This window comes from Pelophylax lessonae (assembly GCF_965119305.1).
Source record: "Pelophylax lessonae genome assembly, chromosome: 10".
Lineage (NCBI taxonomy): Eukaryota > Metazoa > Chordata > Amphibia > Anura > Ranidae > Pelophylax > Pelophylax lessonae.
This window is the reverse complement of record NC_138777.1, coordinates 63066261-63138349: the sequence shown is the minus strand read 5'-3', so window position 1 is coordinate 63138349 and position 72089 is coordinate 63066261. Positions and strand designations below refer to the sequence as shown.

Here is a 72089-nt window from a genome sequence, read left to right as displayed (position 1 = left end):
CCACACCTTGCCGGTTTAATAGAAGGCATTTTTTTGGGTTCTTTGCAGTCAGGAAAAACATCTGAACTTGTGTATAGTGGTACTGTGCACAAGTTCTGATGTTTTGCCTGCCTCCAAAACCCCCCAAAAAATGCCAGCAAAAACACACCTGGGCATTTTTTTTTGACGCTAGCGTTTTTTTGGCATTTTTTGGGGTTCTTTTGAGGCAGGCAAAACATCTGAACTTGTGTATAGTGGTATATATACACACATAATTATATGATGTATATAGACACCTAGCCATATATAGGTGTGATAGTAGCAGAAATATATTACTGTAAATGATTTCATTAGCGCAAGCATATATTTCTGCTACTATCACACCTATATATGTCTAGGTGTGTATATAAATATATGTATGTGTGTATATACACCACTATACACAAGTTCAGATGTTTTGCCTGCCTCAAAAGAACCCCAAAAAATGCCAAAAAAAACGATAGCGTCAAAAAAAAAAAAAAAAAGATGCCCAGGTGTGTTTTTGCTGGCATTTTTTGGGGGTTTTTGGAGGCAGGCAAAACATCAGAACTTGTGCACAGTACCACTATACACAAGTTCAGATGTTTTTCCTGACTGCAAAGAACCCAAAAAAATGCCTTCTATTAAACCGGCAAGGTGTTACAGCAGCGAAGCCAACCCCCTGAGCTGAAAGTTTTCTAATACAAACAATCTTTTTTTTTATGGTTCTGGACATGCTACAGAGCTGAAACTTCACATGTACACCTTTTAGACCCCCAGATACAAAATCCAAAGTAAAAATCAAAAAATCTCTTTTTTTTTTCCAATAATTGGCTTTTTTATCAAAAATGACAATTTTTAAGAACTTTTTTTTTGTGTGATTAATAGTTAATGGGGCATGACCCAGAACCCTAGGCACTTTTTAGGAGCATTTATTGGGTTTTAGGGCTTAAAAATGGTGTTTTTTGATTACCGAAGTTCGGGTCCCATTGATTTCAATGGGGTTCTGAAATCCGGGCCGAACTTTCGGGAAGTTCGGATGTTCTGGCCGAACCGAACTTTTCAAAAGTTCGATCATCCCTACTAAGCACACCCCAGCTAAGCACACCCTTACCTGCTTGCATGCCTGAGCTAAGAGCAGACAGATTCCAGGAAGTAAATGCTACTTGAATCATCTGCCTTTACTCAAGGTGGCCAATGCCAGAAATACTAGAGGGGTGTTTTTCAAAGTGATTTCCCAGCTAAATAAAGCATAGAGACATGGATGGATGGATGGTGTTTTTGCTTTGAATATTGAACGCGAGTTTGATTTTTAATATTGAAAATGAATGAAAGTGTTTTTGGTTTGTGGTGCTCAGATGCCGTGAAAACCAGCTTTATATATGACACCTCATCATAATGGGCTTTGCGTGTCTGAATACGACGTCGTATATTATACCTGAACCTCTGGACAAGTTTAACCACTTGCCAACCGCATATATACTGCGGCAGGCTGGCTCAGCTGCGTGAATCGACGTATGGGTATGTCAGTTTGCAGGAGCGGTGCTGAGCGGCGAGCGCTCACCACTGTCATCGCGCTCCTGCCCCCACTAGGCAGTGGGGATGCCGATGCACGGGACCGGCGGCCGTGATTGCCATCGGACACCTGAGATCTCTCCCCACAGAGAGAAGGGCGATCAGCTATTGTAAACACAGCTGATCGTTCTTCTCTCTGAAATGATCATAGAGTTCCTATGATCCTTCTATATAGGAACACAGGTCTCTGTGGTCATTTCACAAGCCCACACAGTTAGAAAAAACACCCCTAGGCTCACAATTATCCCTTTGATCATCACAGTGTTAACCCCTTCCCTACCAGTGTCATTAGTACAGCAACAGTACATATTTTTAGCACTGATTACTGTAGTAATGTCACTGGTCCCCCCAAAAGTGTCAAAAATGTCAGTTAGGGGTCTGATTTGTCCGCCTCAATGTCGCAGTCCCGCAAAAAATTGCAGATCGCCACCATTACTAGTAAAAATAAAAAAATAAAAATGACGAATCTTTCCCCTAGTTTGTAGATGTGATAACTTTTGCGCAAACCAATCAAAATACCCTTTTTGCAATTTTTTTTACCAAAAATATGTAGCACAAATTGGTCTAAAAGGATGAAAAATATTGATTTTAAAATTTTTTTTTGGGAATGTTATATAGCAGAATGTGAAAAAACATATTTTTTTTCAGAAGTGTCGCACTTTCTTGTTTATAGCGCAAAAAATAAAAATTGCAGAGGTGATCAAATACCACCAAAAGAAAGCTCTATTTGTGGGGAAAAAAGGACATCGATTTTATTTAGGTACAGCGTCGCACGACTGCGCAGTTGTCCGGTAAAATAACACAGTGCCGAATCACAAAAAATGGGGTGGTCATTAAGGGGGTAAATCCTTGCGGTCCGGAAGTGGTTAAAAGAAAACCTGCACCAAAAAACAAGACAAGGACTGCCAATGCTGAAAATGCTACTTGCCTGGCTTTCTCAGTTCTGAATGCTTTCCTAGTCACTGTCGTGGACCAAGCTTGCAGATGAGAAAGTGATCTTATGTTAGTTCCAGATCAGGGACTCAAAATGCTAAAGTTAAAGGAGCATCATGACAGGCCGGCTTTCCTGTGCACAGGATGAAAGCCTCTGTACTGAAAGCTATGCAATACTGCCACCTGCAGGCAACAGAAAGGTAATGCACCGACCTAGAAAATGAGTGCATCATTTCTTTTCACTAAAATTGTATTTCAGATTTTAAATTGTTTATCATTTAAATGCAAGTCCAATTATTTTAATGAAAGCAGAACTAAAACAAACTAGTATTAGAGCTTTTTAGTATACCGCTTTTTTTGACTTTTAACTACAAGTAAGCCTATAATAAGACTTACCTGTAGGTACAATTAATATCTCCTAAACCGGCACGGTTTAGGAGATATTTGAAGTGCATGCAGCCGCTCACGGGAGCGGCGCATGCGCTCTGAAGGTCCGGCGGACCTTCAGCTTCCCTTGCCGGAAAATGACTCCCACGCGCATGCGTGGGAGTGACGTCATCGCGTCTCCGGCCAATCACAGTGCCGGAGACGCCAAACCCGGAAGAGACGCCGTGGGATCATGTCAGCGCCTGCATCGGTGTCTGGGGGTCCATGTCGGGGCTTCATTCTAAGGTAAGTAATTCATGAGCTAGTATGCGATGAATACTAGCTCATTATGCCTTTGTCTTGCAGGTTTTTATTTTTTTATTTTAGGTTTACAACCGCTTTAACAAAATTTCCATTCCACGCAATCACCCGAGTAGCTGCTACTGACTTCTTTGCTTGGTCTTCTTCCAGGTTCCAGGTCCTTGATCTTGACTGGCCAGGCTGGGATGACATAACTCCCATGCATTATATTTATTCCCACACTAAAGGCAGGCCAAAAATGTACACTAAACTGTGCAATACAGAAAATATCCCACTGACCTGCCAGGAAATCCAGCTTCACACCACAGAGGCTTTTCTGCACTGATATCCCAAGCAGCGTTACCAGTCCTACCCCATTCTCCTCTATTGGACTACTGATCAGTGGCGTCATTAGGGTTGGTGTCACCCCCCCCTATTTTTGGGTCTGCAGCCCACTGTTGGAGCACGTTGGTGGTCAATAAGGCCTGCAGGCAGTATTAGGGCTGGAGGAGAGCAGATTAAACAAATTGAAAAGGATTAAGAGAGGTGCATGGAAGCCAGCCACCCCCCAGTCTGATGTACTCACCCTCCAGTCTGCCACCAACCAGGTAGACCTGTCTCATGATACAAATAAAGAACAGGGGTTTAGTTGACACGCATTTGCAAACGCATGTGTAAGAGCAGAGCCACTACACGGCACCCTGTTTTACCTGCAGTCCTAACACTTTTAATTTGAGTATCTCCACAATGGGAGCACATGGCTGCTAATAATTTGGATGGGAGGCAGGTGAGAGGGAGCAGCCCAAACTTCCCCCAACCCACCTCCATCCATGACTGGTATGGTATCTCAATGCTCTAATAGCAATGTTCTTGTGATGGTACAAACTGAAAACGACCAGCTGAGAAGCATACACCTCCAATCCCTTGGCAGATGCAGTGTAAAACACAGATTGGGACTGTATATGAGGCAATTTGCCTGTATAGCACAGTGCCTCCATCCCTAATTTCATAAAATATTGGGACTTTACATGAGACAAGCAGGTCATGCTATGGTCCCCATCCCTGTATATGAAAAAACTGGGGTCAGATCAGACTGCATCCACCAATGTGGAGGAGAGCAGGTTAGGCAGTTCCTAACAGCTCACTCCCTAGGAGCAGTAATGGATAATGGCCCTCAGGCCCTCTCACCAGACTCAGGGACACTGCAGCAGTGATCCCTCCAGCTGGATGTTCAATCAGGTTATGTTCACTCTTCTGAGCTGTGCGATAAGTCTCAATGTGGTGTCAAACTTCTATCTTGACATAATGCTGCATGTGGATAATGTGCTCCTCACTGCCCTCAAAGGACTGGGGACGTCTGATATGACTGTAGGTGTAGGAAACAAAGAAAGGCGCATTATCCTCAAAACATGTTATGGTATAAAGCAGAGGATAGATATGCGGTGTACCTGAAACAGCACATGTCCCTTCCACAAAACATATATGGAAATAGCAAAAAAAAAAAAAAAACTGTGTCCCCGGGGAATTTGGGTGGATAGGGTTGAGTTTTTAACAGTGTAATAAGTATAGAAAATATGGAAAAGTAGGATAAAAGGTAAAATGTATTCACCAAATTTAAAATGTATACAAAAAAACACTAGACTAATAACTCTCAGCACTGGCCACCGCTGACAGGAGGAGGTGAACAATAGCTCCCAGGTTTTGCTGGGTTCACCCATCATTGGAGTTTTTCTCCCCTACAAAATTCCTGTGGTTTTACATTTTTAACATCATAAATTGGGCCTAGTCACGTTTACCGTGGACCAAATATCTACTCTCTGGCTGTGTTGCTTGTGTGGACATATCTTGTTTTGTGATATAATTGTGATGGTTCTATGTTCTACCTATATTCATTCTTAGATTCCAAAACATGTTGGGATGTTCCTACTGTATGAAGAGCTAGTGATTCCACCCATGACACTGGTCCACATGCGATGGATTTGAACATATTTTCCTGATTATGTTTTTAGATACTGACTGTTGTTAGTCTTGTATTTTTTGTATACATTTAAAATTTGGTGAATACATTTTACCTTTTATCCTACTTTTCCATATCGTCTATACTCATTACACTGTTAAAAACTCAGCCCTGTCTTTTTTGCTGTTTCTATTAAATGGTATAAAACTGAGGTGAAACTCAGACATGAGAGGAGAATCTGCAAAGTGACAGCACCAGGCTAAGATGCACGGAATGGGACCATAAGAGTCCTTCAGCTTCACCAATAGTCATCCAGACAAGGCTCTGATGAAGAGGGTAACCTCGAAACGCGTTACCCACTGTGTCTACGAGCATTGAGAGTTCATAAATAAATAAATAAAAGATTGATTGGAAGGTATTTCAGGCAACTTTAGTTAAAAACTGCACCAGAATGTCTGCGGAGAATATACAAGAGAAAAGTACAGATGTATACAGTCATTCTCTGTGGTCAGCTGAACACACCACCTGCAGTTCCCCAAGAATTTTACACTGAGCATATTTGCACTGCAAACCGTCTGTCTGATACAAGTTGACATGTACAGGTCCCTCTCAAAAAATTAGCATATTGTGATAAAGTTCATTATTTTCTGTAATGTACTAATAAACATTAGACTTTCATATATTTTAGATTCATTACACACAACTGTAGTGGTGCAAGCCTTTTATTGTTTTAATATTGATGATTTTGGCATACAGCTCATGAAAACCCAAAATTCCTATCTCAAAAAAATTAGCATATTTCATCCGACCAATAAAAGAAAAGTGTTTTTAATACAAAAAAAGTCAACCTTCAAATAATTATGTTGAGTTATGCACTCAATACAGGTACTTGGTCGGAAAACCTTTTGCAGAAATGACTGCTTCAATGCGGCGTGGCATGGAGGCAATCAGCCTGTGGCACTGCTGAGGTGTTATGGAGGCCCAGGATGCTTCGATAGAGGCCTTGAGCTCATCCAGAGTGTTGGGTCTTGCGTCTCTCAACTTTCTCTTCACAACATCCCACAGATTCTCTATGGGGTTCAGGTCAGGAGAGTTGGCAGGCCAATTGAGCACAGTAATACCATGGTCAGTAAACCATTTACCAGTGGTTTTGGCACTGTGAGCAGGTGCCAGGTCGTGCTGAAAAATGAAATCTTCATCTCCATAAAGCTTTTCAGCAGATGGAAGCATGAAGTGCTCCAAAATCTCCTGATAGCTAGCTGCATTGACTCTGCCCTTGATAAAACACAGTGGACCAACACCAGCAGCTGACATGGCACCCCAGACCTTCACTGACTGTGGGTACTTGACACTGGACTTCAGGCATTTTGGCATTTCCCTCTCCCCAGTCTTCCTCCAGACTCAGTCCACTGCTTCCGCAGGTCCCCCAAGGTCTGGAATCGGTCCTTCTCCACAATCTTCCTCAGGGTCCGGTCACCTCTTCTCGTTGTGCAGCGTTTTCTGCCACACTTTTTCCTTCCCACAGACTTCCCACTGAGGTGCCTTGATACAGCACTCTGGGAACAGCCTATTCGTTCAGAAATTTCTTTCTGTGTCTTACCCTCTTGCTTGAGGGTGTCAACGATTGCCGACCTGACTGCTGTCCAGAAGGCCGTTTTACCCATGATTGCGGTTTTGAGTAATGAACCAGGCTGGGAGTTTTTAAAAGCCTCAGGAATCTTTTGCAGGTGTTTAGAGTTAATTAGTTGATTCAGATGATTAGGTTAATAGCTCGTTTAGAGAACCTTTTCATGATATGCTAATTTTTTGAGATAGGAATTTTGGGTTTTCATGAGCTGTATGCCAAAATCATCAATATTAAAACAATAAAAGGCTTGCACTACTTCAGTTGTGTGTAATGAATCTAAAATATATGAAAGTCTAATGTTTATCAGTACATTACAGAAAATAATGAACTTTATCACAATATGCTAATTTTTTGAGAGGGGCCTGTATATTGACCTAAGCAGATGATGTTATGTCTAAGCGATGATGCAAGCATTGGTTTGTGAGCACATTCACCTGTTTTATACCATTAATAAAACATGTTTTGAGGATAACTCGCTAGGCCAACACGCTTTTTTTATTTCCTATACCTATGGATGCTCAATCACTCAGGTTTGCTTGGGGTGACTGTGGTCAGTAGTGTAGCATGTCTGTACCCTGGCAGTGGCTCAATCTCTCTCTCTGGTGGTGGTGGGCAGTGTGGCACTATTTCTCTCTCTGACTTCCCCCAGCACAGTCCTCTCTTTTTTCTGTCTCCTGTAGCACTTACCCTCTCAGCTTTTTCCCCGGGTTCCAGGCTTTCCCCAACCCCCCCAGCAGAGTGCATGCTGGGGGCTGTAGTCTGCTCCCTGTGGGCAATGGGTGCTGCCAGTTTTCCAGGATTACTTGTCCCATGATGCTCCCCTAGTCTCCTATGATTGGTCCTCCATTGTGGTCAAGTGGGAGGGAAACAGAGCAGGCAGCAAGCTGGGCGATGAACCTCATGAGAGCCGCTCTCTCTCCTCCCGTATTGCTGACAGGAAAAAGAGAGGGCAAGTGGGGGAAACACTCTGACAGCCCACAGCTCGCCTCTTCCCTGCCGCAGCGCCGCTGCTAAATTCAGACTGGCAGACTGAGCAGGGAGGAAGGGGGGGCTAGACAGCGCCTGCTAAAACTGCTTTCTTGATAGTGTTACCCCTCATAGCGACGCCATAGCAGCGCCACTGCTACAGATCACCCATCCTTCGCATGTTCATCATATGGGCGGATTCTGTAATCCAACAGGGCAGAACTAGGCAGGGCTGCTAGTACAGCTTGTGAATTCAATACAGAAAGGCACTACGTTGTCATCAAACATGGTAACTTAAAGGGATGTCAATATTATATATAACAGTATCTAAATTAAGAGATTTTTAATTAACTACTGAAACCCCAAGATTCCCCCCCCCCCATTTTCCATGCATAGCTAGGGTTACATGCTAATTTTTAACTATGATAACAATAAAAATCACTTACACTTACATTATTACTCGCTCTCGCAGGATTCTACTGCCCCATGCACCTGGTCTCCTGAAACCACTTCTCTTTACGGCTCCATTGGTCGTACGCTAGCCAAGTACAATGTAGGATCAGTAGTCCTGCATTATAATTTAGAACGCCAGGGACCCATCCACTACCCAGAAAACTGGAGTGAAGAGGAGAGCGCTGGATGCCGGGGGAGTGAGAGATAAGGTAAATAAAAGGGCTTTTTAATGGTGCCCTAAACAAAAATGAGCACCTAACCCTTTCATGTTTGGGTGGTGACCACTCAAAGGGTAGCTTTGAAATTTTTCCAGCATTAAATTCTAAAAAGGTAATTTCCAAACAGAAAAAATTGTGTTTGGAATGAGTTCTTTTTTGTTATAGCTATTGCTATGCTAATTTTAAAATTGTATTACTATACCATTTTAAAAGTTACATACACACAAAAAGGCTAAGTAATTAATTGCCTGCGTCCTCCTAAATACTTAAATTTCATACAAAAGGTACACTATAACTGTACATAGGACACATTGCTAGAATTGGAAGATGATCCATCATCAATAAAAACATATAAAGATCTCAGAACCTTGGAGAAAAAGAAAGGATACTACTCTAATACCATCTATACAACCTGATTGTATGTGCTGCAAGAGTGACACCTAATGGTCACAACTACGTATTGCAGAATACAAGGACTTTCGAAAAAACAATATTCATACGTGAAGAAAAAATGGATAGAATATTCACAAGCACAGACTGCATGTAAATTTCCATTTATCAATAAAAAAATAGAAGTCAAGCTCCTTAATGAAACGCTTATTCAAGGCGAGATATATTTTCCATAGCACTCCCTTGGACTCGAAAAGCCGAACTTCCTAAATCAAAGTCTACATGTTAAATGTATTATACATGGAAAGGCAAATGAGCATCGTTCCACTTAAATAAATCTTTCTTCCACGTCTTTCATTTGGCCAGCTTCCTATTCAACAGAGCAGGGTTTGTCTGGCTGAGCGAACCATAAGCACAGGTAATGGCATCAGACTGCCTCAATGGGTGAATAATCTCCTTATTTTATTAACGCGTCTGTTAGCATTGCACGCTCCTCATTTCAAAGCTAAACTCCAGGCAGAGAGTCAAATATAAACCAGCAGATATATATTTATTTTGAACAGCCTTACCTGCTTAAAAAAATATAATTCTGTTCAGCCAGACTTGTGATCTAGCCTTGCCAGACAGTCCTGAGCCTTTCTGCACCAATAGCAGGTTACAGAAAGATTATATGAAAAGATGCAGGTCCATACCGCGGTGTAAAAAAATATTTACTGATTTTACTTAAAGCATAACCCCACTTTTGTTGAGAAAAAACATTCCCCTCAGGGTGATCTCTGTACATTACAAGGATTTTAACAAAATTTGTTGTAGATTCCTACCTTTTATTATTCTTAAGAAATCATTGTTTGTTCCTCTGTGCTGAGTGGGTCTAATTGCAGAGGTTTCATAATTATCTATCAGCTGTGTCAGCTGCAGGGCACTAATGAAGAAATCTGCTGGGCCAGCATCCCTTTAGACGTGTTCCTATTGGGAGTATCTCACCAAAAATGCAAAAATTACATTTTTGTTGCAGATGATGCCAAAAATCTGACTTGTATCTTAGGAAGACTTCTGGGAAAGCCAATCACACAAGCAGGAAATTATGTTTCTGGGGGTGTGTTCAGTATACATTCTGTGTACAGAACAGCTCCAGGTAGCCATATTGGATTGCATTTTCAGAAAATTACAACAGCTGCAGATTGAAAAGGAAAGGTAATTTGTAATAACATTCAATTACAATATGACTTGTGTCACAATTCTATACACTATATTGTTTTTTATTTGCTATTTTGTTCCCCACGAAAGTGGAGTTACCCTTTCAATACATGTAAATTGGATTTAAAAAGTATTTTTTTTATCTTTCCCAGAGTCAGTCTTTTTTATTATAACAAACTACATATCTTGCAAATAATTATACTACACAGGCAATGTTCAGAGATATGTCAAACATCGCTATCAATTTAAAGATGAACTCCAGCCAACTAAATGAATATAAAGTTAAAATACATATATACGCACTGTTTGGAGGTGGAGGAACTTCCTCCCTCCATGATGGATGCCTATATGGTGCTGCTTCAGAAACCGGGTAAGGACCCCCTGGACTGCTCCTCGTATCGCCCTATCGCCCTTTTAAATATGGACCTTAAAATCCTGACGAAGGTCCTGGCCACTCGTTTGGCTGGGGTTATTCACTCATTGATAGACCCAGATCAAACGGGCTTTATGCCGGGTAAATCTGTGGACACTAACATTCGGCGATTGTTCACCCATCTTCAAATTCCTGGGGAGGCGTCGGGGCAGCGGGTGGTGGTCTCAATCGACTTTGAGAAGGCCTTTGATTCGGTCGACTGGGCCTTAATGCACAAGACGCTGGATCGTATGGGGTTCGGACCCAAATTCAAGACCTGGATCCGACTCCTTTACGCAAGCCCTAGAACAGCCATACGATTGGGCTATCTCACTTCTCCATATTTCCGGGTGGGGAGGGGGACGAGGCAGGGGTGCCCCCTTTCCCCATTCCTGTTTGCCCTTACCCTTGAACCCATCGCAGCCGCACTGCGCAGCTCCCCGGCCGTGGGGTCGATTAAAGTCGGCTCTATTAAGGAATGTCTGGCGTTATATGCCGATGACATGCTGTTGTTCCTGGAGGATCCGGGTCCCTCCTTGAGGGCGGCCCTGTCCATCCTGAACGATTTTGGCAGGTGCTCAGGGCTTCGCGTTAACTGGAGTAAGTCCTCCATTTTGCCTCTCGATGACGGTGCTCGACCTGCTGCGGCCGGGGACCTGCCCCTTCGTTGGGTGGATAGCTTCACCTACTTGGGGATCAAGATAACTAGGCGTCCCCAGGATTATTTCTCGTTGAATTTGGCTCCTCTATTGCCTAAACTCCAACAAAATATCCAAGCTTGGAAGCGTCTACAACTTTCCTTATTAGGTCGTATTAGTGTCCTTAAGATGAAATTTCTGCCTGTAGTCTTATATTTCCTCCGCAATTCCCCGCTATGGGTACCACTGACCTTTTTCCGGAAGTTGGACGGCCTCGTCTGTTCATTCCTCTGGTCGCCCGGGGTTCCCAGGATTGGCCTTCGGGCCCTCCAGGAACCGTGGGGTAATGGAGGCCTGGCACTGCCCGATTGGCGCAAGTATTATTTGGCAGGACAGATGGTGTTTGCGCGGCGCTGGCTGCGGGCGGACGGGGAGGATTCGGCAACAATCTTAGAGGCGGCCCACCTGGGCTCCTTCGAAACCCTTAGGTTGGCGCTGTTTAGGGGTCTGGGCTCAGATCTCCCTTTAACGCTCTCCATGAGGGCGACTGTTAGGGCTTGGGCCCAGTCATTGAAGTTGACATGCCCCAGTTATGTTGGATCCTCCCCGTCCGAGCCGTTGTGGATGAACCCTACCTTTCCTCATTTTCGTCACTTACCTGATTTGATGTTGTGGGCGACGCGGGGCGTAAAAACCTTGGGTGATATAACAGCGGCGGGGGCTCTCTTGCCGTTTGACCGTTTGCGGGAGAAATTCGACCTGCCTAGTGGCTTTATCTTCAGATACCTCCAATTGCGGCATGCCTTTCAGGCCCAATTTGCCTCATCCTCTGTAGAGCTGTCTCCTTCGGACTTAGAATGCGTGTTGACCTGTGATACCACACTCAAAACTCTCTCCACTGTGTACAAGGATATGTTCCGACTTACACCCCCTGGCATAGTTAGATGTAGGGAAAAATGGACGGCTGAGGTGCCGGACCTACAGGGGGAGGACTGGGATGATGTATGGACGGAGCCGTTCAAATATTTAGTGGCTGCTAGGGACAAACTAATTCAGTTTAAATTCCTCCACAGGATTTACTATACTCCGGCCCGTCTGGCCAGAATCTTCCCGACTTCGTCTGCGGAGTGTTGGCGTTGTTCCGCTTCCCCCGCAGATGCAACTCACATTTTTTGGGGCTGTGGCCCAATTCAGCAGTTTTGGACTGCGGTGACGTCCTGTCTCGCCGAGGTGCTGCTGACTCCGATTCCGCGAACCCAGCGAGTCTGTTTGCTGGGTTTGGTGGAGGAGGTGGTCCCCTCGGTGGCCCACAGGACTTTGCTGAGTGTTCTTCTATTCTATGCCAAAAAGGCTATTTTACTACATTGGAAGAAGGTTTCCCCGCCATCCTTACTGTTCTGGAAAGGCCTAGTGAATGCAATGCTGCCCCTATACAAAGCCACCTATGTCTCACGAGGTTGCCCGAAAAAATTTGACAAGGTTTGGAGGGCGTGGGTGGACTCCTCAGACACTGTGGGCTGAACTGCATATTGTGTAACTGTTATGACGCTGGTGTATTGAACGCTCTATAGAAGTGTACTTATGCTATCTTGTATTCTAGCTTTGTAGTCCTGCAAGAACAGCCAGATATTGGGTCTCTTTAATGTTGAATTGACATGTTTTGATCCCGGGTAGGGGGGAGATATGGTGTGTGGTTTATGAGAAGGGACCGAAGGTTGTTTACTCCGGAGGCCGGTGGTAGGTCGTGCTGTCCTTGGACGGTGGCCTGCGCTGACCCCCTGACCTCGACGCTCCTGGTCTTCTCAGGGTGCTGGTGGTCGTTTTTGGGTGGGTGGGGGGGGGGGGGGGGAGGTTGTTGTTGGGTTATTGTATGCCTTTTTTTGGCTGCTGTGTGTGTCTGTTTGTGTTACTCTGTTCTTTCTTTAAAAATCAATAAAAAGAATTTTTCAAAAAATACATATATACAGTGCCTTGAAAAAGTATTCAAACCCTTGAAATATTCCACATTTTGTCATGTTACAACCAAAAACGTAAATGTATTTTATTGGAATTTTATGTGATAGACCAACACAAAGTGGCACATAATTGTGAAGTGGAATGAAAATGATAAATGGTTTTCAAACTTTTTTACAGCCCCCTGAGTCAATACTTTGTAGAACCACCTCTCGCTGCAATTACAGCTGCAAGTCTTTTTGGGGATGTCTCTACCAACTTTGCACATCTAGTGAGTGACATTTTTGCCCATTCTTACTTGCAAAATAGCTCAAGCTCTGTCAGATTGGATGAGGAGCGTCTGTGAACAGCAGTTTTCAAGTCTTTCCACAGATTCTCATCGGATTTAGGTCTGGACTTTGACTGGGCCATTCTAACACATGAATATGCTTTGATCTAAACCATTCCATTGTATCTCTGGCTGGATGTTTAGGGTTGTTGTCCTGCTGGAAGGTGAACCTCTGCCCCAGTCTTAAGTCTTTTGCAGACTCTAACAGACTTTGTTCTAAGATTGCCCTGTATTTTTCTCCATCCATCTTCCCATCAACTCTGACCAGCTTCCCTGCTGAAGAAAACCATCCCCACAGCATGATGCTGCCACCACCATGTTTTACAGTGGGGATGGTGAGTTCAGGGAGATGTGCAGTGTTAGTTTTCTGCCACACATAGCATTTTGCTTTTTGGTCAAAATGTTCAATTTTGGTCTCATCTGACCAGAGCTCCTTCTTCCACATATTTAATGTGCCTCCACATGGCTTCTCGCAAACTGCAAACAGGACTTCTTATGGTTTTCTTTTAACAATGGCTTCTTCTTGCCACTCTTCCATAAAGACCAGATTTGTGGAGTGCACAACTTAGGCTCCGTTCACATACTGGCCTCAGATCGCGGGCAGAACCGCTACAATTCTGCCTGCGATCCCGAATCATTGCAAATCGAGGGGGGCCCGTGCGATTCCCTTGACTTGCAATGGCATCTCAAACGCGCCGCGATTTTGCCATGAATGTCGCCCGACGAATCGCGGTAAAATTGTGCAAACAGAATTTCAGGGAGCCTGTTGCCCAAAATAAGTTATTGTACTTTTTTTGGGCGACGGGCATCCCGTCATTCTGGTTGCGAGATTTTACCGCGATTCCTTGGGCCGACAATTGCGGCAAAATCACCCTATGTTTGGGGTGCCATTGCATGTCACAGGAAGTGCACAGGCGCCCCGCAATTTGCAAGGATTCGGGATCACGGGCAGAATTGCAGAAATTCTGCCCCCGATCCAATACGCCAATATGTGAACAGAGCCTAATAGTTGTCCTGTGGACAGATTCTCCCACCTGAGCTGTGGATCTCTGCAGCTCCTCCAGAGTTACCATGGGCCTCTTGGCTGCTTCTCTGATTAATGCTCTCCTTGCTCGGCCTGTCAGTTTAGGTGGACAGCCATGTCTTGGTAGGTTTGCAGTTGTACCATATTCTTTCCATTTTCGGGTGATGGATTGAACAGTGCTCTGTGAGATGTTAAAAACTTGGGATTTTTTTTATAACCTAACCCTGCTTTTGGCCCTGTTAACACCTGAGCGTTTTTCAGCTCGTAAAATGCTCATCTCTGAAGTTCCAAAACGCAAAAGCCCATTAATTTTAATGGCCCCTGTTCACATTTGAGTGTTTTGTCACCTGAAGCAAAATGCCTGAAGTTCAAAAAGTACATGAGCTTCTTTTTTGGCAGATTACATGCGTTTTTGGTCAGATGTCAATGCCTGCCTCCAAACGCTTGCAAAAAATGCCTGAAAGGGATAAGCTCAGGTGTGAATGGAGCCTTAAACTTCTCCACAACTTTATCCCTGACCTGTCTGGTGTGTTCCTTGGCCTTCATGACATTGTTTTTTCACTAAGGTTCTCTAACAAACCTCTGAGGGCTTCACAGATTGGCTGTATTTATATGGGGATTCAATTATACACAGGTGGACTCTATTTAATAATTAGGTGATTTCTGAAGGTAATTTGCTCCACTAGATTTTAGTTAGGGGTATCAAAGTAAAGGGGGCTGAATACAAATGCACGCCACACTTTTCAGAAAACCATTTATTTATTTTTTCCACTTCGTGTTGGTCTATCACATAAAATCCCAATTAAATAAGTTTATGTTTTTGGATGTAACATACAACATGTGGAAAAATTCAGGGGGTATGAATACTTTTTCAAGGCACTGTAAGCTGTAAGAAGCAGTTCATCTGCCAAAGGATTTGTATAGCTGTGCAGCCAGTCTTCTGATCCATGCACCAAAACAAGGTCTTAGGAGTTCAAAGTCTTGTATTGATTCCACAATAAAGCCCAGACACAAGAAAGGCTTTGGACCACTAAGACGTTGTTTTGGCACTTTTATTGGCTGTTACTTGTGGATTTCTCAATATGGATGACTTGTACCGCGGAGTGGTCCACTATTTTGTGGGGGCTCAGATAATGACTATTTTCCACTGACCTAAGATTTGTGTCCAGTGCCTTATTTTTTATCCTTTCCTTGTCTTGTGATCCAGGCACCCCTTTCTCTATACTAATTTACTGAGTGGTTTATTTTTTGTATATCGACCTAGAGTCTGAAATATCAAGATTGCGTTTAGGGACTGGCCACTAACATGGGTAAAACACAATACTTAACAACCTACCTACAGATAAGGTTTGAAGGCTGGTTGACACTTGGTGGCTGTTATAGGTTATAGCACCTCATTACACGATTTACACCCCATTTACACTTGTGCAACTTTGAACATCAAAGTCGCATTACAAGTCGTACCCAATCTTTTCCAATGATAACCGTGCATATATATATATGTGTGTGACTTAAAATTGCAGCAACTTAAAGTAGTTTGTGCACTACTTTGGTCCAACTTTCATGCAACTTGAGGTCCATAGACTTCACTGTTAACCCTCAAAAATGCATGAAAGTCATTCCTGAATGTTTTACATGCAACAGTGGGTACAACTTTGCAGAGAGACAAGGTACATCCAAAACACACTCATTCCAAGTTGCGTGAAAGTGATGGCCCCTGGAAAGGATTAGTAGATTCTTTCTGGCAGTTGTGAATGCCATCCCATATAGTGTGTGCGCACAGCTGCAGGGGTCAGCAGTGGCTCTCAGATTTGTTCACTGTACAAATCAATGGCAGTCGGAGCTAATGTTCGCATCCACGCGGTTACATGCAAATACTGATCCTGGACACAGCCAGTGTGCCTACAGGGTCGGCATTGTTGCAGAGTTCTACCCGAAGGTAATCAGCAAGTGTGTAAGCAGCCATAGCAAGTGCTGCTGCGTCCAGAAGTGGTCTTTAGCCCCCTCTGAATACAGCAGAATATCTCCACATGAACTCCTGTGTGAATGTAGTGAAGGGAAGAGAGGCCAGCCCTTGGAATTGCAAGGGAAACTTTTCCTGGTTTTTAGTTCATTTTCTTTCTTTACTTTTTTAAAGCCCAACTCCAGGCATTTTTTCCCCAATGCAGTGGGGCTTTGCTGAAGAGACCAGTCTTGCAGAGAGGATCGGAGGATTAGGCGAGTATATCTCGGCTCTCTGAACCCCTACACCAAAATGAGCAATTAACCCATGCAGTTATATGTTTTTTTTTTTTACATATGATTTTCCATATATAACTTTTGTTGTATATTCACGTATAGCTTATTAGCACAAGAGACTTCACTATATTAACCCATGCAGTTGTTTTATACCAGTTTTCCTTATCGAAATACAATCTTTGCTTCACATTATGAGCCATTCACCTATGAGTATAAATTGCAGTTTGAGCTCTATAAACAACAAGCTTTTTTACATCAAAGAAGCTAAAAGCAAAGCCTAGAAAAGATGAAAAAAACTTAAAGCCTGCTGGCTTGAAAGAATACAAAATATTAATATTCAAAATGTTATATTTAATGGACTAAAACAAATATATATATATATATATTTTTACTAGCACCAGACTTAATATTGGTCCAAATTGTAAGCTTTTAATGCATTTTAATTTCCTACTTTAAGCTTTGCCATCTTTGGAAGGTTGATATAAGCCAGGGACTTTGCTAATTGTTTTCCAATACAAAGGAGGACTTCAGCGTTGCAGATAAAAAAGTGTACAGTTAAATACCAATCACCATTCAACACACTTAATAATAGCACATAGCTTATATAACAGCAATATAGAGACCCATGATATGCACTAACCCATAGCAATCAGATTTAAAGAGCTACTGTCCCATTCAAGGCAAAGTGACTGTGTCTCATTATAGCTCACCACAGCATGGTAAACTCTCTGATCTATGCTCTCTTCATGCTTCGGGAGTCAACCTTGGGTAAGCTCTGGCATCAGAGCTAGGGTAAGAATAAGACATCACGGTGACCACGAGTGTGCAGGGCTAGCGATTGGTCGCTCAGGCATGTAACCTGTCACATGGTCCCCCACACATCAGGAAGCCCTGTTACGTTAGAGCCGGAGTGGGGGGGTCGGAGAAGGGGGGAATGGAGGCACTGTCACTTTTCCCTGAATGGCAGTTTCCCTAAATGGCAGTTTAGTGAAGTTATACTTATTAAATGATAACTGATCATTGTTGGGTATAAGTTATGGAACAATGCTCTTACATTCTATCGATGCAAGAAGTACAATATTTGAATGTTTGTCATTACTGTTACGCAATAATTCATTTACTTACAGCAGCAAAAAACACCACTCAATCAATTTTGGTTAAATTAATAACAGAATACTTGGAAAATACACCTCCACTATTTTCTGACAAATATAAATATTTCAAGGCTGGGCAGTAAATCTGTCAATATATAACATAGTGTAAGCACCTTTTTCTGAACACATCTTGTCCCTTACCATGGGGAGACTATATGGTGTGAGCTGCAATGACAGTATTCTGTAAACAAAGCTAGCTCTTCCATTCCCCAGTACTAGCAAACTACATTTCAAAGCACATGGGTTAATGGAAGACCCTGCATACATTAAGGCAGAAGTAAAACCTCCTTTACACCCAAGCAAGTTGCTCCTCTCTTTAACCTGTACTTGACACTGGCCATTTATTGGTACTTGATCAGCTATGACACTGGCCATTTATTGGTACTTGATCAGCTATGACACTGGCCATTTATTGGTACTTGATCAGCTAGGACACTGGCCATTTATTGGTACTTGATCAGCTATGACACTGGCCATTTATTGGTACTTGATCAGCTATGACACTGGCCAATTATTGGTACTTGATCAGCTAGGACACTGGCCATTTATTGGTACTTGATCAGCTATGACACTGGCCATTTATTGGTACTTGATCAGCTATGACACTGGCCATTTATTGGTACTTGATCAGCTATGACACTGGCCATTTATTGGCTTGACAGTTCAGTTGAGCACACGCAACTGTTTTGGGAAACCCTTAAGCTGATTGGTTTATTACCTCTTTAAAAATCTTTAACAAAGCCAAAGGATTGGCAAGTTTAAATAGAAAACTTTCACCTGCTTTGTATTTGGTGTAGAAATCCATCCCCTCCCATAAACTGCAAGGTAATTCTTCTCTAATAAATGCATTGTTATTAACCATCACTTAGCAGTGACCTAATGCCAACTTCACCAGCAGGTGGTGCTGCAGGTAAAATGCAGCTCTCACATCTAGTAAACAAACGGTAAGTGATCATCAGACACATATTTCGGAGTAGGTGAGCTGTGCCGGGAAAGTAATATATGTCCAGTGGGTGCAAAGCTTTATATGGGCTCAAAACACCATTATGAAGGGATAGCATCTGGAAAAAAAAAAAAAAAAAAGCTGCTCCAAAACCAAATGGCAATCCACACAACGGATTTACTTTCTGCTGCAGTGCAAATAAAGGTACCTAAGCACATATGCTAACAGTTTAAGGCATCTTGGACCTCATCAGCTTCACAGGTTGGTGACACATGAAACGGTTAGTATACAATGCAATTTGCTTGTGCAAATCTGCTAGTACACTCCCCTCCCCCCAATGACAATACTGCTGTCCAAAGGTGCCCCTCTGCTCCTTCATCCAGAGTTTATACACATTATTACAGGAGGTGTGTTACTGGCCAGATCACCAGGTGAAAATAAAGGGGAAAAGCCTAAAAACAGATAATTAATGCAACCACCACATCTAATTATTGGTAAGCTGCAATATAATACAGTGTTGGGTTTAACATCACTTTAAACAGTTGCTTCAGTCTCCCCCCCCCACAAAAAAAAAAATAAAAGTCAGCAGCTACAAATACTGCACCTGCTGACTTTTATCAAAGGATCCAACGGTGTCCTCACCCAATCAGATTCTTCAATGGGCTTGGGGTCCAGCCACTCGCCTCTCAACTATGGGAGCACGGCAGTGAAGCTTTGCGGCCTCACACTGCGTATGTGCAAGCTGACCTGCCCTTTGTGAATGGTCCCACAGTCTTCTGGGACCGATGTATCCCAGAAAGCCGCAGGCAAGGGAGGGGGGGGGGGGGAGTTGTGAACTTCTGCTTAGATCACTGCAGTGATCAAGGAGCGGGCACCTGTCAAAATCAGGTACCCCCCCCCCCCCAAAAAAAAAGGTAGAGTCGGATGAGAGCTCCCTCTAGTGGCGGAGCTACAAATCTTTATGCTTATTAAATATACATTCTAAAACAGTGAGTATACAAACGTATGACAGCCATAACAAGATAATTCTATACTTGGTTTTACTACCCAGCCTTTACCTTATTCCTTTCATACAGTCTTGAATTTTAGAGTACCTGGCTTGGTCACACAAGTGACACTACAATTTAACAACAATCAAAGCCACAAGTCACTAAACAGGATGGAGCACAGTGACATGTTCTACAACTGACTAAATGACAGGATCACAATGACAATTTCTATATGGAAAAAAATACATTTCACAGTACTGTACAAAACTAACATGTTCATCTAGCTAGAATATTTTATACAACCAATATCACTATTTGATCTAAGTCTCCCAGTACAATAGATTGTGCACAGTTTTAAAAGATAATGTGTCATTTCAGCACTTTACTTATGGCTGCAGTCATTTCAAGGACTCACTGATTTGCTGTTAGCCTAAAGTTTTAGGGCAGTGTTTCTCAACTCCGGGCCTCTGGACCCACTAACAGGCCAGGTTTGCAAGATAACTGAAATACATCACAGGTGATATATTTTGCTGCTCAGTGATTGCAGTATTCTAGTCTGCATCTCCCCAAGGTAATACTTAAAATCTGGTCTGTAAGTGGGTCCTGAGGACTGGAGTTCAGAACCGCTGTTAGAGGATGCTCCAGCCTGGAAGTATTGTGTTGACTTCTTCCAGCCACCACTAGAGGGAGCTGAACTGAGGAAAGGATGGAATACTCATTATCACAATACAAAGTCCATCCCTTGTCTTCTCTTCAGCTCCCTCAAGTGGCACCTGGGAGCAGCTGCAGAAAAAGATGTAGAGTACATACTTTAGTTCGCCCTTTCTCACCCTTTTTTTTTTTTTACCCTGGAGGGACCCTTGAAATATTTTTGAGGTCTCCGGAAACACCTACATAAAATGTTTGTCTATCATGGTAAAATAACACAATCAGTAAGCTGCTGAAAGATTTAAATAAGAAAAGAATATGGCATACTTAGAATATATGAAACCCAGAACCAATTTTTTTTACAACATTGCCTTTCTGTATACATCAAGAGTAATCATGAAAATATGTAAATAATGGCCAGCCAAACAAAGAATGTGAACAATCACAGTTACACTTACCGGTAACAATGTTTCTGGGAATCTTCCAGGGCAGCAAACCTAAAAAGCCTGCTGCCCTGGAAGATGATTGGGGAAATTTAGTGTTCCCTTACACTATTCAGTGGAAAAGTGTCCCCTTACATTGGTGGTCGGTCGGTAAAAACAAGCCCGCTTGTACTGGTGATCAGTGTAGACGTGACCCCTTACAATAATTAGTGGGAAATTGTTCCCTTACATTGACAGTCATTGTAGGAAGGAAATCAATCTGTTATTGCTCACTGCTCAGGGAACCCCTAGCAAATTCTAGAGCAGTGGTCTCCAAACTGCGGCCCGGCTGCCGGATGTGGCCCTTTGCTTGCCTTTATCAGACCCTTTGGACACTATTCACCCCACTGATACAAGGAACTATTCCTTCTAAATGAACACCGGGGCATAATTACTATCACTGACACCAACAATAGGGCACAATTTTTTACCACTGACCCCAATAATGGGGCACTATTCTTTCCACTGACACCAACTGCAGGGCCCTATAATTACCATTGACACCAATGATGGGGCACTATTCCTTGCCCTGATACCAACAATGCAGCATTATTCCTTCTAGTCACTTTAATGATGCGGCGCTATTCTTCCACTGACACCAATGATGAGGCACTACTCCCTCTCCTGACACCAATGATGGGGCACTATTCTTCCACTGACACCAATGATGGGGCACTATTCTTCCCACTGACACCAAAGATGGGGCACTATTCTTCCACTGACACCAATGATGGGGCACTATTCCACCCACTGACACCAACTGTAGGGCACTATTATTACCACTGACACCAATAATGGGACATTTTTCCTTCCTCTGATACCAACAATGCAGCACTATTCCTTCTAGTGACACCAATGATGGGGTACTATTCTTCCCACTGACACCAATGATGTGGCTCTACTCCCTCCCTGATACCAACAAAGGGGCCCTATTCCTCCAGAAGACACCAATGATGGGGCACTATTTCTTCCCCTTATACCAATGATGGGCATTCTTTACTGCCATTGACATCAGGGCATATTCTACTCACACTGGCCACAGTCCAGCCCCCTCAATGTCTGAAGGTCAGTAAACTGGTCCATGGTTCAAAAAATGTGGAGACCCCTGCTCTAGAGGCACTCTAATTGGGAAAGTCTGCTATAATTCAAGACTGGAGCACCCATTGTTTGAAACTTTTATTAATAAGTCACCTCTTGCAATTGAGGAAACTGCTGGAACAAGGATAAGTGCTGAAAGTTGACTTTTATTTCTATAAAGGCCAGCACTCCCAAAACTGAAATTTAATTAGATGCCAGGGGGCTTAATCATCCACATTTTATATATATATATATATATATATATATATATATATATATATATATATATATATTACACACACACACATTAGAGCCTTTGTGATCAAGCTCTCTGTTCCCAGTACTGTCCATCAGGGGTTTTCATGTATTCTTAAGTACTTCATTAGCTTAGTGTCCTCTTGCTGCAGCAAAAGAAGTGAGAATCCTTTGTATGTGGAGGTCAGAATAAGAAAACCCAGTGGGGAGAGCTTACTGCTGAAACTACAAAGAGATATAAAAATCTAGCGGTTGATTGAAGCCATCTCTACCTGCCCATAACTGGTTTGTCAGTTCTGAACAGACTGGCTCTTTAAAGGCCCTGTCACCACTCCAAGCCTATTAAGATGAAGAGGATATGTTAAGGCACTTACAATAAATGCCTTTTATTTCTGATAAACGTGCCCTACAAACACCTTCAGTATGTCTGATGTGTCTACAACACTTTTGCAGAAGTGCTCTGGGCGGAAGCCTTGCGTGAGCTGCATAAACTGTCTTAGCACATCACATAATGCTTCTCCAGTCGCTGCCTGGAGCAGAGGTGACGTCAGGGTCGGGGAGGAGGAGCCCTTGCCTCAGGCTGAAACCGTGATCTTCAAACATTCAGGCAAGGTGTCCTAGGCACAGCGGAACATCAGATGTGTTTTTAGAGCACTTTTATCAGAAAAACTTAAAAGAAAGGCAGCCACAGCTTTTGCATTACAAGTGCTTTCACAAAACCTTTTTATCTTAGTCCTAGAGTCGTGACAGGTTCTCTTGAAACAACGAGCACTAACACATTTTTCACTTCACCACTGAATACCAAAGGGATACGGTTATAGTACTGAAAAAAAACAAAAAAAACAAAACACCCTTTACAAATGTATTATACACCACTATAATAAAAATTGTTTCTTTTTTTTGTACTTCTGTTAAGATTTAAAAAAGGAGGGTAAGTAAAAACTGCCCTGTAAACGTTTGTGTGATAAAGACATATACGGTAGTGTAATCCCAGCTGTGTGCGCAACAGGCGGAACCTAGATAGAGTTTTGTATTGGATGTCGAGTTCACGGGGGAACTTGGTTTATTCGAGAGTGGAAGAGAAAGTTTGTGTCTTGGCGCCTTTCTTAGTTTTGCTGCCTGCGTTTCGCAGATCTCATTTTTTCAAAGCGTGACTCCATTTCTTCCAAGACTCGCGGGGTGTACCGGACCACCAGTTTTACCTTGCCTTGGGCGGCTTTCAGGAGCTCCACTGCTTTTTCGTGGTGTTCACCTTCCACGCTCTGCGAAAGAGAAAAAAATGCTGAGCATTCGCATTTCAAAATCAGAGAGGGAGAGTTAGTGAGCATTTCTTTACTGCTGTTACAATCATTTCTTCCATTTTTAAAGGATAAGTTCACATTTGTGAAAATAAATAAATAAATGCAGATCTTTTTGCAGGTAAAAGCTGTGCATTAATTATTTTTACATTGCGGCCTGTGACGGTGTTCACCGTCACTGGAATTTAAGGACAGATGGGTGATGGTTTGGATTGCTTCATATTTGTCAGCAATGTCTCCATGTAGAAATATTGAGATTTGTTCCCATTTGCCATGAGGTCTCTGACCAGGAAGTACAACTCCTAATATGGTCATTCCAGGAAGATCAATGGGGAGACTGACTGTCTAACAATGTTGCTTTTGTCTGAGGTGGCTTTCCATTCACCTATTGTCAGGTGTGCTAATGAACTCACCTGTTGTCTGCTAAGGGATGTATTGACACTCAGAGTAATGTGTATTGGGGGCTCGTTATGGAACCATTGTTCTGTGTCTGGCTATTGTGTACATTGATTGTCCCCTGGGGGTTTCTGTCTCATTACACATAACAGTCCTTCTGGTCAAGCTATCTGGCCAATCCCTGCTGACTCATTTTCAAGTCCTCATTTGCATGGCTAAGGAGGACCTGAAGGAGAATGGCATGTACTGTGCAATTGACCAATGGGAAAGCAGTTGTTGGGGGCAGGATGTTCCAAATTCTGTATAAAAGTGTGCTGTTTACTTCCAATAAATTGTCTTCCTGTTTGAACTTACATACAGCCTGCTTGGTGTTTGTTCTAATGGATTCCGAACGGCACATAGCTGTAGTTCGGATCCCGGAGCCTTGGTTGACCGAACCATCAGAAGTTGTGATCTGCAAGCTGACTCACTAGAAACAGAGGAGTGTCAGGAGAGCGGAAGCGAGCGAGCAAGGGTCTCGTCACATGGCCTTTAACCACTTCCGGACCAACGACATACCCGTACATCGATTGACATTCGGTGGTTTTACCAGAATGATGTCTGCAGCCGCAGGCATCACCCCGGTACCATTTGCCATACCATATAGCTGCTAAATAGCTCCTGAACTGCTTTAACAAGCAGCGGGAAGGCACACTTCCCACCTCCCATGGCTTGCTTGGGCTCTCCTGTCCCACCGGCGCATATGGTAACCCAGAAACGAATGACATGACACCACTTCCAGTTCACCAAGATGTCAACAGCGCCATTTAAAAAAAAAAAAAAAAATGAAAAGCATTCAAAAACACAGATCTTGGTGTTTTGAATGCTTTTAAAGGCAGAGGAGGGATTTGGGGTCTTATAGACCCCAGATCACTCCATAAAGAGTATCTGTCACTGCCTATTGCGGTCACAAGGATGTTTACATTCATTGGGACACCAATAATAGTGAGAAAAAAAAATTTAAGCAACAGTATAAAAATAAAAATGATTGTATAAAATAAATGAATTAAAAAAAAAAATGTAACCCCCCCCCCACAAAGGCGCACGAGCGCGTTGATCTCACATGCACACAAACAGCGATCGTCCCACACATGCGAGGTATCGCCGCGAACAGACAAACACGTAGTGATTTCCTCAGAATAACAAAATAGGGGAATGAGATCATAAGAAATTTTAGCACCAGACCTCCTCTGTACATTTAAAGTTGTAACCTGTAAGTTATTTTAAGGCGTCGCCTAAGGGTAGTAAAATTTACATTGTTTGTCACCATTGCAAGGAAATGCACAATTTTAAAGCACGACATGTTTGCTATTTATTTTCTTACCATGTGGCATAAAAAATTGCAATGACGGACACTTTATTCTCTAGAGCAGGGGTGTCAAACTCAATTTCATTGCGGGCCGAATCAGCATTATGGTTGCCCTCAAAGGGCCGGTTATATCTGTAGGCTTAGATGTCCAGAGCACCCCATGCCCCCTTACACCCTTACATGAGATTTCAGGAGCCCCCCCACAATCAGAAGTCAAGAGTCACCCACTCTTCCTTACATCACAATGCACCCCCTTACCTTGTGCTGCTGCCAGGAAGAAGATGCGGGTGGATCTGGGAAGAAGAAAGTGCAGGGTCTGGAGGAGAACCAGAGGAGGGCTGGAGTCAGCTTCCAGAGTCTGCTGAATGCTGAGGCCAGGGGAGGCAGAGGCAAGGTGGTGTTGTGGCTGAACAGAGAGGTGCAGGATCTGTAGAAGGAGTTCTGCCCTCCTCTCTGCTGTGGACTGCTGAGAAGGGGGGGTGGGCAAAGATGAGCCTTTCTGCAGCTGCACAGAGGAGTGCAGGATCAGGAGTTCTGTCCTTTCTTCTGCCAACCACAGAGACAAGGTGGGGGCAAAGACAAGGGGGGTGCCGCAGCTGCAGGAGATGTGCGAGGGCCACATGAAATGGCCTGGGGGGCCGCATTCGGCCCGCGGGCCTTGTGTTTGACACCTGTGCTCTAGAGTCTCTGCTTTAAACAAAAATATATAATGTTTGGGGATTCTAAGTAATTTTCTAGCAAAAAACACTGATTGTTCCATGTAAATAAAAAGTGCTAGAAAAGGCCTGGTCTGGAAGTGGTTAAAGCACAACACCCGCAATCAGCAGATCATGGGTGCAATACGTGGATCCTGCAGACACTCCGTAATCTGACTGCCCCTACCTCTGTTATGGGCAAGTAGTTATTGAATGGCAGGAAGAGTCAATGGACTAAGAGAGCGCTCACTAGCACCCTCACAGTTCATTGAGAACTACAAGCGGTCAGCCACAAAGGCTGACGGTACTTGAAGTCTAACTCATCCACAGGAAACAAATTAATGATGCAGCCGCATGGGAGCTCTGCATGGCCGCGCTGTTTTCCAACTTTGGCAATGGGTGTGGGGAAAAGATCCCCCGCCCGCTGTCACAAAGCGGGGAACGCTGGCGGCGGGGGGTGGGTCACTAGGAGCATGTTACCCCCTAAATATGGGTGTAACATGTAAGGCAGTGGTGTATTTTGCGCTGCCCTAGGCCTGACTAAACGTGTGCACCCCCTAACTTAAATATGACCCGCCCTGTCAGCTTTAAACCACAGTCTATCAGTGCCCATGAGTGTAGCCTCATCAGTTCCTAGAAGTTCAGCCTCATCAGTGGCCATCAGTGCAGCCTCATCAGTGGCCATCAGTGGAGCCTATCAGTGCTGCCTCGTGCCCATCATTTCAGCCTCATCGGTGCCCAGCAATGCAGCATATCAGTGCAGCCTCATTAGTGCCCGTCAGTGCAGTTTATCAGTACCCACCATTGCCGCCTCATAAGTGGCCATAAGTGCAGCCTATTAGCGCCCATCAGTGCAGCCTATTAGCGCCCATCAGTGCAGCTTATCAGTGGCCATTACTACAGCCTTATGTCACTGGATTAGTAAGATTACTCCTTTCTTTTAAGATATATGGACTTGTGTTTGCTGCCACTGATTGTAATCATAGGATGATTTCACTTATTTGTATAATGAGTAGGAAGTCCATAGTCATTATACAAATAAGTGAAATAATCAGTGGCAGCAAACACAAGTCCAAATATCTTATAAGATTGGAGTAATCTTACTAACCCAGTGACATATTGCCATAGCACATATGAGGTAAGCAGGTCCAAAATATTATTGTAATTATATACAATAAAAGTCCTAATTGTATACGATGCAAATCAATATGCTCACTCAAGGACAAGGATGTTTAAAGAAATGAAATTATATTATTGACATGATGCCTGCCATACCTGGGGGCGGAGGAGGGTAGGCGGAGCATTAGTCTGCAGTGCCACACTTATTAGCATTGGCGGCCGTCGGGCCAGTTGTATTAAGTGTGGTCGGCAGCCTGCGGTCTGTCCGAATGTCCTCACCGGCCGGTATTATCATACCAGCAGGTAGCAGTGTGACCGCTTTATGGGGGTGCCAGTCTGATTTGCCTCCGGCCCAACTTGCCCCCCTAAGACTGGCACTATACTAAAAGTGTAGTGCAAGCCGGCAAGGACCCTTTTCGTGCGGGAGCTGGGAGGAGGGTTTTTTTTTTGTGCGGGGTACAGCTTTTTTGCTGCCCCCCCTAGGCCTGAGCCTTGTCAGCCTAGGCCAAGATACAGCACTGATGTAAGGTGGAACCGGACAAATTTGGGTCCATCTATGGTTAGGCTGGTTGTACTGAAGTCAATCCATGGATCAACTTCAGTACAACCAGCTTGTCGGGTTTCTGTCACCTAATACCTGCCACTAACAAAAGCCGCTAGCAGCGAATATTGTATTCTGCTGCTGGCAAAGGCTCCCTGAGCTCTCCGCCGGCATACCACAATAGAGCTGCGGGAGGGATTCCCCCATCAACACAGTCAGGAGGGTTTAAGGTAAGAAAATTGCATAACGTACAGCCTGCCTTAGATAGACCTCTCTAGGTCTTAAAGAAATGTCTCTGCCATAAGATGCCTTGGTTCCTGTTCATGTAGGACAGGGATCCTCAAACTATGAACCTCCAGCTGTTGCAGAACTACACATCCCATGAGCCATTGTAAAACTCTGAGGGCCGTAGTTTGAAGACCCCTGATCTAGGGGCTTTTGCCTTTGTGTGTTCCAGCACCTCTTTCTGCATTCTGATAATAACATAAGACTAATTAGCAAGAGAAGGAACTCCTCACTATGGCCACACCAGGCGTGCATACCCTAGAACGCAATCGCATATAACTCTCCAATAGAAGCCCCCAGAAATATAAAATACGCTCAGCTGATCAATGGATTTAAAACCTGTTCTGATAACTATTATTCCTGATAATGCAATAACGCTTAGCCATCCTTCCCCTCTGCATAGGCATAAACATGAATGTTCAGCCAAGCAGTGATGTTTATAGAGAAGACAGCAATGCCTGACGGTGGGAACAATCATGTCTATTTGGCTCCTTAAGACATTCAGCAAGCTCATTTATCAGCCTGCAAAAGAACTGTTTGTGCTGGCAACAGCAAGCAGTCAATTTAGGACATAAAAAATAGATTAAAGCTAAACTGACAAACAGATAAATTCATATGAGGCATTTGCTTTACCTGCCAAATGATTTATTTTTCTATCCATCCATTCCTGAGATTTAAAATGCTCTGCCAGATAGCAGAAGCAGCCTGGAGACTTGACCTTTCTCTGCTGCTGCTAGCTAATACAACTATGTCTTGTCCCAATTAAATGTGACCTGTCAAAGTAATCAGTAACCAGCTTATCCTCAAACTATGGAGTCCTCTCTGCTGCATCAAGCAATGGGTGCTCCGTGAGAGACAGCAAGTTCCCCTCTTAGGTCTTCATATAAATGGGACTTAACCACTTAAGCCCCGGAAGATTTTACCCCCTTATTGACCAGGGCCTATTTTGCGATTCGGCACTGCGTGACTTTAACGGACAATTGCGCAGTCGTGCAACGCTGTACCTAAACGAATTTGACGTCCTTTTTTTCCCCACAAACAGAGCTTTCTTTTGGTGGTATTTGATCACCTGTGAGATTTTTTGATCATGCGCTATAAACGAAAAAAGAGCGCCAATTTTGCAAAAATAACAATATTTTGATTGGTTTGCGCAAAAGTTATCGCGTTTACTAACAAAGGGAAAGATTTTTGTCATTTTTGTTGTTTTTTTTTTTAACGCGTAATGGCGGCGATCTGCGATTTTTTTTGCGGGACTGCGACATTGCAGCGGACAGATTGGACCCTTGACTGACATTTTTGACACTTTTGGGGTTACCAGTGACATTTCTACAGTAATCAGTGCTATACATATGCACTGTTACTGTAAAATTACACTGGCAGTGAAGGGGTTAACTTTTTTTGAGAGGGAGGGGTTGTGTGTGTCCCTAGGGGTGTGATTCTAACTGTGATTGGCTGTGGCTTGAGCTGTAGGAACAATGATCAACGGTCCTACATAGTAGAACCGTATGATCACTGTTTCTACACAGGGGAGAATGACAGGAGGCTTGTTTACATCAGCCGCCTGCCTTTCTCCCTCTGCAGTGACGATCGCCGAGTGACCGGCGGACAACGGGTCCGCCGGTCACACGCGCGGAGGGGTCCGTGACCGCGCGCTCGCTCCCTAGATCCTCACAGCTAGTGACATAGATCTACGTCACTTTGCCTGTGAGGGGCTGACTGCTGACATAAATAGTCGTGCGGCAGTCGGCAAGCGGTTAAAGTTCAGGCCACAGTAGGGACTAGCACTACAGTGCATAAAGAAGAGCGGATGGCGATATTTGCTCTTTGCTGTGATTCATTCCCTTAATGTCTTTTGTAATGAACACCTACCTCTATGAGCTGGTTTATATGCCTGAAGTTGAGCTTTAAAAAAGCTACCCATCCCCACAAGATGACTGACTGTTGATCTTGCTGATTATGATCAATTGTACATCTGCCTAAAACTGCAACAGACACATCCTGGCCAACCAACTGCAGCAAAGATCTGGTTAGACAGAATGAATTTCCCCAGAGTCCCTGGTGTACTCCCCAGGACTGGCTGCCATCAATGTATGTGAAGAGGAGTAACACTGCTCAGGCCAGTCAATATCCACAACCTAATGTGGGCACTGAACCTCGGCTCACCACCGGGAGAAGCATAAATGAAGAAATTGGTCGCACACCACCAAAGGATCCGATGAAGAAGACATTTCTTTTATTCACATAAGTGGTACAAGGTAGAGCTGGGTAGGAAGATGTAGATGCCTTTCACACGAATGCTACGTGCTTGTTCAATACCAAGTAGTGAACAAGCACTTAGCATTCGTGTGAAACGGGTCTACATTTTCCTACCCTGCTCTACCTTGTACCACTTATGTGAATAAAAGAAATTTCTTCTTCATCGTTTGTTTGCTTGGTCCCCCTTGGGTGGGATTTTCTTAGGGCATGAAGAAAAAGGGATCATTTAAAATTGATACAATTTATTATTACAAAATAATAAAATTGTAATAATAAGATCTATCAATTTTAAATGATCCCTTTTTCTTCATGCCCTAAAAAAATCCCACCCAAGGGGGACCAAGCAAACATATTTTGAGTTTTGGGATGTGGGCAGTCTACCTTCAGCAAGCAATCCTCTTATGTTTGAAAAAATGGGTGGGACCTGTGACGCGGGACATCACTACTGAGTGAAGCAGCGGTCATCTCGTTTGCGGTCAAACATTTCCGGCAGATAAGCTCTTTTTACTCTTATTACCTGTAAGCAGTTATTTGGCATAAGAAAATAAATGGTGGTTCATTAGGTGTTGCACTATGGTTTTCTTTTTTGCTTTTTTTCTGGTATATATGAGTGATCGTCTGCCTTGTACCATCTGTATGGAGTTGCACCTAATTGGCTTGATCCTTGAATTGCTGAGGATTTCTGGAGGAGCAGTTTGGTGGATCCTTTGAGCCTTCTTTTATTAGTGGGACGGTAAGCGGCAGTGTGATTTAGGGTCACTCTCTCTCTTTGGTGGTGATGGCACTTCAAGGAGACCAATCAGCTGGACCCTACCTATACCTAGACTTTTTATATAGCGCTGCTTTTCAATATTAATCCTCTACGTTTCTTCTTCATTGGATCCTTTGGTGGCGTGCTCCCAATTTCTTCATTTCTGCCATGAATGTATGCTCGGTTGGTGAACATGTGTGCATTACTGCTATGAACATTAAATGTTTATGCCACTATTGTTTTGAAGAATTATTTTTTGGAAGTCAGATCCTCTGACCTCCCCCCCCCCCCCCATTTCATACATGCATGCATGCTATTAGTAGTTGCTAAATACAAATAAAACGGTTCTTTCTGCAGACACTGAAAAGAGGCCCACTGCTCATAAAAAGGAGTTTGGAGGAAAAAGTCTCTTCTTACCACCCCATTCACAGAGAGAAGCTGGTCCCCGCGCTTTAGTGAGCCTTGTCTGTCTGCGATTCCACCAGGAATAATGCGAGAAATATAAATGGGAGAGTTTTGCTCTTTTCCTCCCATTATGTTGAATCCAAGGCCTTCTTCTGTTTTGGGGAGTTCAACAACCCTGGGGTGCGAATGGCCCTCGCTAGCAGCAAATGCAGCTACAGTAGCCTAGAAAATAAAAAGATTATTTTATTTAAAGCTTAAGAAAAAATAAATAAAAATCACTTCATTCCTGAGCATAATTCAGTAAAGGATGACATGGAGGTGTAAACTTCAAGGTAAACTTATCTTGCACATTCTTTAAATGACTGTATGCTACTACTGCCATCTAGTGGACAGATGACAATATTATTTATTCTATTAAAAATGGGAATTATTATTATTTCAGGTACTTATATAGCGCTGTCAATTTACGCAGCGCTTTACATATACATTACACATTCACATCAGTCCCTGCCCTCAAGGAGCTTACAATCTAAGGTCCCTAGCTCATATTCATACATACATAGTAGGGCCAATTTTTTATACAGAATCCAATTAACCTACCAGCATGTCTTTGGAGTGTGGGAGGAAACCAGAGAACCCGGAGAAAACCCGCGCAGGCACAGGGAGAACATGCAAACTCCAGGCAGGTAGTGTCATGATTAGGATTCGAACCAGCGACCCTCTTGCTGCTAGGTGAAAGTGCTAACAACTACACCACTGTGCCGCCCATCAGTTTTTTTTCTTTTAAATAATACTTACCTTGCTGGATGCAGCATTGGTCCCCCGTCGGCTCTAACACTATGAACCAAACGATCAAACACCAGTTATTGCTCGGTTCTCAGGGCCCCATGAGCAGAGAGCTGGTAACTGTCAGTCACCGGCTCTTTGCTCTGCCCCCCACCCCCTGGAGCACCAGGCAGTGGAGGGGGTGAGAGTGTCCGGCTCAGGATCTCAGCAGGTCACCGAGAGGCTGAGCCCAGTGCCGGTCCAGGCATGTAAGTGGATCAGGACTCCATTGTTGAGATCTTACCCAAGCATGGACCAGCCCTGTGATGTCAGCACACAGCGGACTTCAGCCCTCTGTCTGCTTAAAACGGGTTACAGAAGTGCAGAACAAATTGCACTCCTGTAATCCACAGGACAGGTATCGTCTTTGCAGAAAATGGTTTGACAGTACTCCAGTGTTAATTGGATGAAAGTCTTTATTTCTCCATAAATGTGACAGCACAATAGACAGAAGCCTCAAACAGAATCAAGTTCGCTTATTCATTGCTTTGGCAGTACTTCTCCTTTAACCACATAACGACCGCTCACATTGTTACTACTGCGGCAATGTGGCTCGTTATCGTCCAGCGACGTAGACCTACGTCGCTGGACTCCTCCCCTTGTGGGCGGCGCGCGCCGCCGGAGGCTCGCTCCCGCTGTTCTCAGTCACAGCGGGAGTCAGGCCAGGGGAGGAGGGGCGGAGATCGCTGCTGCTCTTCCCCGATCGTCGGGGAATCGAGTCTGGAGATACGCCCGCTTGTGTAAACAAAGCGGGCGGATCTCCTAAGTGACAGGCAGGGTCAGATTGCAGGGTTCAGCAAAGCTGAACATGCGATCTGTCCTTGTGTCACTCAGTCACCTCCCCCCACACACGTCAGTAAGCACCAGGCATACATTAACCCCTCCCTCTCCAATAAAATTAACCCCTTCCCTGCCAGTGTAATTTTTACAGTAACAGTGCATATTTATAGCACTGATTACTGCAGTAATGTCACTGGTACCCCCAAAAGTGTCAAAAATGTCAGTCAAGGGTCCGATCTGTCTCCCGCAATGTCGCAGTCCCGCAAAAAAAAAAAAAAAAAAAAAATCGCAGATCGCCGCCATAACTCATTAAAAAAAAAAAAAAAATGACAGAAATCTTTCCCGTACTTAGTAAACGCAATAACTTTTGTGCAAACCAATCAAAATACGCTTATTGCGATTTTTTTTAACAAAAATATGTAGCAGAAAACAAATTGGCCAAAAATGATAAAAAATTTAGATTTTTTAATTTTTTTGGGGGGAATTTCATATAAAAAAAAAATTTGAAAAATATTGTTATTTTTGCAAAATTGACGCTCTTTTTTTGTTTATAGCACATGATCAAAAAAATCGCACAGGTGATCAAATACCACCAAAAGAAAGCTCTGTTTGTGGGAAAAAAAGGACGTCAAATTCGTTTGGGTACAGCGTCGCACGACCGCGCAATTGTCCGTTAAAGTCACGCAGTGCCGAATGCCAAAATAGGCCCTGGTCAGGAAGGGGGTAAAATCTTCCAGGGCTTAAGTGGTTAAGAGCTTCTAAAGGTTGCCAATTAAAAAAACAAAAAAAAAAAAATAACAAACACGTTATACTTACCTGCTCTGTGCAATGGTTTTGCACAGGGAAGCCCCAATCCTGTTCTTTTTCAGTACCCTGCTGGTGTTACTGACTCCTCCCCCTGCCGAGTGCCCCCAATAGAACGCCTCTTGTATGGGGCACTCATTCATTTTTTGTTTTTTTTATACAAATGCTGTCATTCAACAAAACCCCATTACATGCTGCATTTCCATCCAAAGAAAATGTAACATTCAGTTCTGCCAGACTAATCGGCCATAAGAAATCCCAGGATGCCCTTGCATCTACATAAAAGTAACAGAGAAAAGGATCTACAATAACATACATTATATTATAAGTCATCTAAAAAGAAACAGATTTGGGTAGAGAATTGTCATGTGAGAAAACTCACGATGGACCTTACCTTTGCTGTTGCGTTGGCTCTCACCTCTGGGCTACTGTTGATATCCACAGTCTCATATACATGTTCATAAACCTTAAACAATTAAAACATTATTATCAACTGTGCTTTCTTCTGAAAACTCTTTATACAAAAAGAAACTAAATATATATTTTTTCTAACAATTTTCAAAGTTAAAAGGCAGATTTCTAAGTAAATAATTCTACGACTGGTCCATACTCACTGCGCTCTCCAGTCATCCAGGAGTAAGGACAGAGCCAGAGGAATCAATAGGGCCAGTGGTGAGCATGCGCAGTAGGAGTTTGATATGAACGGCAGTTTTTGCTGTAAAGGCTGTAGTGCTGGGCAGGCCCATATAGTGGAAATGTCAGGAGCACAGATGAAAGGAAGTTTTTCACTACATGGCCTTCACTAAGGTGAGGGGGCAAACATTAACATTTAACCACTTCCCGACCCACCACAATACATATTCTGCGGCAGGTTGGCACATGCAGGCATAATCACGTATATGTACGTCGTGCGCATCCACCAGGTTTAGAAGTGCGATGGGTGGCCGCCCCCTGGCATTCACAGCAGATTGCAGATCCCGCTATGCAATCACATGATCACAATGTCAACAAAGCTGTTATAAATTAATTCATTCATAACAGCTATGTTGCCTATGCTGTAATTGACCCACAGCTATCACATGGTACCCTGGGCCAATCACAGCACTCAGTACCATGTGATTAGCTGTAGGCAATCTCCGATCACTAGTGTTTACAGCTGTCATGAAAGGTTATAGTGATTCTAAAGGCAGAAGGTTTTTTTTACCTTAAAGCGGTTGTAAACCCAAAGTTCAAAAAAAAAAAAAAAAAAAACCTGCAAGACAAAGGCATAATGAGCTAGTATGCATCGCATACTAGCTCATTATGTATTACTTACCTTAGAACAAAGCCCCGACACGGACCCCCGGACATCGCTGCGGGCGCTGCCATGATCCCTTGCCGTCTCTTCCGGGTTCGGCGGCTCCGGCGCGGTGATTGGCTGGAAGAGACGGCTCCGGCGCGATGATTGGCCGGAGCCGCGATGACGTCACTCCCGGCAAGCTCCCGGCAAATAGATTGAAGGTCCCCCCGGACTGCATGCACTGTAAATATCTCCTAAACCATGCCGGTTTAGGAGATATTATTTGTACCTACAGGTAAGCCTTATTATAGGCTTACCTGTAGGTAAAAGTGTAAAAAAGCGGGATACAACCGCTTTAAAATCTTCTCTGTGCAGCAGTCCCCCTCAGCCCCCGTAATACTCACCTGAGTCCTTTCTCAATCCAGCAATGTGCAAAAGAACTTGGGCTCTCTGGGGACTCTCCCTCCTCATTGGCAATAGTTGGCAACATTGGCTCCCACTGCTGTCAATCAGGAGAGAGAGAGGGGGCGGGACAGAGCCCCTGCTCCAACGATGAGAGAGAGAGGGGGCAGGGCCGAGCCATGGCTCCGTGTCTGAATGGCAAGCAAGCGGCTTGCTCTGGGGGCATTTGGAAGGAGGGAGGGGCCAGAAGCGCCAATGGAGGACCCTTTGAAGAGGAGTATCGGGGCAGCTCTGTACAAAACCACTGCCCAGAGCAGGTAAGTATACAATGATTATTATTTTTAATGACATGGTGACACTGAGCTACCCTGATGAAAGTATGTAAAAAAAAAATATATATATCATAAAGAATGTCACCAGTGTCCCTGATCACTGCCACGTCAGTCATATGAGGATGCTGTACTGGTGACAGTATGTAAAAATAAAATAAAATAATAGGTGTTATTCAAATTATTCATTTTCGAAAAAATTCTGACAAAAAAATTACAACTTCAAAAAGCTCACCATGCCTCCTACTAAATGCCTAAGACTGTCTACTTTCCAAAAAGGGGTAATTTGGGGGGTATTTGTACTGTCCTAGTATTTTAGGGCCTCAAGAAATGAGATGAGACGTCAGTACATTAGGATTGATCAATTTCCAAATACAAATACCAAAGTTTGTAGACGCTTTACCTTTCACAAAAGCCAATTCATTTACACTGATTGGGATTCTTTTTTTTTTATCAGAAAGACATGTAGCAGAATACATTTTGGCGTAAATGTATGACAAAATGTAATTTTATTAGATATGTTTTATGACAGAAAGTAGAAAATGTTTCCAAATGTTTGGACTTTTTTCATTTAAATCGCAAAAAATAAAAAACCCAGTGGTGATCAAATACCACCAAAACAAAGCACTATTTGTGTGAAAAAAGTGATATAAATCTTTGCAGTTGCCAGTTAACCACTTAACCTCCGGAAGATTTACTCCCCTTCATGACAGGCCATTTTTTGAGATACGGTACTGTATTACTTTAAGTGACAATTGCGCGGTCGTGCCACACTGTACCCTAATAAAATGTATGTCCTTTTTTCCCCACAAATAGAGCTTTTTTGTGGTTGTATTTGATCACCTCTGCGTTTTTTATTTTTTGTGCTATAACCAAAAATGACTGTCAATTTTGAAAAAATAAACAACAACATTTTTTTTAATTTTTGCTACAAAACATACCCAATAAAAAAAGTATTTATAAATGTAGCCCAATATGTATTCTGCTACATATTTTTGTTTAAAAAAAAATATCATAATAAGCATATACTGTATTGATTGGTTTGTGCAAAAGTTATAGCGTCTACATCTATGGGATATTTTTATGTAATTTTTGTTTATTTGTTTTACTAGTAATGCTGGCGATCAGTGACTTATAGCGATATTGCGGCGGACAAATCGGACACTAACTGACACTTTTTGGAGACCAGTGCCATAAAATATGCCTGGTTACTGTACTAATGACACTGGCCGGAAAGGGGCAACAAAGGGTTAACTGTGTTCATAGCCAGTGGTTGTGTACCGTGTGGGAGATGCTTTTACTAGGGGAAAGCATTGATCCATGTTCCTGCCTTGCAGAAACACATGAGCAATGCCTTCCATACCGACAGAATGGCGATCTGCCTTGTTTACCTAGACAGATCAGCATTCTAGCTCTCTGTCTAATGATAGACAGGTGCCAGCAGACATCGAGTACGCAATACCCCCAGATCAGCTCCGGCTGTGAACTAGGTACGTGATTCTGTGCAGCAGAGCCGCCGTATATGTAAGTTGTATGGTCAGCAAGTTGTGCAGTGCTGTATAGCAAAAAATGGCCTGGTCATGAGGAGGTAAATACCTTCTGGATCCTAAGGGGTCGCCAGAACTACTATCCTCATTGGATATCCCTTCTTTTCCCGTTCTGATGTCAACCCAAATTTTAGGATTTTCTTTAACTTTACCTTTACTTTCGATGATAAGGGTAAATCTTCCTTTTGGGGACACAGACAGCAATGACAGCTGACAGGTGTTCTAATCCCTCTCCACTCTATCCAAAACTTAAAAAAAGGGAGTTTTACCATTAGTGACACTTTCAGTTCACCTTTTCTGAAAAAAGAAAAAGGAGAAAAAATATCATAGACCCTCCCCATCCCCACTGTACTTACCTTCGTGGGTGATGAGCTGTCAGTGCTCATGCAAGCGGTGTAGCTGTCCGGAGAGTTAAAGTCCCGGCTCTTCTGTTCCTTCTTTCTGCAGGGCTCCTAGGACGGATCAGAGTGATTCAGATTGGTCAGTGCCGATACAAAGAATCACTCTAATCTGTCCTGGGAGCCCTGCAGAAAGAAGGGACAGAAGAGCCAGGATTTTAAATCTTTGGACAGCTACACCGGCTGTGTGGGCACTGACATGTCATCACTCACAGAGGTAAGTACAGTGAGGCCCGGGGTGTGCGTGTGTGTGTGTGTGTGTACACCAGCTGTGTGGGCACTGACAGCTCATCATTAACAGAGGTAAGTACAGTGAGGACTGGGGGGTGTGTGTGTTTGTGTGTGTACACTGGATGTCTGGGCCATGAAAACTCATCACTCACAGAGGTAAGTACAGTGAAAACCAGTGTGTGTGTGTTATGTAGGCTGGCTGTGTGGGCACTGACAGCTCATCAGTCACTGATGTAAGTACAGTGAGGACCGGTGTGTGTGTGTACACTGGCTGTCTGGGCCATGACAACTTATCACTCACAGAGGTAAGTACAGTGAGGATCGGGGTGTGTGTGTGTGTGTGTGTGTGTGTGTACACTGGCTGTGAGGGCACTGATAGCTCATCACTCACAGAGGTAAGTACAGTGAGGACCAGGGGGTGTGTGTACACCAGGTGTGTGGGCACTGACAGCACATCACTCACAGTGGTAAGTACAGTGAGGACCAGTGTGTGTGTGTGTGTGTGTGTGTGTGTGTGTGTGTGTACACTGGCTGTCTGGGCCATGACAGCTCCTCACTCACAGTGGTAAGTACAGTGAGGACCGGGGAGTGTGTGTGTGTGTGTGTGTATACACTGGCTGTCTGGGCCATGACAACTCATCACTCACAGAGGTAAGTACAGTGAGGATCGGGGTGTGTGTCTGTGTGTACACTGGCTGTGAGGGCACTGATAGCTCATCACTCACAGAGGTAAGTACAGTGAGGACCGGGGGGTGTGTGTGTGTGTACGCCGGCTGTGTGGGCACTGACAGCTCATCACTCAGAGGGCTAAGTACAGTGATGACCAGGGTGTGTGAATACACCGGCTGTCTGGGCCATGACAGCTCCTCACTCACAGGGCTAAGCGCAGTGAGGACCAGGGTGTGTGTGTGTACACTGGCTGTCTGGGCCATGACAGCCCCTTACTCACAGTGGTAAGTACAGGGAGGACCGGTGTGTGTGTGTGTTATAGGTGTAGGGTGCTAGTTCACCTTTTAAGCGAAGGACAATGTTACTAAAAGTTATGCAGAGAAGAGAACACTATGAAGGACAATGCAAGTTCCACACCACAGTCTTCATTTTGTTAATGATTTGTAAAATGCAGGCGGAGTACAAAGTAAAAACTGTGGTGTCCAATGGAAGGTAGAATGACCCATTTTAGGTCTGACTGGCTGCTGGGGGTATCATATTAAGTAGCTCACCAATGTTCTTTGCACTGCTGGATAAGTATTCATATGGACATCTTTTACAGTGAAGACTTCGTATATACTCACCTCTCTGACAGCATTACAGAAATCACTCTGCAGGACTCTCTGCAATGCATGAAGCTTGTGTGGAGGAACCTCACCACTTCTCTGGAGCTTCTCCAGCAGCTCAATAGCTCTTGAGATATCTAAAAAAAAGAAAACAGCTTATGTTAGATTTTAAATACAAAACGGTGATCTTTGCAGAATGAATGCTTCATGATGACTTTATCTGTAGCTGTCTTAAAGCTGAACTCTAGGCAAACAGCTGGATACAAAGATTAAATACTTATGCAGACTAGGCCGCAATTAACTTTTTTTTCCCCCTAAATGGGTTTTTATTGCAATGTGCAATACAACAGTATGCAATGGGTGTATCTCACTGTAACATATGCAGACAGGGCCGCAATTAATTTTTTATCCCCTAAATGGGATTTTATTGCAAAGCGGAATACAACAGTATGCAATGGGTGTATCTCACTGTAACATATGCAGACTAGGCCGCAATTAAATACTTATAGGGAAGCTCTCCCCTACTTTACTCAGGAGTCCCAAGACTTACACAGCTCTACCACACTGTACAACCAGAAGGATGACACCACTTTCTCTGTAAGAAAATTGGAAAATTAATTTGCTATTAGGCAGAGTTTTTAGCTAGTATACACTTCGTAATTCTCTTCTGCCAAAAAACAAATTTTCCCGTCAGCAAGCATCTGTAAGGATGTGCAAAAAAACTAAGTATCAAGGAAAAATACCCACACCTGACGGAATTTCAAGGTACGCAAGAAAACAGATTTAAAAAACTGACTTATTGAGATAAGTTAAAATATCACATTAAAAAGACACAGACGAGCAATCGCCGGGCCTCCATTGCTGAGGAGAAACACAGCCTGGAATCTGGATTTTGCTGCCTGCGGATTATGTGAGTTGGGGGGTCCTAAAGCCTGTAGACTGACCCTTTACATTGCCACTCTTGCCTGCCTGCCATCCCACAGCCCTGCTGAGTGTCACAACCCCTGCGGACTATCCACCAGCCTTCCAAGTGCCTGTCTGCTGCTGTGAGGTCTTCCAGCTACATAATCATAGCTGCAGAGTATTGCACCAAGCCCTCACTGACTATATTGCAACTCCCTATACAAGTTCACCTGTCTTTTTTGATCCCTTTTTGCTGTGGATTGCTCACACCACTTTTTTCCTGCATTACCGAACTTGCACTCTATGCCCGTGACCTTCTGCCCGTATGAACCTTATTGCAACTGATTTGAAGATGCTTGCCCTGCGGTGCTGAGCCACGGGACGGTCCGGCTCCGGCAGTTACCTTTCAGCCAAGCTACACCTACTGTACGCATGTCTGCGGGCAATTCCCACCTCGCTGACCCTGCAGACCTTCAACAGAGCTCCATACAACGTTACCTGCTGCGCACTGCGCCACCGGAACCCCGCTCCCCCAGACCTGATAAGATGGCACCCAGTCGCACAGTAGGTAAAAACAAACCTGCCCCGCAGCCATCTCTGCCTACTCCTCCTGATGGGGCCACGGGATGCGCGGAGAGGCCTCCTTCTCCGGCGGCGCCCTCTTCCTCACCTCCCTTGCCCAGCTCTTCTACGACGACTGGGGGCCCTGACTCCCGGGACTGCGGGGGAACCCTCAGGTCGGAGGCTGCCTCCCTTCTCTCGGCCTTCCGGTCGGACTTCGAGTCCTGGGCCTCTAAAATGGAACTCTCACTGCATGCTGACTTGAATGCAATCCGTCAACAAGTTTCCGCTACGGACTCCACTGTTGCCGCCATCACCGCTACTCAGGAAGCCCATGAGTCCCGCTTAACGGCGTTGGAGATTGCTTCCCGGGACCACCTCCAACGCCTGCGCCAGCAACAACTCCGCATAGATGACGGCGAAAACAGGAGTCGCAGGAACAACATACGGATTCAGGGCCTCCCTGAAGCCACCTCTGGTACGGATCTTAAACCCACTGTGACTGCCATTCTCAATCAGGTTCTCGGTAGAACTCCGACCACGGCCATCGAACTGGACAGGGTGCACAGGGTGGGGGGCCCGGGAGGTGGGAGAGACGGCCGTCCCCGTGATGTGTTGTGTAGGGTTCACTACTATACCCTAAAGGAAGAAATCACGAGGAAGGCTTGGCAACTGGGCCCTCTAGACTTCGATGGCTCCTCCATTCACCTCTACCCCGACTTATCCCGCAATACACTACATATGCGGAGAGTGGTTCGTCCCTTATTGGACTTGTTGCGTCAGATTGGGGCCACTTACACAGCCGAATTGGCTGGATCCTCCAGTTGAATGGACACGACCACAGGCATCTGGTCCTCTTCCTCAGAGGAGTCGGCGCTCCCGCTCAAGGCCTGCCTTACCCAGGCACGGGCCTAGCCGCCCTCAGTCTCCGGAAGCTTGATGACTGCAAATAACGCATTCCACGTTGACTGTGCTGGTGTGACAGGACCCTGTTGGTTGACCCCCTATTTACCCTCCCCTGTCATAACGTGCTTTTCTCCACAGATACCGGCCTCATTCGTCTTGTTCTGACCTTGCTTCTGCCCTTTGTTATGGCTACGATTAGCTGGGGTTCGAGGGGGTCACAGAGTGACCGTTACTGCCGCAGACTTATGATCCACCAGCTCGAGTTGTCTTCTAGGTTTCATGTTGTTGGTATTACTATGCAATGTTGATGCTTCTTCTATGTGGTGACAATTTCTCCTGTTTTCCCTTTTTGATGCTCGCTGCCCCCCACAGTTACATGTACTCACTGGCTCAGTGCGACCTTACCCCTGCCCCTTGCTGTTATTTAGTCCGGCTGGGGTCTGGGGGGGGGTCGCCTGCCGCTACATGATTCTGGTAGCTCCTGGTCCACCACTTAATGTTTCAATTACTTTTGTTTTGTTGTTTTCCATACTTTCTGATGTTGCTTTCTCCCCTGTCGGCCGCAATTCTGCGTCCCTACCATTATCCCTGTATTGAGCTCTAATGCTAATGTTCTTCTTTGGTGTACTCATAACTGATTTTTATTTAGATCTGCTGGGTTGCCGGACCCACTCATGTGTCTTTATCTCCCTCTTCACACTTCCACCCCCCCCATAGGTTGGGCACGGTTCTGTGCCCGCATCGTGTGTTACGTGCGGTGTCCTGTAATCAGGCACCATAGCCTCCTTGGCTCCTTTACGGGAGTCCCCCCTGTCTGCTACTCAGTAGACCACTTAGTCTTACCCCTTCATTTTTTTTCTTCCTTTTTTCTTCTTTCCTCTCCCGCCCCTTTTCTGTATTCTCTGCCCCCTTATCTTACCCCCCCTTTTTTCTTTCTCTTTTTTTCTCTTCTTCTTCTACGGTCTTTCTTTTCTGGTCGCGGTTTCCATTCCCCTGGCGGCCTGCTTTCCTCTGCCAGCCCGCTCACGTCCTGCTATGGCCCACACAGTAAGTACTCGCCCCCGATTGACCCTGGGCTCCTATAATGTACAGGGCCTCAATGTTGCTTCTAAGAGGGGCCAAATCCTATACCATATGCATAAGCACCATGTCAATATATTGCTGCTCCAAGAGACTCATTTCTGCTCCGATTCTGTCCCTGCTTGTTCCAACAGGTACTACAACCGATGGATACACAGTTCTAACCCGCTTCAGAAGTCCAAAGGGGTGTCTGTAGCTTTTCACAAGTCCCTGCCTGTCATCATGATTGACCATGTTGCAGACCCGCAGGGAAGGTACGTGCTGGTTAAGTTTGTTCTCTGGGGGATGACGTACACAGTTGCCAACTTTTACTTACCTAACACAAATCAGGTTGCCTGGGCCTTGCGGTACCTTGAGCTACTCACGGGGTTCGCGGAGGGTAGGGTCCTCCTGGGTGGCGACTTCAACCTTCCCTTAGACCCGACACTAGATACCTCTTCCTCTCGCTCAACTCTTTCCTATGCGAAGTTGCGTGCCCTGAAACGTGTCCTTCATGACTTGCACCTAGCTGATGTGTGGCGAATCCTCCACCCGACCTCTAGGACCTACACTCACTTTTCGTCTGCCCATCAGTTGTACAGCCGGATAGACTATTTTTTTGTGGACCATGCCTGCCTTGACTGGTCCCCCGAGGTTGACATTGGGACGTCGGTCTGGTCCGACCACTCCCCGATTTTCCTCACGCTTTCTCCCCCGGATACTCCGCTGAGAGAATGGACCTGGAGGCTTAACGACTCTATACTGGCGACTCCGGGCTGCGTGGACACGATTTCCACTGTCATTAACAATTTCTTCTTAGACCACACTGACGACACTACGTCACTCCCCCTGCAATGGGAAGCGCTCAAAGCAGTGCTACGGGGTTCCTTTATTCAGCTGGGTTCCCGTCTTAAAAAGGACAGGTCGGCCTCTATTGCGACCGCGACTCTAAAGCTGCGCAATCTAGAAACACAGCATAGCCGAACCCCCTCTGATGCAACTCTAGCCGACCTCTCTGCGGCTCGATCTCAACTTAGGGACCTATATGTGGCCTCTGCCCACACGTATGACCAGAAGTTGGCTCTACACAGATATAAGTTTCAAGACAAATGTGGTCGACCCTTAGCTGGCGCTCTCCACCCACGCACTGCCTCTACATTTATTGACCGGATCCGTGACACCACAGGATCCTTAGTGTCGACTCCGAAGCTAATTGGTCAATCCTTTGCGACTTACTATCAGTCGCTTTACCACTTGTCTGCGTCCTTGCCCCAGGATGACCCTGGGGCCTCCCTCGATGACAAGGCTGCGTATGTGTCGGCCACTGCCCTCCCATGCCTGCCTGATGAGACCGTCTCGGACCTGGAAGTGCCGATCTCAGTTGACGAGGTTATGGCGGCTATTGCATCTACCCCTTCCGGCAAAAGTCCTGGCCCTGACGGCTTTACTGCCAAATTTTACAAGGTGTTCGGCACTCTGCTGGCCCCTTTTCTGGCTCGGGTCTTTAACTCCATTCCTGACGGCTCGGATTTTCCCCCTCAGACGTTGGAGGCCCATATATCCCTAATTCCAAAACCAGGGAAAGACCCCACAACGTGTGCCAATTACAGACCTATCTCTTTGATTGGAATCGACCTTAAACTTTATGCTAAGATCCTAGCGACCCGACTGAAACCATTATTGCCGGACCTTATTCATATGGACCAAGTGGGCTTTGTCCAAGGCCGAGAAGCTAGGGACAATACCCTAAAAACCCTCCTGCTTACTGATTATGCCCGCTCCCGAGATATACCTTTGTGCCTGCTGACGGTGGACGCAGAGAAGGCCTTTGACCGTGTTGATTGGCATTTTCTGCGTCTTACCCTGGAACAAATCGGTCTCGGCCCGATGATGCTAGCTAGAATTATGGCCCTCTACAAGTCACCTTCCGCTAGGCTTCGGATTAACGGCTCCTTGTCTCCTACCTTCAGTATACACAACGGTACACGTCAGGGTTGCCCCCTATCTCCGCTTCTCTATGTACTAGTAATGGAACATCTGGCTGTTGCTCTCCGTAATAACCCCAATGTTTGTGGACTGACCATTGGCCCCATACATTCTAAACTAGCGCTATTCGCAAATGACTTACTGCTATACGTTACCTCTCCTCAAAGGTCCCTCCCTGCGATCTTAGCCGAGTTCCGCGACTTTGGTCTTATGAGCAACTTTAAAGTTAATCATTCTAAATCGGAGATACTAAATATCTCCATGCCTACATCGACCCTTAAGCGTATCTCGGACAAGTATCCCTTTAAGACGGGATCCTCCTCCGTTCGCTACTTGGGCGTCAATCTGCCTTCTGACCCGACACGCCTCTTTACTGACAATCTTGTTCCACTCTTCACTAAAACCCTATCTGACCTGTCTACGTACTCCACGAAACGCTTGTCTTGGTTTGGGAGGATCAATGTTCTGAAGATGGACATCCTGCCTCGTTTCTTATACCTCTTCCAAGCGCTTCCTGTTCACATACCTGCATCCTTCTTTGACAAGCTGCGTAGAACGCTTTCGAGATTTGTATGGCTCCATAGCCGACCCCGTCTAAAGTATGCGACTCTCACCCTTCCGAAGTCTAGAGGGGGCACCGGTATCCCGGACTTCGCTCTCTACCACCGGGCGGCGACCTTGACGCGCTTGGTGGATTGGTTTCACAATGCTCCCACTAAATTGTGGGTGCAACTTGAACGTTTTCTTGCCCCTTTTGATCTCAGGGCACTTCCCTGGACTCCGGTACATCTTCGTGGCCACGTGTCCTCTTTCAACACTTTAACACGCCAGACCTTGCGGATTTGGGATTGCCTGAATAAGTCGGGCCGTCTCTCAGGTCTCAGGGGCCCATGATGCCCTTCTTTGGCACCCCAGCGTTCCCCCCGGCGGCCTCGTGTTCTAGATTTGGACCCTGGACTGCGACGGACCACCGACGGGTTTCCCAAATTCTACGGACTGACCCGACCTTGTTGACGACTCCTACTCCCACCACATCCGACGGTGCTCCTGTGAGCTGGCTGCAGCGCGGCCAGGCTCTCTCCTATTTACGCTCCCTGCCCTCACTGACTGCCGTTAGTGGTGACCCTTCGGAATTTGACTCTATCTTACTCCAAGATGATCCCCCCACGCACACGGTGTCTCTCTTATACTCCCTACTCCTCCGCGCCCTCCGCCCTGACCTGCCGAACTATACTGCTGCCTGGGATAGGGACCTGGGGCGAGCCCTTTCATCCAACGATTGGTTCAAATGTTTTGCGTTGACTCACTCGCTGTCTCCGGCAACACAGGTTCAGGAGAAGGGGTTCAAACTCTTGAGCAGATGGTACAGATGCCCTTCCTCGATTTCCTATATTGACCCACTCCAGTCGGACCAGTGCTGGCGTTGCTCGTCATCTAGGGGGACGCTCCTACATATTTGGTGGGAATGTCCGCAGATCCATGAATTGTGGATTGGAATTATTGCTCTCTACTGCAGGCTCCGGGCAACCACAGTCTCCGCGACACCGCAATTGGCCTTGTTGTCCCTGTTGCCCGGTTCCTTCCGGTCGATCAAGCGAGACATCTTGCGTTTTTTCTTGGCGGCTGTTAGGACGGTAATACCCAGACACTGGAGAACCACGCACGTACCTTCTAAACTTGAGTGGGCTTTGGAACTAGACCGACTTAGGGATATGGAAAACCTGCTGGCGCGAGAAGGGGGCAGAGAGGATCGGTTCTCTGCTGCATGGATATCTTGGGACATGTTCCGGTGTTCGGATGACTTTAAATCCTGGCTCGAATCACCTGTACTGCCGGGTGATGGGGAGCGGCAGTGGGACGTGGGCGGCTCCTCTTAATCTTCTCTGCTTTCCTCATTCTCTTGGCTTATCCCTGTTTTCGCTCTCCTGCTTTATCTCACCTTCCTTCTCTTTATCTTTTTGGTTATGCCACTGGCGTCACACGGCTGTCCTTTTTGCGCTACCTTGCTGGTTTTGAATGCTTCTCAGCGTAAGACCTGAGTATTTACTAGTGCCTTACACTCTTCACAACATTTTCTCATATGATGCCAACTGTAGCAACGTCTCTACCAGTGTTATCCTTTAGTTGTCCTCTCTCTTGCTTATGTTGACCCATGTTACGCCAAGCTGCTGTTTAAGTTGCGACACCATTATCCTCCAACGGACTTGATAGTTTATGTTGCCTTTCGACACTAATAATAATTGCAGTAGACATTTATTTGTAGTGCATTATGTGATATGACTGTGGAAAATTGTTTTTTTTTCTGTTTGTTACTTCCTTCTTCGATCTCACTCATCTTCTGTAAAAAACCTCTTCCTCAATAAAATCAGATTGAACTAAAAAGACACCGACAAAGTACAAGCTGATCCTAGTGTTCTGGAAATTTCATAAATAGGCAACTCCTATCCTCATTTGATTAGTGGTTCCAAATTAATAACCACTGCAATGGGGAACAGACACAAAAAGATTCACTCTGCATCTTTCCAAAATAACTGTTCTGTTGATTCAACGTAATTGAAGTGTTTTATGTACATGATTAAGTAGGTATCACTTTAATATTACAATTGTACTTTTATAAGTAACAAGGGGCGTAACATAGGCAGGCTAAATTCTAGTCAGGACGTGAAAGAATGAAAACATTATTAGTGCCATGTCCACAATGAGTGCAGTGTGCAATACATAGGTAAAGCATACAGAATTTACAAATTTCTTTTACACTAGATAACGTGTTGTACTCACCTGTGTGACATGTTGCACCCCCAATTACATATATAACTATTTAAACGCAAAACAATAAAGATACTTTAGTTCAGGGTTCTCCAAACTACGGCCCGTGGGCCAAATGTGGCCCTTTGCTTGCTTTTGTAAGGCCCTTGGGGCACTGTTCCTTCCATTGGCACCAAAGACGGAGCACTATTCCTCCCACTGACAGCAACAATGGGGTACTAGTCCTCTCACTGACACCAGAGATGGAGAACGGTTTCTACCACTGACACGATTTATGGGGCACTATTCCTTGGGCTGACACCAATGAAGACATTTTTTCTACTCCCACTGACCAACAAGCCAATGGCATTGTTTACTCCCACCGATACCAGTGCATTTTCTACTCCCACTGGCAACAGTCCTAAAGTTTGAGGGGCAGTTAACTGGCCCTTTGAAAGGTTTGGAGACCACTTCTCTAGTTTATTAAGCAGGGAGTGAGACCAGCCCTTGACCTAAATTGTTTCTTTGATAAAGATTTCTCTTACTCTTCAGGAGTACAGATGAGATGTATGATGTAAGGTAGAAAATGTAGCTTTACTGAAGCTATCTCCACCAAATGCCTGCCGGGCAATTGGCGAAAAAATTTTGAGCGCGGATCGCACCACACATGTGAGGTATTGTAGGGAACGTCAGAGTGAGACCAATAATTCCAGCACCAGACCTCCTCTGTAACTCTAAATTGGTAACCTGTAAAGGCGTTTAAAGCGTCCCCTAAGGAGAATTTTAGGCACTGCAGTTTGCCGCCATTCCACGGGCAGACCCCATTTTAAAACGTGACATGTTAGGTATCTATTTACTCCGCATAACATCATCTTTCACATTATACAAAAAATTGGGCTAACTTTACTGTTTTTTTTTTTTTTTTTAATTGACGAAAGTGTTTTTCCAAAAAAATTTAGTTTGAAAAACCACTGCGCAAACACCGTGTGACATACAAAAATTGCAAAAACCCACAATTTTATTCTATAGGGTCTCTGCTAAAAATAAATAAATAATGTTTGGGGGTCCTAAGTAACTTTCTAGCATAAAAAAGTTTTTTATATGTAGGAGCGAAGTGTCAAAAAATAGCTCAGATGGCAAGTGGTTATTGAAAAACGGACTACAGAATAAGTGATGCTAAGAGATCTCATTCATAAAAGTGGTTTATTATTTCTGCCTGTAGTTCTGGAGAGTGATATGGTTTAAATAGACAATGATCTCTAAGGTTCTGGAAATCTTATATAATTAGTGCAAACAAAGCATAGATAAATCCAGGAACAAATAATTGTTATCTTAGGTCATTAAAAAAACAGACATATGTGGCAAGATGATATGATAAGGCATTATATTAGGAGGAAATTCACTGTTTGGTCCTCACAGTTTGTTCCTGTGTAAGATGATAGGCGATAGTCATCACATTTCTGTATTTGTTCCTGGCCAGATGTTAGGCAATTCAAACACATACTGAAAAGCCTGTATTCAAATTGACCTAATGCACTTGGTAATAAAGCAGAACTCCAGACAAAAAGAATAAATGAAATGGCCCAATAAAATATAAAAAACAAAACCAGTTTTTGCTGCAATTTTTACATTTAAACTGGGATTTTTCTCCATAGTACTCTTTTCTGCCACTAGATGTCCTCGCTCTGATGGTCAGTACCATTTAACCCACTTCCTCTGAGTTCAGGTCATGCTGGACCCAGCCTGAGACTGGACAGTGAAAAGAGAAGCAGTATGGTAATAAGCTCACCTCATCTCTGCTTTCTCCTCCTATTAGCATGCTTCTTGTTAGCACATGAAATAATTGGCTCTTTGTAATGCTTCTTCCTCTCACACTCCAGCCCTGCTGTACAATGAATGCAAGAGGCTGATTCCAGGTACTAAAATCAGGTATTTACAAATTAAAAGAGGAATTTCACCCTTATCTTAAAAAAATTATAACAAAGAAATCTTTACACATGTATAGTAACTGCAATTTACAAACAGATACCTATTAGGGATCGACTGATTATCGGTGGTGCCGATATTTACTTTTTTTTGAAGTATCAGTATCGGTCACCAACTTGCTGATATTGCCTCAAGTGTTAGTACCGGAGTGATGCCTGCAGCTACAGACATCACCCCGGTACGGTTTTTTAAGGCCGACGGTCGGCTTTCTTGTAATAACAACGTCCCACCGGGAGGCCCGAGCGACCAGCAGGCACATCCACCGGCTAGACGAAGACCCGAACAAAGCCGAAATCGGCTCTGATCGGGTCTCCGATGTCATGACATCACTTCCAGGTACTGGAGCCTAAAAGGCATCAGATTTAAAAAAAATGACAGTATTTAAAAACAGCCAAACTTAGCGTTTTGAATGCTTTTAAGTGCAGGGGATGGTTTTGTGGTCTTATAGACCCCAGATCCCTCCATAAAGAGTACCTGTCACTGCCAATTACTGTCACAAAAGATGTTTACTGTCACGCCCCTCGTGGCTGAGCCTGATGTGCAGAGGGAAGCCTCACAGGACCCAGTGGTGTGGAAACACAGACAGGTCACCTTGGCAGAAGACGCAGGCTAACCTGAGGTGCGGAATCTAAGTGCCAACCGGTGTTCACCAGAGCTCCTGATGGTGGAGATGGATTTTGCTGCGTGTTTAGCATCAGGTCGCGGTCCTCAGGGTCGCATCACCAGGGGGTGAGCAAGTCCAGATCCAGTAGCGGATAAACAGATAAGGATGAGGCAGAAGAGTAGTCACAGGAACAAGCCCAGGTCAGGGCAGGCAGCAATCAAGCAAGGAAGGAGAAAGGCCGGGTCGCCAATCAGGATACAAAAGATTAAGGTTCAGGAGTACAGGAGCAGCTGCAGACAAAACAGCAAAGGACAAGTGTGCGTGCTGCCCTTATATAGGCCACTAGGCGCCAAACATAATGGGTATGGCATGTGCATATCTGTGCGTGGTCGTGTGTGCGTGCCTTCGCGCATACGCATGCACACTGGCGAGCGTTTGTTCGCGGCTAAACGGGCACAAGCCGTTGAGACGTTACAGAAACAGGTCTGGTGTGTTCCCGACTTTTACATTCCTTGTCACAGCAATAAAAGTGATCAAGAACAAAATTTTAAAAAGGACAGTGTAAAAATAAAAACTTTAAATGTACAGAATATTGGCACCTAAAATGGGCTATCGGCCTAAAGGCTGGAAAATCTGTATCTGTTTCGGCCCTGAAAAACTGATATCGATCGATCCCTAATGCCTATTAATAATTGCAGGCTTTTTATTCTTTGCATACCTTATAACAGCCCTCAAATTTTCTACTCGCCTCCTCGCATTTTGCGAGTTGAAAATGATTGAAGGCGAGCGAGGAGAGGAAGAAACAGAACACTGTTTGGACGCGCAGGGGTGGGCAGTGTCCATATCTGTGATGAGGGGGGGACGGACGCACTAGGAGCTTCTGCCTTCACCTGCCTGACAGGAGTGAATGTCATTCTCCCTCCTGTTATTGCAGCAGCACAATGCATGATTTCTGCACTCCTCCGTTCCAGCCACTTATCTCTCCTGCAGCCGTTAATCACTTCTCTCCTTCCAAGCTCCCCCCCCCCCCCTGTTGGTTTGTTCTCATCGGCCAGGTCACTTTCACTTTCTCCTCCCTGTACAATGGTAAGTCAGCAGCGATTCTTGTACTCCTCTGTTCACATTAACCCTTCATTTACTTCTCTCTTTCAGCTGTCCTCTCCATAAATCAGTACTGTATGTCCTGCAGCCTCTGTCCCAGCTCTGAGCACTCCAAGCAGCCATTTAGCTGACCCTGTCCTGTCCCAAAATACAGCCTTAGAACTTTCTCTACAGCCCTTCCCTCTGCTCTTCATTAACATATATTATTACAACCCAGACCCCCCCCATTCAGTCTCTTATCCCTAATAACTGGTGAACTGTGGTTTGGCCAGTGTAATTGTATGTGCGTTTTACCTAAATTTTAGGTGCATTTCTATTGAATTTCTATTACAAAGTGCGTTTTCATGAAAGCGCTTTAAAGTCCTGCATGCTGCATCTTTGATGCGGCTTCAGAAAATGCACTGTGTAATAGAATTCAATAGAAGTGCACCTAAAATCCAGGTAAAACGCACATACAATCACACTGTTGTTATTAATATTTATTTGTGCAACTTCATGCAAAAACATTTAACAGTGTCATTTTATAAAATAATTTTTCGAGGGCGCATTTAGGGGCGGGGCAGGGTAGGAGCTAGGTGGGGCAAGTAGTGGCGAGTAACCCTTAAGGCCTGGCTAGTAGCTCGGGACTTGAAATTTTGAGCCCTGCCTTATAACTTATTTTTCTTTTCTTCCCAAGGTGGCCATTTTCACTAAGGGCAGCTGAATCCATCTCCTTTTACTTCCTGGAACTCTGCCTAGAACTCTGAATCTGCCTCCCAGAACAAGTGACAGTGCACATCATCTGAGGGGGAAATCTCCAGTGATGTAGTCTTCCCAGGGTATATGAAGCAGGAGCTCAGACATGGTCTGTAGGCTCTGAGGAAGAGGCCAAGCCTTGAAATGCGTAAGCCATTTCAAGCCTTTAAAGTGGAGTTCCACCCTATTTTTATACTTACCTCCATCTTCTCGCTCCGGGTCACCTGAAAAAGAAATGGATAATCGCATATTTTTTTTTTTTTTACTTACCTCGTAGCGAAGAAAATATACTTACCTTACTTCCTTCTTCCTCCTTCCTCGGCCGCGGCCCGTCGTCACTTCCTGGCTCTGCAATGATTCCTGGGAGCTGAACGTCATAGCTCCCAGGAATCATTGCGCCTGCACCGGCCCCGACGTCAGTTCCGGGTCGCGCGCATCATCCCCTTCTAAACAGCTTCTGGGCATGCCCAGAAGCTGTGGAGGGATGACGCGTGCGACCCGGAAGTGACATCGGGGCCGGCGCAGAGCATCGTGGGACCAAAGAAGGCGGAAGAAGACGCCGAAGGGGATCTCGCTGGCTTCAAGCTGCCCACATCTGAGATGGCAGCGCTGGACAAGACGTTTGCAAGGTAAGTATTTGTCCTAACAGGTAAGTGCAACCCGGGACAGATCAGAGGCTAGCCATTGTGGAATGCACTAGCCCTGACTGTCCCGGGGGTATTAAAAAAAAAAAAAAAAAATCCAGGGTGGAACTCCGCTTTAAGGATGGTATATCTTCAGTTTCTGACGTTGACGACAACACAATATTTTGATATGCACATACCAAGAACTCATTTGTGAGTATTTTTATCTCTTTATTTAATAAAGCCTTTTATGGAGAATAATGCGCTAGGCCGGTGCGCCCTTGTGTTTGTCTTTTGATTGCATCTGTGAGGCTCTGGTTACAACATCAGATGTTCCTTACCACCCAGGACGTGGAAAATCAGCAATTACCTGCCTACTGAAGAGTTTCAGGAGGATTCTCCATATAGCTACTATATCCTCCAAATAGTGAGTCAAGCGTGCAGCATGGTGAATAGTTGGTTAGCACTACTGCCTTGCAGCTTTAATCCCTGGCCTTTGGATTGTGTGCACCTCCAGATGACAGAGACAAATGTAAATGCTTTCATATACCCTTTGACCTCATGTATGCAGATATTTCCAGGCATTTTATATGGCAAGCCTAAAATACCTGGTGCTTTCACTGCCCAGGAGCTACAGCTAGCGCAGACAGCCTGATATAGAAGTGAATGGCTGTATGCAGCCATAGGTGTGTAAAGCCCATGTGGCTCGGAGTTTACCCACACATGTGTATACAACATATTTCCCGAGCGTGGGAAAGCGCCAGGAATTCTATGTTAGGCATAGAAAATGTCGGCAAACATCTGGGTGCACGAAGTCTTAGGACACATCAATTTGGTTGATTAACTAAAACTGGAGAGTGAAAAATGGGGTGCAGCTGTGCATAGAAACTAATCAGCTTCCAGATTTTTTTTTAAAGTGGAATTAACAGGTTCCCGCCCGGCCCATTGGCGAATGTCGGGGCCAGCCTCAATCCATGGGATTGAGCTGGGCACTGTAGAAACTGCAGAGAATGTATTCATGGTATTTGAATCAGAGAGGGGGGTGCGCTTGTATTGGCAGAGGGGAGTATTCTGTGTCGTGCATTTGTAAAGGGTACACATCGGGGCTACATAAAAGAAGGGGTTTTGTTGTTGAAAATAATGTTTTGTTGGTTTAAAAAAAAAAAAACTGGCTCCTAACTTTTTTAGCTGGATCCTAGATGCAAAGCAAATTTGTCAAGCCCTGTACTAGTACATTAGGACCTAAACCTGCAGGGGGGTCCTTGTTTTTTAATTTTTCTGGTGGTTTACTATCACTTTATTGAACAAGCTAAAGTTAGTAGATTGACTAAAAATGAAAGTCAATGCTTCTCAGCTGGTCCTTTCCAGTTTGTACTATCGTTACAACTTAGTTATTTGAGTTTTGAGACAACAGACCAGTCATGGATGGGGATGGGTTGGGGGAGGTTGGGCTGTCTCCCTCCCACCTGTTCCCCCATCCATCCATTAGCAGCCATGTGCTCCCAGTGTGGAGACACTAAATTAGGAGTGTTAGGACTGCAGATAAAACATGGTGCTGTGAAGTGGCTCTGCAGCTTACACATGCGTTTGCAAATGTGTGTCAACTAAACTCCTGTTCTTTGCATCATGAGACAGGTCTACTTGGTTGGTGACAGACTGGAGGGTGAGTACATCAGACCGGGGGCTGGCTGACTTCCATGCACCTCTTATAATCCTTCAACCTCATTTTTTTTAAAAATGAAAGGGGATTAGTGTTGGCAGATGCTGCTTACCTCCCCGAAAACCAACAGAATATTTTGGAGTGGTCAGCAGGCAGTTATATGCCATAGCTCACAGATGTGGAATCACTGCCCAGCCAGACCTGTCAACTGTCAATGCCCCCAACATCACTATCACTGGGTCTTATCCCACTGGGTGGCTGTAAAATGGCTCAAATTACTTCCTCCAACCCCATAACCGAACCAACCTGGGGCTGGCAGAATAATCTGCACACACAATCCTCGAACAGCCGCCGCAATGCAAGAAAATTATTATTGCACTCCTGGTCTTTCCTCATTTTGGGTTGAGTGACGCTGGACATTTTCCATTCACCTTGAAGACTTAAAGTGATTGTAAAGAATTTATTTTTTCTTTAAATAACAAACATAACAGAATTTAACAGAGCGGCTCTGATCCTCCTCTTTTCAGGTCCTCCACTGGCACTCCTGGCTCCCCCTCTCTTGGTAGTGCCCCAAAAGGAAGCCGATTCCAATGGGGGCACTCGTATGCGCTCGCTCCTGAGTCCCGCTGCTGTGTCCATTGAAACAGACAGCGGGACTCGGCCCCCAATCCTCCTTTACTGGAGTTGACTGACAGGAGTGGGAGCCAATGGCTCCCACTGCTATCAAGCTGCACAGGGAGGAAGGACAAAGCCAGGAGAGCCGCAGCTTCCATGTTCAGAGCTGGATTGCAATGGGGCTATGGTAAGTATAAGAGGAGGTGGGGGGTCTGTGACATAGAATGCATTAGGATAAAAAAAACCTAGGAGGCTTTAGGACCACTTTAAGCTGGCCATACATTATACGATTTTCTTGTTTAATTTCCTATAGATTTACTCTCAACTATGTAGTGCAAGGGCCTGCCTGATTGCACACAAATTGAAAGTGTTTAGGTTTGAACTCATAATATATGCTTTTGTTAAGTCTAAAGGAAAATTGCACAAGAAGATTGTTTAATGTATGGCCATCCTAATCACATCTTGTGATGCAAAAAAAGGTGATCATTTCAGTCAGAACTGCTTTTTATTTTGAAAGCTGAACTCCAGTGATAATATATTTTGCATACTTACATTCAACCAGCTTGGTGCAAAGTAAGTATATGTATATACTGTATATACGTGATAGCTGGTCGACCTATCAACAACTCAGAATGACAGCTGTGCTGAGTGCGTGACTCCTGTGGTTACTATGCAGAAGGACAGATGCTCAGTACTGCACCCAAAGACTGCTGCCATCATTGTAGAACCTCCGGTTACTACATCGATGTACAGATTCCACAGAGACCGATCAGTAGGTATCCCTTATGTATACTTCCATCGTGCCAAGCTGGCCCAATATATGTGCAAAATACATCATTCATGGAGTTCAGCTTTAAACATCCATGAGACTTTTTTTTTTTTAACTAGCTTAAAGTTGGGCTATAACACAATCACAATTGTTTTCTTTTTTGCTGAATAAGCCTGTTAATCTTTCCTCAAACCTAATACTGACCTTGGTGTAGACAAAAAAAAAAAATGCTTGCTTCAAGTGTCAAGACTATATTAGCTGTACAGCTCCCACATAGTATCTGTTCACTTAGCAGCCATCTGTTACACCAAGAAAATACTCTGCAGCGCTCCAAATCTTTTCTCTCTCCTTGGAGTCTGATGACATTAACTCAAACTGAATTTAGCGAGTGGGAGAGGATCATCTGCAAAATATATATATATTGCTCTTAGCTGTTCACAGATACGGGATCTTATAAAAAGACCCGGAATAAGCAGTAGAAAATGGGATTTTTGTCTTACCGTAAAATCCATTTCTCTGATGTTCATTGACGGACACAGCTTCTGATTCTTCTTAACTATTGGGTTATGCTGACCCCTACAGGAGTAGGACACTAGGCAGGAAAAAAAAATTACTACGCCTATGGGGCTGTGCCAGGGGGTATACTCCCACTTCCTGCTATAGGTAATCAGTTTTGTTACAAGCAGTGTCAGAAGAAAAAACCCAACTCCACAGAGGGGTGGGTGCTGTGTCCGTCAATGAACATCAGAGAAATGGATTTTTGCGTTAAGTCAAAAATCCCATTTTCTCTTTTGTTCATTAATGGACACAGCTCCGGATTCTTCTTAACCATTGGGACGTCCCAAAGCAGTGTCAAACATGAGGGTTGGTAAACAGCAGAAAAAATTGCCAAGGCTAACCATAGCCAACCAGGTAACATGGAGCTCAACCATAAACAATTGGAGCTCACCTGAAAAACAATACACCCTCAAAGAGGTCCAGGTCCTCTTAACAGCAGCCAGCAAAAACCTTGCAGCCAAAAGAAGCATCCGCAGATTCCAACACAACTACTTTACAAAAACGTTGTAAAAGCGTGCACCAACGATCGGGTGGCCACCTTGCAAACCTGCGTTACTGACGCCTGATGACGGAAAGCCCATGAGAAACTAAGCATCCTAGTAGAGTGCTCCAAAACAGGGAAAGGAGGAACCTGACCCCTGATGCAATAGGTCTGAACCACCATCTGATCCAACTGGAAATGGTCACAGAAGAAGCGGTCAACCTTTTGTGAAGTCCATCTGTGAGCACAAATAGTGAGTCTGACTTCTTAAAAGACTCCGTAGCTGCCAGTTACACCCTCATTGTCCAGACCACATCCAAGACATGCAAGGCAATTTCCTTCAGATGTTTAGGCCTGGGACACAGGGAAGGCAACACAATGTCTTCATTCAAAAGACAGTCAGAGACCACCTTAGGAAGGAATGACAGACAGAGGCAAAGCACCACCTTATCCTTGCTAATCAACATAAGGTGAATGACAGGATAACGCCGTCAGATCCGACACCCTGCATGCAGAGGTGATAACCACCAAGACGGTCACCTTCTGGTGCAGCGTAAGCAGGGAAACCTCCCGAATATTTTCAAAAAGAAGCTTCGGTAGAGCTGAAAGCAACACATTAGGATTCCAGGGCGGCAACGATGCCCGCACTGAAGGACCCAAATGTCGGACACCCTGAAGAAAAAGGTCAAGGCCAAATTCTGTTTAACTCCCCCATTGAAGGAAGGTTAGGATCCGATCCACCAAGAAGGAGCGAGGATGAACCCCCAGAGTTTTTGTGGACAGAACAAAAGCAGACACCTAAATGTACAGGATCCATCCGAACTCCCTCAGAGTTTGCAGAGCAATCTCCAGTATTCCATAAGAGCAGTCGCAGACTCCACTTGCAGAAGAAGATCGTTCAGGTACCCAGTACCACGATCCCCCGCTGACTCAAACAATACTGGCACCAGGGCCAACACTCCTGTGAAGACCCAAGGTGCGAAGGTGAGACCACAGGTCAGGGCCACAAACTGATAATGCTCCTCATCCAAGGCAAAACAGAGGAAGTGCTGGCGACTAGCACATATTAGAATGTGCAGGTAGACATCCTTGTAGATAGAAGTGAGTATAAATTCCCCTTACGTAGGGACGCCACTACCATGTGAATGGACTCCATGCTTAACTTCTGTACTTGCACAAAGCAGCTTAGCACCTTGAGGTCAGGAATTGGACATACCTTGCCTTCCTTCCTTGAACCTGTAAGGAGGTTTGAGTAAAAAAAACCTTGATAATGTTCCAAAGTCAGAACCGGAACAATTATCCCTTAAGGTAACAAGTCTTGCACTGCCCCAAAGAGACCCTGTAAGCGATCTGGAGACATGTGCAGGTTGGAAGGGTAAAAAACCTTTCTGGAGGACAGGACCGAACTCGATCTCGTAGCCTGATTGGATAACTTTGTGTACCCACATGTCCTGTACCAGGGTGGTCCATGAATTCGGAAACCAGTGAAGACGTCCTCCCACCCAGATACAGGTGAAGGCACCCCTTCATGCAGAGGCCAGGAGGCGAGCCCCAGTGGAGCCAAACACCCAGGAGAGCGGAGGGGAAGGTGGATGCCCAAATGGGAGGCAGTGGCTTTAGCCATGCTCACAGGGGCCGCCTCACGTAGTTTCTTAGTAGTAGGTTGCAAAGCCACGGCATAAATTTTTGGCCAGATCCGGCCGCGTGAGGCCAGCGGATGCTAAACTATCTGCTTCCCAGCCCAACAACCACCGCCCAGAGGACATCCCTGCCCTAGTCACCAATCCCCAGGATGGCAGGGAACCCTGCTCAACACCCTGTTGCACACCAGGCAAAACCCGGTCAGCAGCAACTCCAACCAGCCCCCCTAAGAGTATGTGGCAACAGCCAGCTCATAACCTCACCCAGGAAGGAGGGGCGGGGGCCAAAGACCCAAAGTGACCGAAATTTTAGAGGGGCTGGGGGGAAGGGAGGGGAACCCAGGGGTCTGACCATACTAAGGAGGGGCCCACGTCCACCCCAAAACCCTCCAGGGGTAGTGGAGGGACAGCTACTTACCACACCAGGAATAGGGTGTGCACCGCTCTGGACAGGTCACTGATCCATCGTAATGTGGGTGCTGTCGGCCAGGAGGAAACGCTTCGACTCAGGCCGAAGCCAGTTCATACGCATCCTCGTGAGATGTTTAACTGGCAGGCCAGCCCCCGTCCAGTGGGGCTATTGCACTGCCGAACTAGCGTGGAGCTGAGCTCTGCACGCACTCGCGGGCCAAGCTGGGGGGACACTATTGATCTATATTATACAGTTCGTCGCCCAGTCCGGCACTTGATTGTAGTTCTCAAAGGAACAAAATAATAAAAGAGAAAAAAAAAAAAAGTAATTTAAAATGAAAAAAAAAACACCACCAGGACCAGAGTTCCCAGCAAGGAACTAGGTCCTTACTCCTGACTAGGCAGGAAAAAAACTGAGTACCTATAAGAGGAAGTGGGGGTATATCCACTGGGACTGCCCCATAGGCGTAGTCAAGTTTTTTTTCCTGACGAGTGTCCCACTCCTGTAGGGGGCAGAACAACCCAATGGTTAAGAAGAATCAGGAGCTGTGTCCGTCAATGAACGCAAGAGAAATTAAGAATTCTTGCCTATGTATAGCTCAGAACATCACTGATTCTAACCTGGAAAACCAAACTGTGTTTCTACATTAGCAGACCTGACATAGTGGATCGGATTTATGTGTACTGTATGTACACATCAATCAACCTCAGACAGGAAATATAAACAAAGCACATCCCTCTATAGTATGTACCGGTCTCAATTAAATTTCTTTTTTGTCTGATGCCTCGTTCCTCAGCTATCAGCATGAATCACTTCTGACAAGTTTTCCTGACACCAAGAGAAGAAAGGTGACAGTGGAGGGATCTCCAGCTGATTGACAGCCTTAGCTCCGTTCCTGTAAGCTGTGTGATGAGAGATGTGTCTCTTCCCTCCAATCAGCTCTCAGAACTCTCCTCACTGAGCTCTGCAGTGTGTAAACTCATCTCTCCACACCCTTTTTTTTGAACTCTCACACAAGCTTTAAAGGATAAGTTCACTTTTATAAAAAAAAAAAAAAAATAATAGATGCACATTTTTTGCAGGTAAAAAAATATGCATTTATTATCTTTTTTGGAAACCAGGAAAACTGACCCTTATGCTCTTATACTCTGACCCCCTTGTTAGCCAAGTAACCGTCAGCACTGTGCACATTGCCAGATGGGGGATCTGGATTCACTGGTGCTTTGTATCATGTGACTTTCCAGTCGAGGGGTGTATGACAACTGTATATATGGCTGCTGTAGTGAGAAGGGAGTGGTCAAGAGTCCTGTATGTACTTTACTGCTTTTGCCAGGCCTAGATGGAAAAATGTGTCCATGTCGGTACCCACCCGCACTGGTGTATTTAGGTTTTGTGCTGCCCTAGGCCTGACTAAACTTGTGCACCCTGTAATTTAAATATAACCCACCCCTTCCTGTAAAGGCCACACCCCTTCCTGTTTATGACCCGCCCTGTCATCTGTAAACCACAGACCACAGCCACAGTCTATCAGTGCCCATCAGTGCAGCCTCATCAGTGCCCATCAGTGCAGCATATCAGTGCTGCCTTATTAGTGATTTGCCTCCTGGACCCTGCCAATTCGCCCCATAAGACTGGCACTATACTAAAAGTGTAGCTCAAGTCGGCGGGGACCCCTTTTGAGAGGGAGCTGGGAGTAGGCTGTTTTTTTTTCGTGCAAGTTGCAGCTTTTTTGCTGCCCCCCCCCCCCCCTGCAAAGTGCCGCCCTAGGCCTGGGCCTTGTAGGCCTAGGCCAAGATACAGCACTGCCCACCCGTTAACTCTTTCAGGCTGATTGACAGGTGATTGAATTGCCCCTTTGCAACAGCAGGGACAGTATCTACGTTTGTTTGTTAGTAGCTGTACAGAGTCCATGATCTTGCAAGTTATATGCATGCATACATGAGAATTGCGACTCTGGACTGAATTCAGAAGCAGTGCAGCACTGTTGTCACCCCATCACAGGAAGCTGCATTAGGTGGACTTCAAGTACTGTAAAGCACTGTTTCTCAACTACAGTCCTCGGGGCACACTAACAGGCCAGGTTTGCAAGAAAACTGAAATACATCACAGGTGATATCATTTGCTGCTCAGTGATTGCAGTATTCTAGTCTGCATCTCCCTAAGGTAATACCTAAAATCTGGCCTGTTAGTGTGCCCCGAGGACCGGAGTTGAGAAACACTGCTGTAAAGGACCGACAGATTTTTGTGAGACTTTCAGGACTAAGGCCCCTTTCGCACGATCAAAGCAATTTTTTAGAGGGACGCGATCCAGCCACCCATTGACCTCTATGGGGAGGCAGATGTCAGTGGACATGTGTCAGCTGACACCCGCCTGGCATCTGATCCAACAAGATCCGCTGAAAACAGACGGATAGCGATACGTTCATTATCCGTCCAGCGGGTTGTGTAGGATGCAAAACTGACAGGTTGTCCATTTTAATCCGATCTTCCCATAGAGAGAGGGACTCTGACAGGTCAGTCTCTGCACAGTGAGTGGAGAAGGACCTGTCATCCGCCTGCTCAGCGGGGATCAATGGAACGATCCCCCTCTGAGCAAGCGGAGTCTGTCCAAACTCCGATCCATGTGAATGGGGCCTAAGAAAAAAACCTGTAAATGCAGATGAACTTTCCAATAAGTGCCACAGCTCGTATATGTACACATGGGGGACAGAAAGGCCAGGGGCAGTGCTGCTAGCCTGGTGCACATTGGTGTATGGTAACAGTAGAATCAGTGGAACAAGAGAATGATCTATACAATTCTACAGACTGAAATGTGACTGATTCTGTATTCACTTGTTAGGTGCAGGGTACCAAGGAGTTTGATTGTCGGCATACAGAACAGTACAGCGCACTATACCATACAAGTACACAGATCTCAGTTTAACCACTTCAATACCGGGCCTATTCTGGCACTCCTCTCCTACATGTAAAAAATCATCATTTGTTTTGCTAGAAAATTACTCAGAATCCCCAAACATTATATATATATATATATATATATATATTTTTTTTTTTTTTTTTTTTTCAGAGACCCTAGGGAATAAAATGGCATTCGTTACAACTTTTATGCCCAGCAATCTTTCAAACGTGTTTTTTTTTTTTTTTTTGGGGAAAAAAACTTTTATGAATTGAAAAAAAAAAAAAACACAACACTAAAGTTAGCCCAACTTTTTTGTAGAATGTGAAAGATGATGTTACGCCTAGTAAATAGATACCCAACATGTCATGCTTTATGGCGCCAAACTTCGGTACCTAAAAATCTCCATAGGAGATGCTTAAAATGTTTTTACAGGTTACCAGTTTGGAGTTACAGAGGAGGTGTAGGGCTATAATTATTGCTCTAACATTCGTGGCGCTACCTCACACCTGTGGTTCGAACGCTGTTTACATATGTGGGCATGATGTACATATACGTGTTCGCTTCTGAGACCAGACCGCTTTCAATTTATTATTTTATTTTTACACTTTCCCTTTTTTTTTATTTTTTTATTCCTATTACAAGGAATGTAAACATCTGTTGTAATAGGAATCGAGCATGACAGGTACATTCTATATGGAGAGATGTGGGGTCTGTAAGACTGAGATAAAAAAAAAAATCTCGGCCTTTCTAGCTGAGTACATGGCAGTATATACAACTGCCGGACCGGATGTGTGATCATAATGTCGCCCCCGGGCTTCCTAAGGTCATAGAGACTGCTGGGGACCATCTGGTCCTCTGTATTCTCTATGGTAAACTTCTGCCACCGGTGGATTCATTCTCCGGCTAAACAGCGGCTATGGTTGTTTTTACAGGGCAGAGAATCACCAGCAGAAGAAAATGATATCTGAGTGATGCCTGCAGGTGCATTCATCATTCAGATATCTCCACTCAAAGTCCAGGACATCATATGACTGCCTTGGGCAGTAAGTGGTTAAAGGAAGGTCCTCAAAGAAAATCCAAGTGGCTGCACTGAGACATAAGCATGACATGTCTCTCCTCATCTCACATAAGGATGACTGCCACAGCCCTGGACTGTCACCCCTGTCCCTCTCATCTGCTGTCTTCCTTGGAGCATCACCCCCATTCTCTCCTCATCATCCCCTGTCCGCCTCCTTTCCTGCACTGTCACAGACGTTTTGATGCCCCCTATCCTCCTCGTCCTCCCCTGGATTGTCACCCCTGTCCTTCTCCTCCCCTGGATTGTCACCCCTGTCCTTCTCCTCCCCTGGATTGTCACCCCTGTCCTTCTCCTCCCCTGGATTGTCAACCCCCCCCCCATCCTTCTCCCCTGAGTTGTCACCCCCCATCCTTCTCCTCCCCTGGATTGTCACCCCCCATCCTTCTCCTCCCCTGGATTGTCACCCCCCCATCCTTCTCCTCCCCTGGATCGTCACCCCCCCATCCTTCTCCTCCCCTGGATCGTCACCCCCCCATCCTTCTCCTCCCCTGGATCGTCACCCCCCCATCCTTCTCCTCCCCTGGATCGTCACCCCCCCATCCTTCTCCTCCCCTGGATTGTCACCCCCCCATCCTTCTCCTCCCCTGGATTGTCACCCCCCCCCATCCTTCTCCTCCCCTGGATTGTCACCCCCCCCCATCCTTCTCCTCCCCTGGATCGTCACCCCCCCATCCTTCTCCTCCCCTGGATCGTCAACTCCCCCCCCATCCTTCTCCTCCCCTGGATCATCACCCCCCATCCTTCTCCTCCCCTGGATCGTCACCCCCCCCATCCTTCTCCTCCCCTGGATCGTCAGCCCCCCCATCCTTCTCCTCCCCTGGATTGTCACCCCCCCATCCTTCTCCTCCCCTGGATTGTCACCCCCCCTCATCCTTCTCCTCCCCTGGATCGTCAACTCCCCCCCCATCCTTCTCCTCCCCTGGATCATCACCCCCCATCCTTCTCCTCCCCTGGATTGTCACCCCCCCATCCTTCTCCTCCCCTGGATCGTCAACTCCCCCCCCATCCTTCTCCTCCCCTGGATCATCACCCCCCATCCTTCTCCTCCCCTGGATTGTCACCCCCCCCATCCTTCTCCTCCCCTGGATCGTCACCCCTCCATCCTTCTCCTCCCCTGGATCGTCAACCCCCCCCCCATCCTTCTCCTCCCCTGGATTGTCACCCCCCCCCATCCTTCTCCTCCCCTGGATCGTCACCCCCCCCATCCTTCTCCTCCCCTGGATCGTCACCCCCCCCATCCTTCTCCTCCCCTGGATTGTCACCCCCCCATACTTCTCCTCCCCCTGAGTTGCCACCCCCTGTCCTTCTCCTCCATTGTGTTTCCTGTAGTGTTCATCTTGTCATCCCTTTCCCCCATCATCCTGTCACCCCTTATCCCCTGAACTGTCACCCCTGTCCCCCTTCTCGGTTGCCTTGCCTGTAGTGCCCCCTATATCCGGGCTCAGTGTCTGTGTGTCCCGCACATTCCAGTACATGGGAGAATATCGCACATATGTCAAGTCGGGGTGAGGACAGCCAGTGGGATGACCAATGACAGCTCACCTCTCTCCAGTCGTACAGGTTCCACGGACGCCGCCATCTTGTCTCCAGGCCGAGCCGGAAGTGGGTGAGCGGAAGTGACGCGCTGTACGGAGCTCGGCGTACTGCGGTTGCTGTGGTGACAGGGATGGCGGGGAGGAGGGGGAATAAGTCAGACCTCAGCTTTCGTAATGCGGCTGACATGGAGCCAGCAGGTTGGTTGTGCTGGGACTTATAGTTCTACAGCAGCCAGGAACCAGAACATACCATCACTGTAATGTCAGAGCCGGCTTCTATTCCACACACACGATGATTATATGGTGGGCAGACCTCTGCCAAATGTTTCTTGTGACTCCATTGTAGAGATTTCACCTCACTTCCTGTTAAAGCAATGAGGGGGAGGGGCCTTCACTCAGACAGGGAGACGATAATAATAATAAACCTGCAGAGATCACATGGCACAGCTGACAAGCATCGCAGGGTGGCAAAAATCATGGCAATTAGGGGCTAAACCAGGCGGTGAGGAGGAGAGATGACAAATCCTCATCACCTGTCTATGAAGGTCCATCACAGATCGCTCTTCAGAGGGACAGATCTTGTGTAAGTGACCCTAAGAGAAGCTTTTCCAGACCTGACCCCTGGTGGTTGGTCATAGGAAGAGCTTCCACAAACCTAAAATCAAAGAAATGTGAAGCGCTAACTCGCATAATTCCATATAATCAGGGTAGATATCAGAAATATTGGGGCCCCTTACACAGCTTTAGGCCTGGGGCCATACCACTAACATTCTCCTCGGGATGGCTGGGCCCTTAGGGACGCCCGGGCCCCCTACATGTGTATGCCCTCCCCCCTCTGATGGCTGTCCTGTATACAATGCAAACACTCATTAACCTCCCAGGCGGTCTGATTATGTCAGAATTTTTGTGCTCAAAGCGATACATTGTTTTGCATGGAAATCTGTTGTTTTATATTTTTCTTAGGAATAACCCATTAAATCTGTCCAAACAAGAGTCTAGTAGACATCCGGGGTATGATAAAGTTTGAAACACGAAATCATAAATTATAATAACCCCCCCAGCGGTATTCGCGAGTGTGGCTCGGGGTTAATATAGAGTACCAAAAGCGGTAACCCCCAGCCACACTTGTGAATACCGCTGGGGGGGGGGGGGTTATAATTTATGATTTTGTGTTTCAAACTTTATAATACACCGGATGTCTCCTAGACACACACGGGATTACCCCACAATAAAACTCACTTTCCCTGCAATCCCCCGCCGTTCTCCCCCGCCATCCTCCCGCTGTCCTCCCGCTGTGTGCTCGGCCGATGCCGGCACCTGTCTTCCGGTTCCCTTCCCTGCGAGCGCTGCGATGCAGGAGGATGGAACCGGCGGCAATTTCAGAAATTTAAATACACCAAATGTCATGATACAAAGCTGTGATCCTAACGGATTACACTGTATCATGCCATTTCACCACAGGATTGCACCTGGTGACTTTTCCAGTGCCCTGCCTGTGCTTTTCCAGTGCTTTGTGCCTGGAAAATAGAGAACGGCCATGGCGCCCAAAAAGCGTTCTTTTTGCACAAAAGTGCTTTTAGACAAACTGATTTTCCCTCATAATGAAATATCTCCACTTTGAAAATAACGAAGAATTTGATGAAACTACTCATCCTGCACCAAAACTAAAAAAAATGTGGGAAGTATATCAAATGATTCTTCAGAATTTCCAACAGAGCGATGTGCCAGAAAGAGACATCAGAATCGTCGCTGTTGTCCCTTTCCGTACCTGATGACGAATTTTCCCACGAGTCGCTATCGCTCAGTTCTTCAAGTAACTCTGTTTTGCTGTCACTGTTTTCCAGTTCGTCTAAAAACGCTTTTGCGCAAAAAGAACGCTTTTTGGAGGCCATGGTCGTTCTCAATTTTCCAGGCACAAAGCACTGGAAAAGCACAGGCAGGACACTGGAAAAGTCACCAGGTGAAATCCTGTGGTGAAATGGCATGATACAGTGTAATCCGTTAGGATCACAGCTTTGTATCATTCGGTGTAGTTACATTTTTTAAATTGCTGCCGGTTCCACCCCCCTGCGTCACAACGCTTGCAGGGAAAGGAACCAAGCACACAGCGGGAGCATGGCTGGAGCACGACGGGGGATCGCAGGGGAAGGTGAGCTTTATTGTGAGGTAATCCTGAGTGTGGCTCGGGGTTGCCGCTTTTGGTACTCTATATTAACCCATAACAAAACTCGCGAATACCACTAGGGAGGTTAAATAGTAATGATATAAACATGGCAAGAGTGGTGATGACCCCCCCATAGGTCAACAAATATAAAAAAAAAATCACATGACCAGTGATGAAACATGTTGGGGCGGAGCCTGTGACGTCATTGCATACTACCAGGAAGCAGATTACCACTGGGGAGCACAGGACTGAGAATCTGCAAATGTTTGAGTAACCAGCAAGGGGTTTTATAATCCCAAATGTACAAAGCGAGCCATCTGTGTGCACCATAGCTAGTGCACCTATAAATGCCCCTTGCTGGTCACTCAAACATTTGCAGATTCTCAGTCTTGGGCTCCCCAGTGGTAATCTGCTTCCTGGTAATATGCAATGTCACAGGCCCGCCCCAGCAGTTTCTTCACTGGTCATGTGACTTTTTTAAAAGTCACATGGCCAGTGACGAAACATGTCGGGCGGAGCCTGTGATTATTTTTATTTAAAAAAAGAATAGCGCGCAAATGCAAAAGAAATAACTACCAAATCTGAAGACAATCCATAAATAAAAATGGGGGTTTGGTCCCACCATATGGCCATATCGTGCTCAAGCCCACTACTGCGTCAAAGTACCCCATTATCAGTGGGTCCTACACTATCCATGAAAAAGAGATGAATCCAGCCTAACCCTTGGAGGTAATACTCCTTGCTGGGAAGGATGTGCAAATGCACTACAGGGGACTCCTACTATATCCACTAGATGGTGGACACTGATTGAGTACAGGTGTGTGTGGGGGGGTGTGTGGGGGTGTGTGGGTGTGTTTTTTTTTTGCCTGTTTATTATGTATTCGGTCTGACCAGACTATCGAGGTTGAGCAACCCTCCCCACCCCCCCACACACACCTGTACTCAATCAGTGTCCACCATCTAGTGGATATAGTAGGAGTCCCCTGTAGTGCATTTGCACATCCTTCCCAGCAAGGAGTATTACCTCCAAGGGTTAGGCTGGATTCATCTCTTTTTCATGGATAGTGTAGGACCCACTGATAATGGGGTACTTTGACGCAGTAGTGGGCTTGAGCACGATATGGCCATATGGTGGGACCAAACCCCCATTTTTATTTATGGATTGTCTTCAGATTTGGTAGTTATTTCTTTTGCATTTGCGCGCTATTCTTTTTTTATATACATGTCTTTTGGTTCATAGCTGCAGCAGCTTTAGAAATACATGGGTATGCTCCCCCAAATTTTTTGCCTGTTTATTATTTTTATTTAATAAAGACCCATTTTTATACAGTTCAACACTATTTTAGTTTTTTTTCCTGCTCTTATGACATATGTGTATGATGCATCTCTTGTGTCATTTCTGCAGTCTCTGACCATCTCTTTGTAATATTTCCACAGTCTCTGACCATCTCCTGTCTCATGTCTGCAGTCTCTGACCATATCCTTTATCATGTCTGCAGTCTCCTACTATCTCCTGTATCATATCTACAGTCTCTGATCATCTCTTGTATCATGTCTGCAGTCTCTGATCATCTCTTGTATCATGTCTGCAGTCTCTGACCATCTCCTGTCTCATGTCTGCAGTCTCTGACCATATCCTTTGTCATGTCTGCAGTCTCCTACTATCTCCTGTATCATATCTGCAGTCTCTGATCATCTCTTGTATCATGTCTATAGTCTCTGACCATCCCTTGTATCATGTCTGCAGTCTCTGACCATCTCTTGTAATATTTCCACGGTCTCTGACCATCTCCTGTCTCATGTCTGCAGTCTCTGGCCATATCCTTTATCATGTCTGCAGTCTCCTACTATCTCCTGTATCATATCTGCAGTCTCTGATCATCTCTTGTATCATGTCTGCAGTCTCTGACCATCTCTTGTATTATGTCCACAGTCTCTGACCATCTCCTGTATCATGTTTGCAGTATCTGACCATATCCTTTATCATGTCTACAGTCTCTGACCATCTCCTGTATCATTTCTGCAGTATCTGACCATATCCTTTAACATGTTTGCGGTCTCCTACCATCTCCTGTATCATGTCTGCAGTCTCTGACCATCTCTTTTATTATATCTGCAGTCTCTGATCATCTCTTGTATCATGTCTGCAGTCTCTGATCATCTCTTGTATCATGTCTGCAGTCTCTGACCATCTCTTGTAATATTTCCACGGTCTCTGACCATCTCCTGTCTCACAAATCACCAGGCCCGGATGGCGTACATCCGAGAGTGCTCAAGGAACTCAGTATGGTTATATCTAGACCACTGTTCCTGATCTTTGCTGACAGTATTAGGACAGGAGATGTACCAGGGGATTGGAGGAAGGCTAACGTGATTCCGATATTCAAAAAGGGCCAGAGACATATCCCGGGAAATTATAGGCCTGTCAGTCTGACATCAATAATATGTAAACTTTTGGAGGGGATGATAAGGGACTATATCGTAGAGTATGCTAAAGACAACAACATCATCAGTAGTAACCAGCACGGGTTTACAAATGGGCGTTCTTGTCAAACCAATCTCTTAGCATTCTACGAGGAAGTGAGCTGTGAGCTAGATAGGGGGAGACCAGTGGATGTGGTGTACTTGGATTTCGCTAAGGCGTTTGATACAGTTCCCCACAAGCGCTTAATTTATAAAATAAGGTCTGCAGGTATCAACAGCAGGGTTTGCTCTTGGATACGGAATTGGCTAAAAGGCCGTGTCCAAAGGGTGGTAATAAACAGCGCATACTCAGACTGGTCTGAGGTAGTAAGCGGGGTGCCCCAGGGCTCAGTCCTGGGACCAACCTTGTTCAATTTATTCATAAACAGCATTGAGGAAGGGATCAGTAGTTCGTTATCAGTTTTTGCAGATGACACAAAATTGGCCAGGGCAATAACTGCACAGCATGAAGCAGATATCCTACAGAATGACCTGGACAAAATTACGGAGTGGGCAACGACATGGCAAATGAGGTTTAATGTGGAGAAGTGTAAGGTTTTGCACTTGGGGACCAAAAACATAAAAACACAATACACGTTAGGAGGGGAACCCTTGGGGGAATCAAAAATGGAGAAAGATCTGGGAGTCTTGGTTGATGATAGATTAGGCAACAGCATGCAATGCCAAGCGGCAGCTTCCAAAGCCAACAGAATATTAGCATGCATAAAGAAAGGGATGTATTCCAGAGATAAGACTATAATCCTTCCACTTTATAAAACTCTGGTCCGACCGCATCTGGAGTATTTTGTCCAGTTCTGGTCGCCAGTCCTCAGGAGGGATGTGTTGGAGCTGGAGAAAGTCCAGAGAAGGGCAACTAAACTGATTAGGGGGTTGAAGGACCTTACCTATGAAGAGCGGCTGCAATCGCTCGATTTATTTTCCCTGGAGAAGAGACGTCTGAGAGGGGACATGATAGCAATTTATAAATATCTTAATGGGGATCTCAGCTTAGAAGAAAAGCTGTTCATTCGAAGGAATTGCATGAGGACTCGAGGACATACAATGCGATTAGAGGAGAAGCGTTTTAACCTCAGGCAACGTGGGGGGTTCTTTACTGTTAGGGCTACAAGATTGTGGAATTGTCTACCACAAGAGGTGGTTTCTGCGGGTAGTATGGTGACTTTCAAAAGACTCTTAGACTTACATCTCAAGGATCAGGAGATTGAGGGCTATGTTAGATGATTACAGTCACACACACCTACACAGGTTGAACTGGATGGACTATTGTCTTTATTCAACCTCACCTACTATGTAACTATGTAACTATGTCTGCAGTCTCTGACCATATCCTTTATCATGTCTGCAGTCTCCTACTATCTCCTGTATCATATCTGCAGTCTCTGATCATCTCTTGTATCATGTCTGCAGTCTCTGACCATCCCTTGTATCATGTCTGCAGTCTCTGACCATCTCTTGTAATATTTCCACGGTCTCTGACCATCTCCTGTCTCATGTCTGCAGTCTCTGACCATATCCTTTATCATGTCTGCAGTCTCCTACTATCTCCTGTATCATATCTGCAGTCTCTGATCATCTCTTGTATCATGTCTGCAGTCTCTGACCATCTCTTGTATTATTTCCACAGTCTCTGACCATCTCCTGTATCATGTTTGCAGTATCTGACCATATCCTTTATCATGTCTGCAGTCTCTGACCATCTCCTGTCTCATTTCTGAAGTATCTGACCATATCCTTTAACATGTTTGCGGTCTCCTACCATCTCCTGTATCATGTCTGCAGTCTCTGACCATCTCTTTTATTATATCTGCAGTCTTTGACCATCTCTTGTATCATGTTTTTAGTCTCTGACCATCTCCAGTAATATATCCGCAGTCTCTGACTATCTCTTGTATCATTTCTTAAGTCTCTGATCATTTCCTGTATCATGCCTGCAGTCTCTGACTATCTCCTGTATCCTGTCTGCAGTATCTTACTATCTCTTGTATCATGTCTGCAGTCTCTGACCATCTCCTGTATTATGTCTGCAGTCTCTAACCATCTCTTGTATTATATCCACAGTCTATGACCATCTGTTCTCTTGTGTCATATCCACAGTCTTTGACTATATCCTTTTGTATGCCTGCTGTCTCTGACACTAAATATTATCAGAATTTTATGTGTGCCCCTTTGGTAATGTTGAGGGCCGCGCTTGAGGCCTCCTGTATCAAGAAAGTTGACCACCACTAGCCCAAGACTTCATACACATGGGATAATTTCATCCATTTTCCATGCAGGGCCACGTTTTACAGGCTTAGAATTGCACAGTCCCACAGCTGTCAATTGGGGCGCAGTGGCTGGAAAGCCTCAGCCAATACATACTCACCTTGGGTGCGTTCAGGGCCATGAACCTGCATGGATGTCACATTTGGGGCAGCAGGTGTGTCCATGCAGCCATTATGTCCTAACCAACAGCTATAGGACAGACACCACTAGGATGCATGCAACACTTGTGCATCTCTGTGCCAGTAAAACACAGCTCGGCATGGGGCACGGATTAAAGCACCCTGTGTGAATGAGGCCTTAGAAAATACTCCCCATATATGGGCACTTCAAAAACCGCCACATGGTAATACAGTAAGGGTCCTTTCACATGGGCTTTCCACCCGGCGGGCTTCATTTTGCCCAGCGGGGATCGATTAGCCAATCCCCGCTGAGCAGGCGGATGACAGGTCTGTCTCCGCTCACAGTGCTGAGTTGGACCTGTCAGAGCCCCGCTCTCCTCTATGGGGAAATCGGATGAAAACAGACCGCCTGTCTATTTTAATCCGATCCTATCCGATCTGATCCTCCAGATGGATGGAAAATAGGGTTTCCATCTGTCCGGATTTCACAGACAGGATCGGATCGGATAGCAGCGAGTGTCAGCGGAGATGTCACCGCTGACATCCGCCGCTTCATAGGGATGCATGGAGCATCCGATCAGGTTCGCCTGAAAAACTGACAGGCAGACCGGATCAGAAAGCCCATGTGAAAGGAACCTACCAGTGCTGCCAAAACGCCTACACCAAATGAAAGTACCCACATAGCCAGAACCAGAATTCAGGCAGGTGAATGGAAGCGTTTGAGTACAATAATACCTGTTAGACCTCAGGCATAACACCTACACTGGGCTGTAATTCTCAACTCAGTCCCAACACAAGAACAAGCCAAACAACCTTGCCATCAATGGCGCTATTTTTACTGATACCCTTAGTTGGAATACATTGGAAAAAAAAAAACATGTTGCTTTTTACGTGTGTAAAAAAAAAAAAAAAAAAACTTCAACTGCATTAATAAATCACACTGCAGAACATAAAGGTGTAGTGCAGCGCTGTAACAAAAACCTACTTTGGAGCACATGCGTCTAGCGTATTTTAACACAAGCAGTAAGGGGTGAACTAATAGTTCAATGGTTTGAGTTATTTAGTCCACACTTTTTTCTGCCATTCATTTCCTTTTCCATTTTCTCTTTTTGTATAGATTT

The 72089-nt window shown here is 45.2% G+C and overlaps 1 protein-coding gene across 1 annotated transcript; it reads right to left on the bottom strand.

The window, feature by feature from the left end:
• Positions 1–22193: 22193 nt before the first annotated feature.
• On the bottom strand, positions 22194–64052 carry LIN7C (lin-7 homolog C, crumbs cell polarity complex component). Its single transcript, XM_082270881.1, has 5 exons — positions 63947–64052; positions 39102–39220; positions 34018–34089; positions 31227–31436; positions 22194–23382 (listed from the first exon to the last, which is right to left on the bottom strand). Exons 1-5 carry the CDS (start codon positions 63981–63983, stop codon positions 23227–23229), a joined length of 594 nt encoding a protein of 197 aa, XP_082127007.1. The 5' UTR covers positions 63984–64052; the 3' UTR covers positions 22194–23226.
• Between the last annotated feature and the right edge of the window lie 8037 nt (positions 64053–72089).

Coding starts and splice junctions, on each gene's coding strand:
- LIN7C (XM_082270881.1), bottom strand. CDS start 63,983: ATGGCGGCGTCCGTGGAACCTGTACGACTGGAGAGAG. Junction 39,221..63,946: donor ACCTGTACGACTGGAGAGAG/GTGAGCTGTCAT, acceptor TCTTTTTTTTAG/ATATCTCAAGAGCTATTGAG. Junction 31,437..34,017: donor GAGCCAACGCAACAGCAAAG/GTAAGGTCCATC, acceptor TTTATTTTCTAG/GCTACTGTAGCTGCATTTGC.